General features: G+C 40.2%; 3 protein-coding genes across 4 annotated transcripts; 2 read left to right on the top strand and 1 right to left on the bottom strand.

Annotated features, from left to right (window-relative positions):
* Nucleotides 1-18,596: 18,596 nt before the first annotated feature.
* Nucleotides 18,597-37,281, top strand: hpcal1 (hippocalcin-like 1). Its single transcript, XM_049590019.1, has 4 exons — nucleotides 18,597-18,957; nucleotides 27,777-28,285; nucleotides 30,221-30,326; nucleotides 35,104-37,281. Exons 2-4 carry the CDS (start codon nucleotides 27,908-27,910, stop codon nucleotides 35,199-35,201), a joined length of 582 nt encoding a protein of 193 aa, XP_049445976.1. The 5' UTR covers nucleotides 18,597-18,957; nucleotides 27,777-27,907; the 3' UTR covers nucleotides 35,202-37,281.
* Nucleotides 37,192-47,246, bottom strand: pdia6 (protein disulfide isomerase family A, member 6). Of its 2 annotated transcripts, none has more exons than XM_049590014.1 (13): nucleotides 47,114-47,246; nucleotides 46,644-46,785; nucleotides 44,329-44,386; nucleotides 42,279-42,405; nucleotides 41,803-41,906; nucleotides 41,583-41,722; nucleotides 41,061-41,175; nucleotides 40,028-40,168; nucleotides 39,346-39,430; nucleotides 39,095-39,167; nucleotides 38,852-39,010; nucleotides 38,668-38,764; nucleotides 37,192-37,909 (listed from the first exon to the last, which is right to left on the bottom strand). In XM_049590014.1, exons 1-13 carry the CDS (start codon nucleotides 47,130-47,132, stop codon nucleotides 37,838-37,840), a joined length of 1,332 nt encoding a protein of 443 aa, XP_049445971.1. In that variant the 5' UTR covers nucleotides 47,133-47,246; the 3' UTR covers nucleotides 37,192-37,837. The 2 variants fall into 2 exon arrangements, with proteins under 2 accessions (XP_049445971.1, XP_049445972.1); XM_049590015.1 differs by having other exon boundaries at nucleotides 41,583-41,719.
* Nucleotides 47,247-51,345: 4,099 nt separating this feature from the next.
* LOC125896999 (potassium voltage-gated channel subfamily F member 1-like) lies at nucleotides 51,346-53,539 on the top strand. The gene has a single exon (XM_049590013.1). It carries the CDS (start codon nucleotides 51,581-51,583, stop codon nucleotides 53,075-53,077), a length of 1,497 nt encoding a protein of 498 aa, XP_049445970.1. The 5' UTR covers nucleotides 51,346-51,580; the 3' UTR covers nucleotides 53,078-53,539.
* The last annotated feature ends 494 nt before the right edge of the window (nucleotides 53,540-54,033 follow it).

Genomic DNA, 54,033 nt, shown 5'->3' with positions numbered 1-54,033 from the left:
AGAGGATACTTTAAGGGAAACAAGTTGTTAGCACACTCTCATAAAAAAAGACCTGTTGTTCGAAATGTTTTATTACGATCAGACATTACCTGCAACCTGACTTCACTAGGCATGTGATGTTAGGTTGTACAAACAAAAGAACATACTCTGCAACCACTTTGAACAGGTATCAGTTTTTGAAGTCTGGCAGTGGCTGCAGGTGAAAAATATAATTAGAAGAAGAAGAAGGAGCAGAAGAGTGAGAAATCAGAGAAGATGGTGAAGAAACACAACAGGCCACAGTGAGCAGATCACGTCAACTTTGGTCTTGTTATTTTTTAGTCAAAAGAAATGGAAGAAATGGCACATAATCCCGTTGCCCACCTTGATAAGGCCGAGAGTGGTCATAAACTCTGTGACCTGCATCACAGGAGGCAGACGTGCAGTCCCCCCGCAGGGAAACTGAAGGTACTCTTGCCTGTATCATTGGGCATAAAGGTCAACACTTTAATCCGTTGAGAACACTGATTTTATTTTCTAAGTTCTCTTCAGCTTTGTTATGCAATTATATCCCGTTGTTAAAATGAAGCCCGAAAAGAACATATAGCTTCCTGATGATGCAGGATCAAGCTGCTTGACAACATTAACACATAACGATTTCAAAGAGATACAACGGTGCAGATGTTATCAGCTCTATGCTTTGCTCTGTGTAATCAGTGGTTATCTGTAGACTTCTTAATCACATTTCCCAACCCCTCAGTATGGATTGTGCTGCAGAGCAGCACGCCAAATCTGCAAGCCCCAGCGTTGTCATCATGTAATGTGACTGCTTATATTTACAAACCCAAAGATTATGTGGCCCCTCAAATCACAATTAAAATAGGATATTTTATTTATTATATTTTATTTAATCAAGGATACACAGTGGCATAAAATAACACAATCACCTCACAAGATGTAAGGTATTTCTGAGGATATTTTTTATTGGACTAAACTTTAGAATTATACCTAGAATACACAAAGACCAGCCTTTCAATTTTGAGGATATTTAGCTTTAAAAGATTAGCAATAGTTGTCAGGATCTTGTTTAAATTGCTGTACGTTTTGCTGCTAAAACCAAACTGTCAGCAAGTCATGGTGGGCATTGCTCTGAGAGGAGCTGATGTGATTGGCCACAGTTGTGCATCTTGTCATTTGCCCCTGACATTAATTTGCACTTTGTGTCTTTATGCTTGAAAAGGGTACTCAAATGCTGGTCGCCCCCTGTCTCTGCTCATCTCTGATGGCAAGAAAAGTATTTGCTACCCTGGTAGTGAGTAATGGGGATACAAATAAATAAATAAATGCACGATGCTAATTCTTAAAGGTCCTGGAATAGACATTCAGAGCATTCATATAGCAGCAAACCACCATCCACGCATGCGTGTTAGTCCACGTGAGTCCCTAGCCCCTTTTACACTGCCAGATTTTCGGCGAATGTTGGGCCGTTTTGCTGGCAAGCTGTGAGCGTTTAGACACACAGAGCCATTGATCCGAGGTGCCCAATTTTCTGCCTCGTATGGTAGACATATTGGCGAAACCTTTTTGGTTTAAACAGACCGAGATGCCCTTCCACCACAGGAGGGGCTATTGATGACTTGTGGAAGGAGCTGTTGATGACGCCGCACGTGTGACCCACTGGTGGTGGACTAACAGGAAACAGCTGATAGCAAGAATGAGCAGCTAGTACTAGTAGCAAGAGGGAAACGCAAACCTGACAGACACTGTAAAGATGAGCAACTGGGGAGACAGAGTGTTGCGTGCCCTCCTTGTCCTCGCAAATGAAGACGCCATTAAGTGGCGGGGACAGTGAAGGACGGGCCAGTTTATGAGAGAATCGCCGAAGGACTGACTAGCTGCAGCTTCCCTCGGAGCACGTCACTTTTACGTCACACGCTACACGTTTTGTTATTTGCTCACACCCCCATTGCCCCGAAAAAGGCACATTCTGTATGAACAAAAGTAGGTAGGCTGCATTTTGCTGCACTCCCCGATTTTGTTTTTATACTGCCAATGCTGAAAAAAGACTGATTGGGCTTTCCTGCAAATTTGCACAATTCCTATTTAAAAAGGGCTGCTGTGTGTGTATCCCACTGGCTAGCTAATTGCTGCCGCTCTGCAGTGTGCTCATACTGCCGTCACCTCTAATAACAGAACAGCGTTGACGAGTAAACTTTGCGCCCACATTCTGGTTCCCCTCAGGTTAACAGTCAGGGTTCATACAGTCATGGAAAACCTGAAAAAGTCATGGTATTTTGCAAACACATTTTCCAGGCCTGGAAAAGTCATGGAAATAGTCAAAAGTCATTGAAGGTTTTTGAAAAGTCATGGAATTTTGTTGTGTATAATGAAATTGTTGCAATAATCTTCCATGGATAACTTTCCATGTAATGATAAGAGCAAATTAATTCTCTTTGGCTGTTTACCATTTTGTACGTTTCGTCACTTTCTCCCGGTGTACTTCTCTCCCTTCCTGTATGCCAGCCAGCTAAAATAATGTTTAAATAGAGGTTGAATCTGATACGTTTGATCCTTGGTCCTTGAATATTTCTGGAAAAGTTTGGACATTTTGTCCATGGATATGTGTGGGAACCCTAAACAGTGCAAGTTCTGTGAGCACTTTTGCCGTTGTTTGCACTGTTAGCTGCCAGCCGCCAGCTCAAACACCTCAATGTTGAGAACCATATGCAGACTATCTCGCCCTAGACTCTGAATCATAAATATGCTCTGAATGTTGCATACAGCTCCTTTGAAACAGCAAAGCTACTAATATCTTTGTAAAGCCATTGTCATTGGTGCATCAAATTAAGCAAACTTGGCCATTTGTTCATCAGTGCGATAGGCACAATGCGGGATCCAAATGTAAATCAAGCAAAATTTAGGGCCAGTTTCACAGGCAAGGCTTAAGCCTAGCGCCTGACTAAAATGCTCATTTAAGCTCCCTTAGCTCAAAGGGACATAGTGGCACAGACAGATCTTAAAATACTTGTAGATTTAGCCTGTTCTGGATTAAATTAAGGTGGTTGCAAGAGGGAGGACAAGAACGACCCCAGGACTAAAATGAAGCTTGATCTTCCAAGGAGGCAGGTTTAACTTCTGCTTTACAATGTTTGTGACAGAGCATGGATTACCTGAAATAGACTACTTGGAATATCTAAATGAAGACCGTCATGCTATACAAGGGCCAGAGGAAGGCCTGCACCGACTTCTCTCCAGGTTATGATAAAGTTTAGGTTTTTGGCATCTGGAGGCTTTCGTTGTGAAACTGGTGATTTGTGTGGTGCCAGTGAGGCAACTGTTTGCAGAATAGTTCATCAAGTTTGCAGAGCCATTTTTGAACTTCAGAGCGTTAACTTTAAGTTTTCTGATGCTGCAGGCCAAGCTGACTATACCGTGGAATTCTATGAATACGGGCAATGTCCAAGAATAATTGGCTGTGTAGATGGATGTCATGTGCCCATCAAATTTTCATCAACTCCTGATGCTGAGGAGGAACTGCTTTTCCATGAATGTTCAGGATGTATGCAGTTTTTAATTTCGAGTTTTTTTGAAACATTGTTGCCTGTTGGAAAAGTGCATCTCATAATTCAGATCGGACAACACAGTGGACTGCGACTTGGTGATCGTAGGTTTGACCAGAGTATCCTTCAATTCATACCATATCTAAATCCTACAGCACCTCAGCAGCAAAGATACAATAGAGCTGATATGCGAGCCAGAGGGTTGGTCAAGTGTATGTTTGGTTTGGAGTTTGGAAAAATCAGTTTCAGTTTTGTGTAATACACTACAAAATTCTCATTGTCATGTTCAGATTACTTTCACTGTTAGCACTGTTAGCAGCACAAATACACTCCTATGGTCCTTCGAATAAAAGCATAATAAAGATTGGCACAGACAGTGGAATATGCTGTATATACTGTACCAAGGGAAGTAATTAATTTAGTTTCTTTGGTGTGTTTACCATTTGTGCTCTGAGCTGTCCAAATTATTGTCTGGTATACCATCCAGAGGTTGCTGATGCTCTCTTATTCCAGACAGCAAGTAACTCTTCATGAGTCCTGGGTTTTTTTTTTTTCCCACTAGGCCCACCACTAGTTGTAAATGGCTCCTTTCTTGTCTGCATTATCTATTTTTAAAGCCAGTTTAAGGTTCTCCCACAGAGTCTATAAAGGCAGATATCACTCAATATAAACAATATAAAAAATAATAAAATAAGAATTATGAGATACTGATAATTATGAAGATAGCTCACCTGAAGTTGTACTGTCCTTGTGGTTACGTTTTCATTTGCATTGATCTCACCGCAAATCACAGCCCAACCACTCTTTTTCTTTTGCTCAGTAGCAGCAGTACGATTTTTACTTTTAGTTACTGGATGGTTTGACACAATTTGTTTTAGTAGTGTTTTCTTTAACAAATTAATTTGGCCTCTGCCATCGTTTGGTCTCAAGTTTCACACCAGTAATGGTGTTTTCTATTCCATTCTCGGTTTTCATGGGCACCGTGAGACCAACAGCATGTGCGTGTGTTCTCATTTAGAGCCCCGTTCCCACCAAACACTTTTGGTATGGTACCTTTGGAACCAACAGTAACCCTTCAGTCATGATACCTAGACTCTGGGTTCTCAACTGCAAACAGTACTCTTAAATGTGGACGGGGTTGTTGTCACCTACTGCTCTGTCCAGTTGTCACTTTATTTCCTCCTTTATCAGTCTGCACCTTGTTTATTGTCCTCAGGACGAGGCTGCACGCCAATATTTTCAGAACATAGAACAGGCTGCAGTGAGAGTCTCTCTCTATGGGATATTTAGAAATAGTGGGTTTGTGCATTTAGTCCTCCTCAGGCAAGCTCAGGGGTTTAGTGTTGAACAATGTTCGGCGCTGCTTCTGTTTTTTTCCTCAAGTGAGGGTTGGGATATATACAGTTCACTTAGTTGGGTGGAAATTAATATATATTTTTAAATGCTTGAAGATCCATTACTAAAAGTCTGGGTCATCCAAGAGAGAGACAATAAAAAATTAAATTGTCAAAGTTGTTACATTGAAATTTAAGGTGTGCTGATTGAGTAACATTACAAGTTAACGTTCCACCTTAAAAGTTAGTCAGTCTACAGCTACTGCAAGAGGCAGCAGGGCATCCTTCATTTTTATAATTCAACTCAGCCCTGAGCAGAGTGACCATCCTCTATTGACCAATCAATGGACTGCAGTGTTCACAGCTCCACCTTTTAGTACCAGATCTGTGTGCTAGGTACCCCAACAGAGGGGTGACCAAAAATGCGGATGGTACGGAACAGTTCCATTGGTACCATCCACAACTTTTCACAGTGGAAACAGAAAAAAGCGTACTGAGCTGAACTGAACCGAACCATACTGCTCGGTGGAAACGGGACTTTACCGTAGTCTGGGACTCCATAGTTGCAGACTAACTAAGCCAAATTTAAGCCACGTTCATGAAAGCCACTTAAATGTTTAGCTTGTCCACATTAGGGCCTACTCCTGGCTTAATCTAAGCCATGTTTGGGAAACCAGTCCTGTTTTCCATAAGTGGTTGCCAAAGTCGTCTAGATGTGGCCCATTTTACATGGTAGAAGTTTTGAATGCACCACACTACTACAGCCATTTTTTGGGGGGACGAATGCTCATATCCACTCCTTGTGATTCTGCCAAATTGGATGGCATAGAAGGTGCTACAACATGATAGATTAAATGACATAACTCAGTGTTCTTGAGTCTGTCTCAGTTGAACTTTAGCACAGCTCATCCTTGATCAAAGCTGTAATAGGTAACCCATAAAAGATGTTTGTATTCTCCAAAAATTAATATCACAGTCTACCAGTATGTGTTGAATTAATATAGATTAAATATGCATTGCATTCATATGCTTACCATAAAGTCCTTTGTTTTATACAGATTGTACCATTTTAGCGCAAACCAGCGTTAACCTGCAGCACTGTTAACTGCATAATACAGTTTGCAGTGCGGTCTGCTGCAGTTTACTGAGAGTGACCCTCAGTATTAGTCAATCTGATTGAGCAAACATTGGCTGAAAGTCCAGACACAATGAAGTCATGCACAGGGTATCACCGTGTCATAAATAAGCATATTCGCTCAAAGCCATATTGTTCTTCAGCTTTATCTGGAGTGGACTGATAGCACTTAAGCGCAAACCTGATAAAACTTCACTGATAGAACCGTTCTATAAATGCAGATCAAAGTTTATCACGTACCGCACAGCATAGAGAATAAATGCATGCACACATACATGCATCACACATTCATATGTGCAGAGATCCTTGAAGGTATGGCATATTTTGATATGATACAGGGGTGTCATGGTACAGTACATTTTCCATACAGCAAAGAAATCAATGTGTGAATCAGTTGGGAATGGTTGCCTAAATGCTGTAGTGATAATGGTAGCAAGTAACATTTGTGTTGCCCTTGATTTCTTCTAGTTCCACCTACACACTTGGGATGATGTTGGCATAAATGAGTTGACATGAATAAAGTAATACTACTGAAATAACCTACTATCATGTAGCACATGTGACATGCAGTTGCTTTTTTGTCCACCACTCTCGGCATTGCCCTCATAATTCACACTTATTTGAGGATCTTCTTTTTCCGGTCTGGTAATGACGTTACTAACCATGTTACAACGAGCTAGCATAGCATAGCATGTCTCCCAGTGTGACTCAATGGAATGGAATATTGTGGTTTGGGGGTGGGAAGGGCAGACAGCATGTTGCCTGATTTGTCATATGGGCGGTCTTGTTGAGCGCAGTGGCACTGAGAACATTATATCAAACGCAATTTAAGCTGTAACTTTTATTTTCAAAATATAATAGGATAGTTCAACATATTTTTTTTTGTTTGTAATTTGTTACGAACCAAAAGCCTCGCACTAAGCGGTTCAGTGCAAATATGTGTATTGTTATGCTCCTCATATATTGTCAATTGTTAATTTTATTTAATTGACATTCAGTCGACCAGGTTACCACATTTTTGTTAAAAAAATGTTGATAATTGTAAGTCTTAAAGGAATACTTAATCCACAAAATGACAATTTGCAAATTAGTCAGTGATCCTGTGTTGCCTTGAGTTTGTGAAGGGAACTTTTTTCTTGCATGTCTCCATGGAAAACAGCTAAATTTTGATTTTTTTTGTTTGGGGACAGCATTTTACAACAGCAAAACTATATCTAAACACTTATTTTCAATCTCTCACACAATTTGTGCAGTGTAATTCAAGTATCATTTTTTTCCAGTTGTCTGCTCAGTACCAAACACATGCATTTTTGCAAAGAAACCCTTAGTACTTGAGTCTGGCTTTGAAGAGAGCGTAGATAAGGGGGCCAGCAATTGTATCAGGGGTGCCAGTGATAATGTTAGGTAATGACAAATTTTGTCATGACATAACATGTCAACTCAAGTTGACTTGCTTGAGTATTTGCCTTCTGAAATAGCCTGTGTTGTGTTCATGTGTTGTCTTGTATATAACAAACCCCAGCACCGAACAAGAAGTAGCCCAACACAGACAGTGGGTCCGTCATTTTTAAGCCAAACCCCACCTTAACGCGAAGATCATTTGTAAATATTTGTCTGAACCCGGCCTGACCCATCGGGTCCCATATAGTGCCCCAGGAATGAGTCCTAAAACTCGAAAATGAATTAGCATTTTACCACTCCTGGCCCCCTTGTTTCAAAGTCAATGGGCTTTTGGTTAGAAGCCTGAAAATAAGGTCTGTGGTTAACAAAAGTTTAAGACACATTTTGTTCTACGCATTAAAATTCATCAGTAAATACCCCAATTGTGAAGCTTTCATGTGTCTTAGAAAACACGGTTGCTAAATGAGACTACAGAATGTCGAACATGGCTTCAGAGCTTTGCTGTGGTGGTGACATTAAGTCATGATACCATGGTGTAGTTCGTTTAAACGTAGTAACGTCAGCTTTTTATTTCTGGCGATTGAAATTAGACTATCTTGCTGAACAAATGTGTTAGTATCATAAATGTTTGTTTGCCAAAGAGCTTATTTTCTGCAATAATCCAAAATTCAATGGAAAAAATCCCATAGACTTTTTCACTAAGAAACCAGGGCGATGGTAACTTCTGCATCAGGTGACAGAAAAACATCATTTTTGAAGCACTTTATTGGGTCCTGTTGCCACTGGGTCCAGTATCCACACTCCACAGTGAATATTTGTCCAGGCAGTTATTTTATCTTTTGTCTCAAATGTGCTTTTTGCATGTGCACCATAATTCAAACAGATAATGCAGATGAGATGTTATCATTTAAAAAGATGTGTTGAAATCTTCTCAGGGGTGGGTTTCATTAGCACTGTTACTGCCTGAATTATTCTGAATGCAAACATGAATGTCACATTTTCAAGAAGGGGGCTAATTTCAGAAGAGTTCAAAACATGAAACGCTTCTTGTAATTGCAGAGCCCAAGGGGAGCACACACATGCACACACACACACAGATTGTTTTAGCCCCCCTCCTTGTTAAATGTCCTTTTCCTATGGGCTGCAGGACACACAATTCTCCACCTGTACAGAACATGCAGTGTACTATATCTGTACAGTACATCATATACATTGCACCTTTGGCTTCCTTCCAATAGATGTATATACACATGCGTTTACAGAGACACATGCACACGCGCATGCACATTGTCACTGGACTTTGATTGGCAAAATTGTGTTGGATTCAACCTTTGTTCTACCTTTGCAGACCTGACTGACCATGTGCTTCCACAGTAACTCTGTAGGCAGAAAATATAAAAGCATTGCTGATAGATGACTGAATAAGTTGAATATACATCAAGCAAATTTATGGGTGTAATATTTTTGATATGGGATGATGTTTAAATGATTATCATGTTCACAATCAGACAGATGTGCACTGACAATAGCTTTTCTACACACAAAAGTCATAGCTTGATCAGGAAGTGCAACTGCATCAAAGAAAGTGAGACCACCCAGAAATGGGGTTTTCATACTGCATCTATCTTTAGAATTAAAATACTTAAAGGTAGGGCATTGACGACTTTGATTTTTTTCAGGTCGACTTATCTGTCAATAAAGTCTAAGTTGAGTCGACAAGTCATTTGATAACGTCATCACATTGACACGGCGGGGGAAAGTGAAGTATCTCCACACATGTGATGTGTGTCTGTCACTCTCAAGGCCCGAACATACTTGGGCGTACTATTAGTGGAGCGGACTCTGCGAGGAATGTCCGCAGTCATTCGGGCTTTCATAGTCGAGCGCACTTCCGCGTTGTAGTTTCCTGTAATGTCTGTGAAAAATCCCCGCAATGTGAAAAATACATGCTGAGCAGTCACTGGTGTGCGGTCGTAAAATCTGTGCTTTGCGTGCACAGGACTTGCAGACGTCTAGCTTTGAGTCCGCACGGACCTCCGTGGAGTCTGTTCCGCATACGTTCCGCCTGAGTATGTTCGGGCCTTCAGGCGTTTTCTCAGGCCTATCACTTTCTACGTTCTCTGCAGCCATGTCTCTTGTCTTGTTGTGGTCTTGTGTTAAATTCTCCTCTACGCGCCAAGTAACGTTACCGCCCTTTTTATGAAGTGACTATGACTATTGGTTAAGTCAAGGATAAAGTATCGGCGTAAGCCAATCAGAGGCAGCAATTGCATTCTGTACACAAGCACAGAGAGAGAGAGAGAGAGAGAGAGAGAGAAGGAAAAAACACACGACTTGTCAACTCCTCCCGGGGGGTGTCGACTTGTGCCACTGACATCGACACGTCGACAGATCGACTTTTCTGTTAATGCCCTACTTAAAGGTGCTGTTTACAACATTCAGAACAGTACTGCAGCAGCAAACAATTATTTGCTCAGTAAAGAAATAGCATAAAAATCATGCTCCATTTGTGTGTGTTGCTATCTGAGTGTCTCTGAGTTGGGGTAGACAGTTCGGCCACACGTGCATGTTAGTGCAGAGTTCCTGTGTGTGTATCCTATTGGAAAACTAATCACTCTACGGCTGTCACGACCAGGTTTGCAAATTGGCACCAGCCAGATGCTGGTGAAATACATAAGTGTCTGCTAGATTTGCTTTACCCACCAGTTAATGAAGAAAATTGAGTCTGAGTGGCTGGTCAATGTGTAGGGCTGACATTTGGTGATTTACAAAATATTCAAACAATTATTTTTTTTTAAATAATCAATCATCAGTATTGTAAATATAATGATTAAGTGGCTAAAGCACATAAAAGAACAACTAGAAAAGTCTGGTAAATTCAGAAAATTATATCACTTTATACACACAAAATTTATAATAACAATATATTACCCAGCTCTAGGTGGCAGAACTGAATTGTTGCAGAAGTGTTAAGGGGGATTTATACTTCTGCGTCAAATTGACGCCGTACCTATACTGTTGCCTGACATGCGCCTCCCCAGAAATGTAATGTTGCCGCAATGCAGACCTCCAGTCTGTTTTTGTGAGCGAAAACTATTTCCTTCAGTGGAAACGAAGCTTTTATTTAATTTCACAGATAAGAAACAATAAATTGTGAAGACAATAAAGCCTCCACAAAATAGCACTTTAAGTCCTATGTGCGATTTATCCAGACTTATATGAGCAGAGGAAATCTCCACTAGTCACTAGGAAAATGTGTTTAGTATAAGACAGTTGTTTTGTCAGTGAATCTTGTGAGTTGCAATTGAGCCAAATTTTGTAACATCACCTTTGTTAAAAGTTGCTATTGTCCCTGGCCTTATATGAGTAGAGAGAATCTCAGCTAGCTGCTAGGCTAATTTATACAATGTAAAATGCCATAGGCTTGTGCTAAAAACATTAGCATGTTGTATTTGTGGGGAAAATGGTCCAGCAAAAGACAGGTGCTTTGTCTGTCAAGGCTGCGAGTTATAGTGAAGCCAATTTGTTTGCTTGTAATTGAAATTGTCACTATTAAAGGGATAGTGCGCCCAAAAATGAAAATTCAGCCGTTATCTACTCACCCATATGCCGATGGAGGCTCAGGTGAAGTTTTAGAGTCCAAGGGGAGAGGGGTAGCAACACAATTCAACCTAATGGAGGCTTACGGCACCCCAGATTCAAATATCCAAAAACACATAATTGGAACCACAAAATATCTCCATACTGCTCGTCCGTAGTGATCCAAGTGTCCTGAAGCCCCAACATAAAAAGTTGTTTGGAAAAACGTCATTTGAACTCTGTGGACGTTTAAATCTGGGGCGCCGTAAGCCTCCATTAGGTGGAGTTATGTTGCTACCCCCTCTCCCCTTGGATCTCCTCAAGTGATGTGAGGATTAAACTTTACAGCACTTCACAGAAACCCCGCTGCTGTCTAGTGTTTTGGAGGTGTAACTGCAGAGTGACACAGACACACCACTGCACAAATAAAAATGCTCACGAGCGCGCGTCAGCTCTATGCAGAGCCTTTGCAAGGCCACTTGCAAAGGCTCTGCATAGAGCTGACGCGCAAGTATAAATCCCGCTTAACACCCCCTCTCTGGTTTCCCTTCAGGTTAACACTGTTAGCTTTATCAGCACTGTTGTCATTGTTAGCACTGTTTGCACTGTTAGCACCTTCAGCCACTAGCTGCCGGCTCAGCCACCTCCATTTTGTGAATTGTGTGCTGGCAATCTCGGTACAGACCCCGAATCTCAGGTGTGCTCTGAACGTCACGCACAACTCCTTTAAAAGTTTAACATTTGGAAACACATGCATTGTTTTGGAAACAGATGTTCGGTTGCACTTTTAACATGTATAGTAGTATTTAATACTTAAATTATTTTAATAGATTAAAGTTTTACATCTAAAATGATACCAGTAGTAATAATGAATATTTATTATATCACAATACTTTACAGGTCACTGGAGAAGAGCATTTCATAAAAATGGATCACTTGAATAAGCTTAGACACACACACAGGATTTAACCAGCAGCAGGGTGTTCAGACTTTAATAAGGGCCAAGGGTGACACCAGAGGTTGAGATAACAAGTCGGGAATCAGGGCAGTGATCGGGCTGGCCAGTGGTTCAAGATGTGACTTTTGTGCAAGCATGAACAATGAAGTCTGCTGTTAGGACACAGACATTTACATGTTTCACAAATAAAAAAACAAAACAATTTGACCTTATAATGCTGTTTAAAATGATTTATATATGATCTGTAGTATTTATATGTTTCCCATGATTTTCAGAATTTTAACATTTCAGTACCAGAAAATACAGTATTGAAGTCATGCAGTCACTCACTGACAGTGTGCATCTAGAGGCTTCTAGGAAAGTCTACTCAGCATTGTCACTATCAACACAGCTCAATAAAAAGTGGAGTAGTGCAAATATGATAAGCAAGCTGCAGGCTGGACAGCACACGCAGCTTATCAGTATATCAGTGTGTCCATAATTTTACTGTTGGCAGCCTAATCGTGTCCTTTCGACTGCAGCATGCCCAGAAAAGACTGCATACATGTGTAGAAAAGTTTGAAATCAATCTTTTGAGACGTTGCTGTAAATTTCATGAGCAAACAAGATTATTATCCAGATGACTGATGGCATCTATCACTTACTAAGATTTATACAATACACTGATGTGACTAAATCTGTGGTAAATCTGCTGGATTGTCTCCTTTTATGGAGGATGAACAATAACTTATCAGTAAATAAATAAAGTAATACATACAGGAATGAGTAATTAAAGAAATACAGAAATGTATGAATACTAGAATAAATTAAAAAATATGGAAATCATAAATAAAATGTGAAATGAAATGAGCAGATAAATTCATAAATAATTTTTTACAAAATTAGGATTAAAGGACCTAAATAAAAAAAAATCTCAAATTTATTTTTAAATTTTTGTACAGTTACATTCATTAATATCTGTAATTCTTTACCTGTATGTTAATGAGGTAATGGTTCCTAATCTCTGCATTGATTTCATGGTTCATGTATTTATTCATTTATTTCTGTCTGTCCTCAGGCATTTTTAAAATATTTTATTTTTTTCCTGTAGTTATTTATTTATTTCCGTATTTATTTATTAGCAATGTGTATATCTATACAATTATTCATTTATTTATTTAATGATACTTATTCTCCATACTGTTTCTAGACAAATATAGACATAGACATATTTTGGTAGGGCTTTGTTCTGACTATTAGATCCATCTACTTGAGATGCTAATACCCTAAATCACATTTTTATGACAGTAACTGTCAGCCAGGAGAAGATGTTGTCAGGCGTCGTCCAACTTTCCTCAGACATTTTGACCCTGAACCCTGATGTTCTCCAGTTGACAGGTCGGCAGTGATGGCCAGTCACTGCCCATTGGCTCCTGGCCTCCAGCTCAAGTCCTTCAGCCTGTTCAGAGCCAATAAAAAGCTTGTTCTGCTGCTTAACCCAACCTGCAAGCAGCTGGCTTTTTCTCACTCCCTGCTATTCCCGGAGATTGTACTGGGAATCCAATGCAGTCAATCTCAACTGGAAGTCCTGATACGTGTTGGCTGCAAGGCCTTCTCCTACCTTTCCCTTATTGGAGGTTGGTAGGTGCCTGGCTCCATTATAGGCCCTCTGGATTCCTTTTCCAGGTTTCACCAAATGCTCCTGCCATTAAATCTATATGGCAAACTTGGTAGCAAACTGTTGTGTATTCAGCAGATATGAAGCAACATTTATTTAGAGTTGTGTTTCTGGCCACTTGATGGATGTAAGCCCAACATTCACTCTTCCTTCAGCTGTTTTGGTCTCCAGTAACAGGAAATATCCGGCTCTTAAGCTGCCGAATGCTCTACTGTGTTTACAAGCTAGTCATTAATTTTGTTGATCTGGTTCTAGACAGGTAGTGTAGAGGGTTTGACAGACCTTTTTCGCTGAAAACAACTGTCTGGTGCTTCTGAAAACAAGATTGATTAGAGCAGTGAGAGTGAGCCAAAACAGTGAAATAGCAGGCATGAAACCAAAACAGTTAGTTTAATAACACTCCAAAAGGGGGCACTACAGAGTTTAGCCATTGAATTAAAAACTCAAGTGTGGAAAACATTTCATGAAACACGACTGATATGTTTTTAAATATTATGTTTGTGTCTTAATGTTTTTTGGTTTTATATACCCTGGACTCTGTGGAAAGTTGTATGGATACTGTGTGAAGTATCCTGTAGAAACAAAGTGACTTGACTTGACAACGGAAAATGCACCTGCCACATGTTGCAAAAAGGGCATGTTATTGTTCCTCAATCAAGTTAAACCTTGATTTCAGTGCCATGTGTTCCCTAAATATTGACAGAGTACCATAGAGCATTGCCCCCCTCTCTGTGTAATGTAAAGACAGGCAGATCAATATTTGAGGAGTGTGTGCTGCTTTTAAAGCTGCAGTGACTGCTTGTCATCAATCATGCGAAAGGTTACATGTACATGTGTGCCATGGAAAAAGGACAGAGGTTCAACAAGTTTTTAAGTTGCAACACATGTAGACTTGAACTACAGTTAATCTAATCTTTTCACATCAGGACAGTATGAAACCCTCCTGGGTCAAGAACACAGTAAGGTGCAATGTGGTCAAGTAACCAGAAAGTAGTCTGTGAAGTAAGAACTGTTTCTGAAATAATGTAATGTAATTCATTACGTACAGCTAGACGTACTAATCCAAGTAAAAGTTATATGAACTCAGACGGAAAGATAACCTCTTTGCTTGCATTGCCTCATGCTGATCTAAATGTTTTTTTATTTCTCTGAAGTGTTTTCACATTAATAAAATCTTAGCAGGAAAATGGATTGCCCCTTCTGGATTGGGAGGAGTTGGAAGTATTTCGGGGTCTTGTTCACGGCTTAGGATGACATAGGATGTGAGATGGATAACCAGTTTGGTACAGCGTCTGCAGTGATGCAGACGCTGCGAGAGACTGTCATGGTGAAGAGGGAGTTGAGCCAGAAGGCAAAGCTTTCCAATCACTGGTCTGTCTACGTCCCGACCCACACCTACAGTATGGTCATGACCTTTGGGTGGTAACCGAAAGAATGACATTGCAGATACAAGCGGCCAAAATGAGTTTTCCTCTGGAGGGTGGCTGGCTGCAGCCTTAGAGATAGGGTGAGCTAAGACATCTGAAGGGAGCTCAAAGTACAGCCGCTGCTCCGCCAGTTGAGGTGGTTCAGGCATCTGATCAGGATGCCTCCTGGGCGCCTACCGTTAGAGGTGTTCCAGGCACGTCCAGCTGGTAGGAGGCCCCGGGGCAGACCCAGAACACCCTATATCTCATCTGGCCTGGGAACGCCTCAAGATCCCCCAGGGGGAACTGGAAAGCATGGAGGAGGACGTCTCGAGTGCTTTTCCTAGCCTGCTGCCCCTGTGACCTGGCCTTGGATAGGTGGATGAAAATAGATGTGTGGATGGATGTGTGGATGGATGGATGGATGGATGGATGGATGGATGGATGGATTGATAAAATCTTAGGTTAAATGTTAATTTCCTGTAAAAGGGGTAGATTTTGTGGTATTTAAAAAAACATTTTTTGAAGATACTGGCACAGAATCAATAAGTAGGTGGCATTTCTGTCACCAGAAGAAAATATTGGCATTATACATTTCTTCAAACCACGAATATGTTACATTTGTACCTTTCATCGTTATGACATAAACATTTCTAAAGTGATGTAGTATAAGTGCTGACTTTGTTATCTGGAGGGGGGAGGGAGGGTGGATGGTGTGACACCTAGACGAGATGCCTGCCAAGCTGCAGAGCACCGCTGGAGAACAACAAACAACAAAACTGGTTGTGATGTGGCAAGTCATTGCTGTGTTTACAGTGGCTTTTTAGGCATCAGTAGTGGTTATTCTTTACCAAGGTTTGCTGCTTTTCCTGCCATAATGGTGCAACCCAAGTGGGATATTTTAAGCCCAATCATGATCTTGTCCTAACCATAGCCAAGTGTTTTTTTTGTGCCTAAACCTAACCACATGTTGACCACAGTGTTGTTAGAACATTAGGTTACAGTATATCCATGACATAGTAATGTGCAAATGTAAAAAATCAATGGTTTGCAGAAACGTACAATGCCATTTTCTCTGGTGATTGGGTTTTGGGTAGAGGTATTTCATCATAACTGCAAAGGGTCAGAAAGGTGACCTGTTCTCAGTTTGTTTGATGTTTATTTCATGGCGAACAAACAGTATCAAACTGTAATACGTTGTGTAAGAAATCCAATATATTCAGCTCAAGAGCAAAAGGAAAAAAAACACTTTGGATATAGTGTGAGACCTGTGTTTGTGTGAAGGTGGTTGTGTACATGTTTATGTGGTTGTGTTTGCATCAATATATCTGTGTGAATAAAAGCGATACTGGCATTTGTTGCAACAAGGTACTGTGATGTCACAACCAAGCGCAGGGAGAAATGACAACGTGGCACCACAACATCCAAATACAGAATACTCTTTAGCAATTGGCTGGAAGGTGACTGTGCCTGTAAACACCCCTACAATAAAGTAACAGGCCTGTATGGTCCCATAAAGCCCACCTATCAGCTGAGCTCAAGCTGCAGGACAGGACAAACCTTACGGAGCGGAGGGCTGTCAGTGACCTCTAGTGGATCGTTACTTTTATGCAGAACAACCTCAGAAATGGTCCCTCTCCATTCAGTTCTCCTCCTGAATACATTCCTCACATTAAATCCCAGCAGCAGCCACTACGTATTTTTGTAGTGTCCTTGGGCAGGATTTAATACATTAAATTATAATAAATTTAAACTCTTGTTCTGGATCAGAGCATCAACTTATGTCCAAATGTATGACATAAAATGTAACTGCATATTCAGCTAATTTGTAACACAAGATGATATTTGATTAAACATGTGTAGTTTAATTTAATTGGTCCACTATCTGTCATATCACTGCACTTTGCTAATGAGTTTTTAATTTTGTAAAAGACTAAATACCCTGTCTAAAAAATGATTAAGATTATCAAACAAACAAACAAAAAAACCCATCAAGGTCAGCTTATTGCCTTACAGCACCATCTCATACTCTCCATTAGCCAATGTAGTTTGTTAGTTGCCATGGAGATGGTTTGTGTCAATATATATTGTCTTCAAATGAAACCATTATCCTTGCTACATGAATTTAATACACATTTTATGTCCGTGAGTGCAATAATGGTCAGTTATTAACACTTAGATCATCAAGGTCCAACTATCCAGTTTTAACGGCAACTCATGGGCTTAAGAAAAAATATGAAGTGGACCTGAGTGGACCTTGAGTCAAGTTTTTAAAGTGTTTTTTTTTTTTTTTTTTTTTTTTTTCCCAAAAAAAAAATTAAAGGCTCAAAATTAAGGCTCTGTTGTAGCTATTAAATCTTGTTCAGGTTTTGCTTGTGATACCCCAACAACAACCTGTTTATGAGTTCATACTTTAGCTTATATTGGCCACAGCATGGTGTTTTATACCAGTATGATCTTTAGCCACGTTTAATTTTTGATATGTTAAATTTTCCCTCCAGAACCATGTTTTCCATCAGCATTACTCCAGCCACCAAAGGTCCGTGACTGTATTAAGTTGCAACCTGGCACTAGCAACAAAAGCAACCTCAGACTACTTTAACACTGCCTCAAACCCCCCCACCTGCTCTGTATTGTACTCACTCTTAGGTAGAGATAAAACACTCCATGTGCTTATAGAAACAGGTGTCAGGCTTCAGGAAGACACACACACACACACACACACACACACACACATGCATACACACACAGTTAATTATTTATCCACTTGCTGAAATGCTGACATACACACCGCTCTGCCTGCAGTGTCACTTTAGCCTACACAAGAGACGTTACTGTCATAGGCACTGACAGACGAGTATACATCTTCACAGAGGCTGAGAGAGAAGTCCTACTGAGGAGGATGAAATTAGGTTATAACTTTATTATTATGCAACACATACATTATGTAATGCAGCTACTTTCCAGTGCAGCCTGTACCACAGCATCAGGGGGACTAGAAATTAGTTTTTGATTTATCAGAGCACTTGATGATGCTCTTATTTGTAGGCTGTAATTAAAAAACAAGGGGCTGTGACATCATGTGCTGGAGTAGTTTTCTTCTAAGGGGTTACTTCTTAACTATTAGTATTCCAATAAGATATTTGCTTATAGGATTGCATGTTTTATCTAAATTTTATGATATAATTGCTATTTTTTATGGCCTTCTTTCATGATAATATGTGCGTTTGGTGCAGTTGCAGAGTACTTTCCGTGGTATCAAGATTTTCCCTCAAATGTGAACCGTTTATTTTAGATATTGTGCTAATAATAGTCTCCAGTGATAATTTTCCACAGGACGCTGCTGCGACTGTTTGTCCGATGGAAGCAGCGAGTGTGGACGAGTCCATTTCCTAAGCGGGGGTGGTTGAAGTGTGCATAGCGGGCAAATCTTTATAAAATGACTTCAACATCGCGACTACATTTTTTTTAACACTTAATTGAAGTATTTGATAACCACAAAGCGCGCTCACGTCTCTAGCAGTCAAAGGAAGTAGGTTTACTCGACGTTTAAGAGAAAAGAAACCCCTTTAGTCGCAACTTGGGAAAGTCGGATGAAAACCGAGCTCTGTGCCACATCTTCCACTAAATGATAAAGCTGCTACACCGGGAACTGGAGGTAGGACCGACTCAACAACAACCTAGCTTAACAAAACAACATTAAAGCAACTCCGGTCCGTCTTCGCTTTATTTTTTGCCTCTTAACGTGTCCGACTCTTTTGAGCATCTTCTCTAATTCTCGTGTTGTGTTTTTATAGAGTTGTATCAGTGGGAGGAGGTGTTAGGTTGGGCTACTGTAAGTTAACGGTTAAGTTAAGGCTGTTGGTGACGTGAAGTGGGAAAGTGGGATTAAAGAAAGTGGACTTCACAACCGGAACACTCACAAAACAACAGTTCCAGCTAAAATAGGTAAGTTTACACGACTTTATTAAATAAAGAAACAGTGGTTAAAGCCTCTGTAACGTCCATCTGCTTCTGCACTTAGTCTACCCTGGTCTGCTGTGGCAATTTCCCCATGACAGAGGAGGGTGTTTTGAGGGCTACACCCATACATGACTAGCCTACATCACACCTACACTGGAGAATTTGTTACAGCTGCTTTATTATTCAGCCTCTGGTAGACTAAAAAAAAAAACAAAAAAAAAAACATGTTAAGTCAGGGCAAGTTTTGCAAAAAGCACGAAACAAACTGTGAACAAAACCTGCATAAATTTAAGTTTTATTTATTTATTTTCCTATCCTTATTTAAGCAGGTCTGTCCCATTGACAGGTCCTTAAAAAGTATTTAAATGTCTTAAATATTCTGAATATAAAAGTCTTAAATTCAAATATTTTCCATTACATCATCGCAAAAATCTCTCCAGACTGACAGACCCAGTGACTGTTTACAATCACTGGATACACCGAAGAATTGCAATAATAAATGGCATTTTTTTTTCCCCCTTTAACTTTTTTGTTTGATGCAGTGATAACAGAGCAAGTAAAAACAGGCGCAGAGACATATAGACAGCTAAGAAAGAAGATTACATCAAGAAAGAAAGAGACATACAATAGAAATAAAGACCAACAAAATACATACAAGGCCTTAAAAAGTCTTAATTCAGATTTAAGGGGTTTTAAATATATTCTTTCACATTACCACAAAAATTTCTCGAGCCTGACAGACCCAATGTATGTTTACAATCATTGGACAGACTAAGGAATTGCAGTAATAAATAGCATTTATGACAGAGATGAGATTTTGTTTTCTTTTTACATTAAACACATTAAACTTAAACTCACCCACTTGTCATTTTTCCTTACTGTTCGACCTGACATCAGTATGTTTACTTGGAAAGAGTACTTACACATGTATTTCGATTGCAGGTTTGGTCTTAAATGTCATATAAGGTGGTATTAAAGAGGTCTTAAAAGGTCTTAAATTTAACTTAGTTGTATCTGTAGACACCGTGATTGAGATCAAAGATCACTTTTACAAGGGAGACCTGGCCAAGAACAGCAGCAAGACAGTTTGAACAGAAATTAAAAAATTCACATAAGCACATAGACTTTAGTGACATAGGATAATTACATAAGACAGTTGCACACAGACAGCGTGGACTCAGTAGATTTCACCATGGTTTTAAACTCATTCAAGGTCGTCACATATTGAAGCTTCAGATAACTTAGCAGATTGTTCCATACAGTTGGTGCAGAGAGCCTAAAGGCTTTTCCCCCCCAGTTCAGCTCTGACTTTGGGCACAACAAGATGCAAAAAATTCCTGCGCATGTAGATTATAACTTCCATATTTCATATTCAAGAGAGAAGATAAGTAGGATGGAATTTAAGAAGGATCACAGCAGTGACTGAGGGGGCGTGTACATGAAGCAGGCCAGTTTAATTTAAGTATAAACACAATGGTGGATATGAGATCCACAATTTGTAATTAGTAATTGTGTATATGTGTAGTTGAAGTTAAAGCAGGGCTGTCCTATTTTCCTAAATCAATAAGCAATCACGATGTATGCATGACCACATAACAAACACAACTGCTCAGAGCATCTGTGTTCCACTGCTGGGGAAAATCTATATACATGTCAAACAAATACTTCAATAACTTGTTGATATAATAATTAACCAAAAGTTTACCCATGTGTGTGTGTGTGTGTGTTCATTGTTTTATGATTGTTATGTAATTTGTTCTCAGGCCTCTCTTGCTTAAAAGATCTTGATCTCAGATAACTAATTTCTGGAATTTCTTTGACACAGCTTGTTTGAAATAAATTGTTTGGACAACAGATATGTGATTTGATAAGCCCATGTAATCACTGTAGGATGCAGAAAGAGTTATTGCCAAGTCCTAAGGGAAATATATCGTGTGAAGACTCATTATTGATGAACAAAGACGTGGGACTATCCATCCCTTAAAACTTCTGTCTTGCCATAATCATGCGTGCCAGCTCGCTAATTTCAACTACTATTTCACACTGTTGTTGCTGCTTTTTTAATCTCACACTTTTTAATAAGAAGACGTACGCCAACATGCAAAGAGTGTGTCCAAAATAAATAAGCCCACTCACTAATGGAAAACATTATCACTGTCTCATTGCTACAATAAAGATAATAATTCTGAAAGCGTGAACTTTTAAGCAGTGAGTATGATGCAGAAATCATTGAACAGGATAAATAAAATGCTTCATTAGATGAAGTGTTTTTATAGCAAGCAGCAAACATTTGAAATTGAAACACAAACATAAAAAATATTCTTGATATATCTCCTGCCCTGCGTCTGCCCCAGATTGATAGTTACAGCGCCTCCCTTTCATAAGCCTAGCTCTACTATCCTGTTGCCTTGACTACTGGTGTGTCTGGGGACTTTATCCTGATCGCCTGCATGATTTTCTCTGACACTAGTTCAGAGAGACTGCCACGATGCAGCGCTGAAAGCGAGAATAACTTGCAAGCTCATTTTCTCCTTTTCTTCCTCTCGCACTGGACTAACTCCTCACCCACCTGATGCAGTCTTAGTTACCAGTAGCAAACACACACACACAACTCCGAGCTGCAGGGCCGCTCTGCTCATCCCCTGCACAGCAGGCTACACGTACGCTCCACTAAAATGGTAACTCTGCTTTCTTTCCACGCAACAGAGCCATATCAGTTTGTTTGATTTACATTTCATTCAAAAGAGGCACAACACAGACGGCATGAAAAATATTTTCTCTGTCGTGTTTACGCAGAGTTGAGGACGGGAAATGTTCTGTGAAATGTGGAGTCAGTTCTATTTTGGGCAGCGAGAAAGTGGAAATTATCCAGCGGATTAACAAACTCTTTGTAGGGCTGCAGCTCACGCTTGTTTTCATCATCTATGAACCTACAGATTTATTGTTATTAATTGATTAGATAGGAAGTCGATCAAATGTCCATCAGAGTTTCCCAGAGGACAAGGTGATGTCTTCACTCGTCTTGTTTTGTCCAGCCAGTGAATATTCACAATTTAGAGGCTTAAACCACAAACCTTTTCCTGTGCATGCAACCCATGCTTGAAAATATTGACACCAGTTGATGTAGTTGTGTACACTCACTAACTGATGCACTGTCAGAAACATAATGAGCCCCATCAGCTATGTGTCATGCTTTATGGATAGACGGACCACTTCTACTACTGCGTGTCTAAACACATCTCTTCTGTCCTTTATTTTTCCGTCTTTGCTAATACAAGACGTATAATGAGCATCTGGGAGAAGAATGGAGGCTTTCTTTGTTGTGACAAGCCATTACCCAGGAAATGAAGTAGGCCCAGGAATGGCAAACAGCAGTGAAACTGGCCTGCTCGGAGGTTTATAAGATCATCACTGTGAGCCCTGGGGTGGGGGGGCCTGTGTGAACCAGTCTCATTAGGCAGGGAACCCACTGGAAAAAGTGGACCATACAGAAACAGGAATGGCTATGGGGGTTGGGGGACAAGAGGAGAGACTGTTGCTGTGTAATCAAAGGGAATTGCAAACACTGAATGTGGAATGGCAATCTCAGGGGGCTGTTGTGTATCAAACAACGCTCACAGACAGCACCCGGAGTTGCGAACTTACACTGCAATCTGTGGCAGACGAGGCAGTGAGAGCGTGATTCTCTCTGCAGAGGAGGTCACGCAGATGTCAGAGCGATATCTAGCGGTTATTTCTGACTGCATTTCAGAACATTTTCCACTGCACCAAGTAGCAACTTCGGAAAATGCCCTGTTCCCAGCTGTGAAAACATCCAAAGCATCCTGCAACATCTCAAATGCAGGCCTGCATGTACATGCAGGAATCACAAGCAGTTATAAGACAACTGTTTGCATTGCACAGAAGTGTGCTTCATCAGTGTTGTGACTTTGTTCTACTCCCTTCAATGTTTTTTATTCTAAGAAGTAAGTTTGTAAAAAAAAAAAAAAAAAAAAAGTGGCATAAGCCATAATTGCAGCCCATATTTTATTTGTGTGAGTCTAGTTTACTTTTAGGGTTTAATGAGCATGTTTCAGAGGCCAGGAGACTCTGTGCAACTGCTCTGCAAGTGTGTTTGTATAATTTTAACAAACATCCTCTTTTCCAGAGTACACACTCTTTTGCTGTTTTCCGCCCCAAATTACAACTATCTCCACTCTCTTAATTTAGCAGCACACATTCCTGAAACATCACTGCAGCACGCTTCAGTCTCCCAGCCTGGAATCTTCTAGGTTTTCATGTGGTTTTGTGTGTTTGAGGGAATAAATAGCAACGCCCATACTTACGTCTGCTCCGACTCAGCCTGCTCACTGAGCTGTCCTGGAAAAGTCCATGTGACCCAGAGCTGAGGAGGTGCTGTTGCTTCCTCATCCTGTTGTATGTTAGAGCGGAAGGACTACTCTCTGGCCTGCAGGGCACTGTGTAATTTAAACCATAGCCCTGTTAAATCAAAGTCAGAAGACACAATGATATTATATTCTCAAACTGAGCATCACTTTTATTCCTGCACTGAAACATTCACAGGCTTGTAACAAATAAGCTGCCACAAAATGCCACGATAGTGTGTAAAAATGCAGTAGAAGGCTTTTGCTCTGTTTTGACACACTATAATTTGTGTCAGATTATTTTTAGCCATGCCAGCAGTGTGCAGGAGATGAATCTTAATTACTTTAGTGATTACCTTGCTTTTCCCGTAGCACCACCAGCAGCTCTAAGTGTTACACCTTTCAAGTGAAATATTTCAATATCTACTCCACGGATGTATTCATACACCAGTATTGACGTTAATGGTGATATTTAAAAATGTAAAGTTGATAAAACATATGATAACATTGTGTAAATAATTTAGTCCTGTTTCTTTCTGTTCTCACCCTGGCTCCCTCCACCAATCCTATGTGGTTGCCTTTTTACTACCAATTAAGTGTAATTGGTCTTTTTGTACAAGATTGTTCAGTTACAGTCACAGTTGCAGACTTTCTCCCCACCTCCCTACTCATATTTTGAGTGTAATTCATTTGCCCAAAAAATAACCAAAGTTAAAGATGAATTTGACAGATATTGTGATAATATTGTTATCTGGAAGTCTATCGACCACAATAATCATGTAGTGAAATCCGATGGTTTGGCACCATACGCCGTTTTAAAGTAATGGATGAGGCTACCATGACATCACCCATTAGTTTGTGGACTCGATTTTGAAGCCTCGAATTTGGCATGTTGGCTGTCGCCATCTTGGCTTTTTGGAGCCAGAAGTGCCATATCTGGACCAGGGTTGGAAATTGACCCGACCCTTGAAAAGGAAATCTGAAAAGACTGCATGACAGCGGTGATGTTGTCCAACCATGGTCTAAGCCGGACGAATGCTATGTTTCTATTGGCCAGTCTGCGTCCTGGGGTGGGACTTAGCAAATTTGCTAAGTTCCACCCCAGGACGCAGACTGGCCAAGTCCCACACCAGGACGCAGACTGGCCAATTGAAACAGAGCATTCGTCCGGCTTAGACCAGGGTCGGACAACAACGCTGCTGTCGTGCAGTCTTTTCAGATTTCCTTTCAGGCTGGTTTTGTGGATTTGGAGCTAAATGTTGTGCCTGGGGCACGTCGTGTATTAATGATACTCGTTACCTGGAGAGGTTGAAAAAAGATATACGTTTCTTCCCTGTTCCAAAACCAAAATCAGACCCTGGAAAGTGTAGGGTTAGCTAGCTAGCTACTGAAGATATAGCCTACTAAAGGTATACACATGCTGCTTTTGCTTTTTAATGATTATAACAGTGAAAAAAAGACCAGTGAAGGGAAGCAGGGAAACTTTGCTGATATTCAACCAGCTGTGTGGCATCGCAGTGTGCGCAGATGAATGTTGTTTGACTTCCCCTGGAGATCCCTGCCTGTCCGGTGGCAGAGGTCTGGGCATGAAGCCAAATACCGTTCATCTGCACACACTGCGATGCCACACGGCTGGTTCAGTATCAGCAAAGTTTCCCTTTATATTCATTGTCTTGTGTGGCGATCAGCAGTGATGTGGTGGTTCACTTTTACACTGTGATCTGTAGCCTATTGTTCGGCTTTAGCTTCTAACTATCTTTGTCTTTTTAACCTGTTGTTGCTGCTGAGTCAGTTTGACATCCTGGATATATCCTTCAAACACAGACTGTAGACCCCTCTGTCTGCTTCTCTCTGGAATCACTGTTTCATTTTTACAAAAATATGAAAATATTTCTTCAGGGAGTGCAGTTAGTTACAGTGTGGGCTCCATGCTTACTCTGACAGCTTGTCGGACCATTACAAAGGGGCGGGGCTTAGCGAAAGCTCAATTGACTTTTTTGTGCACCTGCTACTGTGGCTTGTGGATTCCAAAATCCACAAGCTGCTCAATATATTACCATTATTTTTTTTTTGGGCTGGTGAGTAAAGCAAATCTAGTAGTCACTTGCATGTTTTACCAGCATTTGGCTGACGGCTGGTGCTTATTCCAACCCTGATTTGGACGAGAGGGTGGAGCTGTGTAGGAGCGAGGGGTGGATCTGACTCAGACTGTGGTGATGCCTCACAGACAGCCTGTCACTCATTCGGCCCACCCCGATGCAGTTATCATGAAGGGGGAAATTAGCTATAGATAGATAGATAGATAGATAGATAGATAGAACGTATATGTTCTGACTTGTTCTTAGGACCTTAAATCAACGCCCAGACGGGAGCAGTTGAGACTGTGAGTGTAACGGATGTGAGGCATCTGCAATTGCATGTTTAGATTGACTTGCTTTTGGAGCCAGCCTCAAGTGGCCACTGGAGGAACTGCAGTGTATGACACTACAGAGGTAGTAACATTTTTAGTCAAGAGGCTGCTGCTTGACTGGCACAAAATTTTACGCATACTTTGTTTTGCAAACATGTGCATAATGTTAGTATTCAGCTCAAAGCACCACTGTGTCTAAATAAAGCCTCACTGTAATTTTCAAAATCTTACCACTGGTTGAGAACATGTTTTGCCTCATTCATAAAGGACATGATTGGATTCAGTTTTTTAGCAGCTCCAACCTTTATGGACCCTTTATTGTTAATTATTTTCATAATTAACTATGCACCAGTAAGAAAACGGGTCAGAGCTGAAGCATATTAATGTGCTGTGCATCTGGTTTCATTGATTTCTTTTCCGTCCCTGAGCCTGAGTGACATTGTTAAGAGTTTATGTCACTGGCTGTTCCACAGACCTGCCTGCCTCTCATGTTACTCCGTGACTCCGATTCATAAAATTGCAGGAAATTACACCCCTGTGACAATTATGAGAAATGAGGGCGCCGGCGTGTAGAAAAAGACCTCATCCAAATTCACACTGCTCTCGTTTGTTCTACACCAGATAAAAATCCTTCTGGTGCCAATAACACAGGAGCAATGGGATTTCAATAATTGAAAGAGCGAGAACATGGAGGATAATACATCTCGCTGCCATAAATTCATTATATGTAACACAGAGGAGTGGAGGTGTTATTCAGAAGGATTATTATGTAATTGGAAACCGCTGGTATTACCTGGAAATAGTTTTTCTTTCTATGTGTCATACTTTTTTCCATTCTTTCTTCCTCGCTGCCCCCGCACATCTCTTTTTCTGTCCCTCCCACGCGCACGTTACCAGATTCACGTTGTTAAAGATTTGCTTAGGTTTTGGCAAATTTCTTCTTTTGATCTCCAAAAAGGAGAAGCAGTCATGTTTTTCAACTGCTATTTTTTATTTATTTATTTATTTTACATTGTGGCCATGTTGAAATTCATCTCTTTCTTTCATGCTGCTCTCAAACCTCTCATGAAATACAAATATTAGATGGTTGATATAAATGAGGACAAGCAGAAGTTATTTATTTCCTCTTTATAGCAGAGTATATGAAACATATTTTCTCCTTTCTTTTGGGAAAAAAACATCTGCCAAGCTGTTATCAACTTAAAATAAACCTGCGTGCAGACTGACAGGTGTCACAACCTTTTTGCTTACCAACACACCCCTGTTTGCCTCTGCTTCATCAGTGGGTTGCAGGCACAGCACGTCCCATCTAATATTTATTATGCTGTTACGGTTTTATTCTGGATGTGTTGTTTTTATGCATCCTCATATCCTCAATCATCAATACCCCTGCATACATGAATAAACAGAGTTTGCAGAATATATCCATGGAAACTGAATTTAGACAAACCACGAAACCCAGAGGTGAATAGGCCCAGGTGGTCAAATGCTTCAGCCTCCGTGTTTGCGTTGGTATTTTTTATTTTTTTATGCCATTATTTGTGTTTCTCTGTAATTAGTGTATGAACCCCACCTGCTTAAAATCAATTAGAATATTCATCTCCACATAAAGGTGAGAATTATTGTTGGTGAACGTCTGCCCTTCTCATTAACAACAGTTAGTATCAGCCTGACCTTTTAGAAAGTGGATTTATTGAGAATTACAATGCCCCAGGACACTTGTCCCTCCACCATGCAGTTAAGTGTCGATAACTCATCACCGTGCCAGAGGATTAATAGTGTATCCAGGGAGACACAGCCACAGACACATGTATTGTAACCTCATGACATCCCAGTTGTAATCTTTTTCTCCTGTGTATGGACACTGTCTCAACTGTCCAGATTTATCCCTCAGCTTGGTTGCCTGATATGCATCATCAGCACATGTTTTATGATGAAACACTGCTGCGAGCTGGGAGGAATTATTGAACCAATGAATCATTTATGATATTCACACAAGGATATTAATGGGTGTTATTGGTCCCCTGCAGGAAGAGAGGAAGCCAAGCAGCCGTTGACGTGTGGAGTAAAAGCGCCGGGCGAGTGGAAAAGCGAAAGGAGAAGGTAGAAACACCAGCCCAGTGACCTGCCTGCCTGCCCGCCTGCCTGAGAGTGCTGCGTCATGGGGAAACAGAACAGCAAGCTGCGGCCCGAGGTCCTGAACGACCTGAGGGAGAACACAGAGTTCACCGACCACGAGCTCCAGGAGTGGTACCGTGGCTTCCTCAAGGACTGTCCCACCGGCCACCTGACCGTGGAGGAGTTCAAGAAGATCTATGCCAACTTTTTCCCCTACGGAGACGCCTCAAAGTTTGCCGAGCACGTCTTCCGCACATTTGACACCAACGGCGATGCCACCATTGACTTCAGGGAGTTCATCATTGCCCTGAGCGTGACGTCTCGTGGCGGGTTGGAGCAGAAGCTGCGCTGGGCTTTCAGCATGTATGACCTGGATGGGAATGGGTACATCAGTCGGGCAGAGATGCTGGAGATAGTTCAGGTGAGGACATACTGTAGAATAAATAAATCTTCGAAGCTTCATTCATAATGTTGACAATAGAACTCTAAATCTACATTTGGATGCTGCACAGCTTCTTTTTGTTGTTGTTTTGGTTTGGTTTTTGCATGTTTATAAGTTCAGTTTAAACCCTGTATTTGTCTACAATTGCACATAAAATTAGGCTACACTAATGTTATTGATATTATACTATTTGTAGAATTAGATTTCAGTGGTGGCTACGTCGAATTGTTCCCCACATGATCCAAACATTGCACAGTGGTGCAGTGCTTAGCATTGTTGCCTCTCAGCAAGGGGGAATCCAGGGTGGGGAGTTCAAACCCTGGGGGGAGGGAGCCCCTCTGTGTGGAGTTTGCATGTTCTCCCAGTGTCAGCATGGGTTTTCTCCGTGTACTCCGGCTTCCTCCCACAGTCCAAAGACATGCAGGCTAGTTTGATTCTCTAAATCGTGTGTAGGTGTGAATGTGAGTGTGAATGGTTGTCTGTCTCTATGTGTCTCCAACAGGATAAGTGGTTATGGAAAATGAAATTAAAGGTGAATGATCCAAACATTTCCATAGTTTTCATAGTATTTAAAAAAGAAATTCACAACATGTTCTTTTTTTTGTAAGGAAATATTCTGCCTCAATCCATATTTTTTGGTGTTAAGCCTTTTTAAAATCGACATTTTCACTGCGCTCAAGAAACTGATTGCTTTTCCACTTGCTGCACATAGAGGGAGGCATGCACCTATATCAATGGAATGGTCTCGCAGCAATATCACAGCACAATAAATTCCATTTAATCATTAAAGAGAGTTGATATAAAAGACATACTCTTTAATCTAATGAATCACTTTATTCAAATGGAAGGTTTTGTGTCAAGATTTTTTTATTTTTGGGTGATGACGTTATAAAATATGACAACATTCAAAGCTTCATTTGAAAACCTCAGAAGAAGCTTTGAATTTATTTTTTTAAAAATGAAAAAAAAATTACAATTAAACTTTTGTTAAAATTTTTTTAATTAAAACATAGTGAAAATCTCAACCCAGAAATAGAAGATGAGACAAAGATATATAATCACATTACTTTGTAATGTACATTTTATCTAGCCTAACCTAGATCCATAACAGAAATATCAAATGTCATTTATTCATCAGGATTAATTGAATATTACTTGTTCTATAAATATTTATTCCAAGTGGGGCTGCAAGTAACGATTACCTTCATTATTAATGAATGTGATATCTGACAATACTGTCTGTCACAGGTGATGTCTTCAGTTATCTTGTTTTCTTTGGCTAACAGTCCAAAACCTAAAGACATTCTGTCAATATTTTAATTATGTTGTATGCAATTTAGGTTTCGTTTTGGTAGTCGTCTCAGTAGTCACTTGCAGGTCTGAATTCATGATATTTTCACCTCAGACATCATGGATGCAAGCTGCCCCTACTGTTTTTTTCTTATCGCTGTGGCTATATTTACTCTTCCAATATGGTGAGCTGAGCAGCCTGCAGGGCCATATCAATATTGGCTCAGTCCGTTGTGCTTGTGGATACAAATGAATGTGGAGGCAAAAAAAAAAAAAACAGGCGTCAGTGCTTTTGTTATCGGTGAATGCTCTCTGTTTTTCAGCAGAAAGTCTTTCTCTCACCACAGACCTACACCATGTGAAACACGTACAGTTTTAGAAGACACAGACACATCTGACACACATTCAGAGTGACTTGCTGTGAGTGTAACAGCACGATGGGCTTCAGTTGCCAGAGCACCATCATTACCAGGTAGCAACAGAAAACAGGTCAGAGCACTCAGACAAAGGATGTAACGAATATGTCAGGTGGGAACAGCTATTTTTCATCTTCACTGCCTAAAGCTTCACACAGACAAAATTAATATGCGCAATAACGGCAATTGTTCTCACTCTCCTTTATAGGCAATTTACAAGATGGTATCATCAGTGATGAAGATGCCTGAGGATGAATCAACGCCAGAGAAGAGGACAGATAAAATCTTCAGACAGATGGACATTGACAATGATGGTAAGACTGGTCTTTTAATGTTATGTGCTTCATATGCTTTTGTGAGGAGTTATCATAAGAGGATGTCGCTGTCAGCACTGAAAGGAACTGGACATAAACAGGTATATAAGTACTATATAAACATAGACTAATGGGTGGAGGTGTAAGTGGAAACAACTATAACTCCTCCAGTGGGCATCCAAGTAAGCAAGTATACTAAAGCATACTTAATCTAAGTACGAAAGTATACTTGACTGAAGTACATTTGAGTATACTTCCACGAGCGGATGATCAATGTGCTGAAAGTGTGCTGTTTTTAAGGACTAACAATGTACTGATAAACTAATGATATGTCATTATTGCCAGTAAAGACATATTAATATAAAATATAGTGTACTTGACTATTTTGAGACACCATTAAGTTGCATTTAATATACATTTTTTTTATATCCAAAGCTTTTAGAAAGGTGCTTTTTTTCTACTTGAAGTATTTTTAAATCTATTTTTCTGGTAGCTGTTAAAACATTTATTAAGGCTCTCCCAAATGTTTCAAAACTCCTACCATTGCCATGGTAACTGACAACCAAATCAGTATTAGAATGCTGTGGGGTTTTTTTTTTGTTTGTTTGTTTCTATGTAGGCATTACCCCAGAAAGTCCAAATGTTTATGAACAATGGCTGAAAGTTTTGAAGCTTTGCGTAGTAGTGGGTAATTCTCTCTGATGCGTCAAAGCCCCAAAAATGGTGTTTGGATTAACCCTAACACTTATAATAAATAATATATAATGAATATAATCATAATACATATATTTACAATAAAGTAAACTGTCAGAAATACATTTTAAGCACAATTCAATTAAAACACTTCTAATAGAAACAAAATTAAACACTAATTCTTTTAGATAACTATTAATAAACTGAAAATGTACAATCAATAGATTTATAATTGAAGTAGAATGTGTTAAAAATACACTTTAACTACAATTTATATGAATTTGTAATGAGTTTTTAAAGTGTACTTGAATTAGAATTAAATATTTGCAGTAGAACAAGTTGGAAAGAGGTATATCTTTTAAAAAGTACAGCATTATCAGAGAAAGATGTACATAAGTATGTAAGTGCATCTCAATGGTGTTTCACAGTAGTACAACCAAGTACATTTATTACAAGTACATCTACTTTAGGATGTCTTTAGTAGCACTAATGATGTAACATTAGCATTAGGGATCCACAATATTAGACTTTTGGCAGATATTCAATATACTGATTTATAATAACTCATTTGGCGGATAAAAGAAACCATTATTATTATCATGTCTATTTTTTCTCTACTGTATTTTAGTGATCATCAAGTCTCTTCTGTAGTGAAACTATGCATGCATACTCTTATCCTGATGGCCCACAAGCTGATGGAGACATGAAAGACAGTGCTTTTCAGTATATGTTATATTCATTTATTGTGCAAAAAAAGCATTGTGGCCGATTCTGATCAATTTAAAGCCAATATCAGCCATTACTGATGGCGTGTTGACATTATTGTGCAACCTTATTTGGCATACGAAGGTACATTGGTAGTGCATCAGAAGTAGCACACTTTCAGTACATTGCTAATGAGTATATTAGTTCAATGTCCTTTTTTTGTACCTGCGCATCCAATTTAAATATGGGGACTTAAAGTGCATCTTTAATCAATCAATTATAGACATATGATTAAAGATCAGTTATTAAATGGTCTTTGACATTATACCTTGTTTATCCCTTACCACTGGAGAGCAGTTTGGAGAGGAACAGGAAATATGGAAGATGGGCAACAGAGAGAGAAACAGGATATCATATAACAACATGACATAACATAAACGCAACTCACAAGATCATTACCGGCCTTTTGCATCTTGTCCTGCTGAGCCACCTGGATGTCTGACATTTAGTGTGACGAGGTGATGCTACAGCCATGTGATGTGTACTTATGCATTTTCCAAGTCATACTGTTCTGACTGTTTTTGACATGTCAGGAAGATGTTAAGAGTTATTCATATGGCAGTGGGCAGCTCAGTTTGTTTTGCAGCAGAAGGCTCAGAAAGTCTGGAGGTCAAACTGTGTGTCTCACATTTTACAACATCACGTGGGACTGCAGACCAGGCCTGCACTTAACCCTCCTTTCTAATTCAATTCATACAGATGCTGTGTGACACAAAGTGAAGGTTATTTTAAACTAATTGAAGTGTACTGTTGCAGTTTCTCTTTGTGTGACATCAGTCAAAACTTTATGACATAGTATACCATGACATTTTATGACATTTTTTTGCAACATAGTAAACTATGACATTTTATTTGATATTTTAGCGACATACTACACTATGACATTTCTTGTGCTATTTTAGAGGCATACTACAGTATAGCATTAAAGATGACATTTTTTGTAACGTACTATACTATGGCATTTTATGATGTGGTTTTTGCGACGTACTGTACTATGACATTTTATGTGACATTTTTTGTGACATACTATACTATGACAACCCTAACCCTAACCTTCTAAAAAAAAAGCACATGAAATGTCATAGAATAGTATGTCGCTAAAATATCACATAAATGTCACAATAAAGTATGTTGCCAAAAATGTCATATAAAATGTCATAGTATAGTGTGTTGCAAAAAAATCACATAAAATGTCATAGTATAGTACGTTGTTAAAAATGTCATAAAATTTCATACTATGTTATGTCTTCAATAATATCATAAAAAATATAGTATAGTATGTCTTCAAAAATGTCACAAAAACATCATAGTATTATATGTCATCAAAAATGTGATAAAAGTGTCATAGTATAGTATGTTGTCAAAAATGTCATAAAAACGTCATAGTATAGTATGTCGTCAAAAAAGGACATGTGCACATGTGCTCCTAAGTTGAAAAAGTAAGGAGCGTGAAAAGGGCTTTATTTCCACCCTGCCCAGCAGCGGTACCGTGGCGAACGGTCCCTAAAGGCCTCTACACATGATCAGCTGTAAAACCGCTTTGCGCTGGCTGTCCCATTGTTTGTCTATGGAGAGGGCAGCAGCGCCTGACAATGCGGCACCGCTACCCTTGGCGTTGCGCACCGCTCTGATTTTCCGCCCGAGCGCTGCGCTCAGAGTTGAAATTATTTGAACTACGGGGAGAACGGAGCAGGCTTCTCCGGAGATCCGCCGCTCAACCCGGTCCATCTCCTCCACACTTTGACTTATTTCCACGCTGCCGACAGTGGGACTTAAGCCCTTTTCACACAGAGCGCGCAAAGCGCAGACCTCCGCCGACGAACCTGTTCATTGTGTATGTGCTACCGCGACGCAAGAGCGCATTGTGCCGACAGTGGCTTGGAAAACTGCCCATAACCGTGTCACACGGGGAAGAGGGAAGAGGGAAGGCGGCTGGAGTTCCTCCAACATTTGTGGTTAGAGTATCATATTTTTATATTGACAAAAATACAGGCTGCTTCGGCTGATTTTTTTATGCGCACATGTGCCCCTAAATATTTTTTTACAGTTCGCACACATCTATTTTTAGTCGCAAATGCGAGTGAAACGCTCGCACTGTTGAGCCCTGGTATGTCGTCAAAAATGTCACAAAAATGTCATAGTATAATATATCGTCAAAAATTTGACAAAAATGTCATAGTATAGTATGTTGTCAAAAATGTCATACAAACGTCATAGTATAGTATGTCGTCCAAAATATAAAAATGTCATAGTATTATATGTCATCAAAAATGTGATAAAAATTTCATAGTAGGTCTATAGTATGTCCTCAGAAATGTCACAAAAACGTCATAGTATAGTATGTTAAAAAATTTGATAAAGTGTCATAGTATAGTATGTCTTCAAAAATGTCACAAAAACGTCATAGTATAGTATGTGATATAAAATGTGACAAAAATGTCATATTATAGTGTGTGATCAAAAATGTGATAAAAATGTCATAGTATAGTATGTGATTAGAAATGTGATAAAAGTGTCATAGTATAGTATATGATCAAAAATGTCACAAAAAGTATAGTAGTCATAGTATAGTATGTCGGAAGAAATGTCATATATAATGTCAGTTTAATTTCCCTATAAAATATCACATAAAATGTCATAGTATAATATGTTGCAGAAAATCTCATAAAATGTCACAGTATAGTGTATCACATACAATACTAAGACATTTTATGTGACAGTTTTTTAACATTGTATTACACTCACTTAACACTCATTCTAACACTTTTCATATGACATTATTATGGCATACTATACTTTGACATTTTATGAGATCTTTTTAAACTGTGACTTTATGTGATTATTCATGACATGTTTGATTTTTTATGACATTTTCATTTCTATTTTTACATAGGCATACAAACAACATACTCAGTTGGCAACAGCAATATTGATACATAAAACACTTAATATAATTTATAGTACAAAACGTGTAGTGTTGCGTATTCCATGTTGTGAAATCAATGCAGCTGAAGAATTCATGACTTATATAAAAATAGCACAACATCACCACCTGCTGGTTGACTTGTTCGGACAGCTATAAATGACTCAATCATTCAGTCATAAAATGTTAATGGAAGTTGATCATCATTTATTTAAGAGACGTGGTGTAGTTGCCTGCACTGTGTAATCTGGGGCAGCAGTGATTATATCAGAGGCACAAAGAAAACATCACAAGCTCTTCTGTTGATTTTGGTGGGTGGTTGCTGCATGATTCACCCCTCCATCACATGCTCCACTGCTGGTGACTGTGAGTCTTTTTTTGGTCTCTGCTTCACAGGTAGACTGTCTTTGGAGGAGTTCATTAAAGGTGCCAAGAGCGACCCGTCCATTGTCAGACTGCTGCAGTCGGATCAGGGAGCCTCTCGCCAGTTCTGAGGACAGAGACAATAACAGACACACACTCTCTTCAACACAATCACAAACCCACATCCATCCAGCTTCGTGCTGTTCACCTGATAGAGGCTCGGTCATCATCACAGCCCCCCGTCACCAGACAATCCTTTCATTCTAACAACACTCCGTGTCTTAATGTTTACATTAATGGATACTCCTCCTTTGTCAATGTGGCCCTTTCTGTGGACTATGACGTGCTTTCAGTTGAGGTATTTTGTGTATATGCTTTTCCAAAGCTCTTTCGCTTTGAAATGGTTTTTACCCGTTCTCCATAAGTGAAGTGCCATATCATATATTTATACTGACTGGATTATATGCTCGCAAGTATTATGAATCCTGTTATGTTACACCAAGAGGAAACTAATTACATCACTTCTTATTATTTGATTCAACTTAACTGTGTTGAAAAGTGGCTTATTGTTGTTCAGGATATCAGACTTGTGGCTTAAAGGGATAGTTTGGAGTGGGGTTGTACGCGGTACTCATCCATAGTCAGTGTATTATATACAGTAGATGGTGGTCAACACGCCCCATTTGGAGAAGCAGGCTGGAGTCCGACAAGGAAGCTAAGCAATGTACAGCTGTGGATGGGGTCAGCAAGTAAACAAATTGTAGCCACCGTAGAAAAGTCCCACCAAAAAATAAACATTAATATCACTTTGAAGGATAAGCAGTGGAATGAGCTGCAATGGAAGCACACAAGGCAATTAAACTACTCTGATTACTTTACTCTCTCCAGAAATCAGATACAGCTTCCAGTGTTGTTTTCCTGTAACAAACGTGGCATCTTGTGATTTTCCAGAAAGAGACTTCTTCTTAAGAAGGCAAAAACAAACAGACCCTTACAATAACAATCTGAGCCACTCTGTCCATTAAAAGTGGTCATAAAAACTGTTGTTCACATCGGTCTCTTTGATCGATTTACACAAGGAAATAAGGTCCAGGTTGAAAAATGCTTAAGTGATCCTTTAGGTTTACACTACATTAAAATAGTTTTGCTGCTTTACCTCAGACAGCGATATCAGACAGGGAACTGAAGCCGTTACATCGCTCTCTTCAGCACCAGACTCCATTGACAAAAACAGTAATTCTGGCTGGCTGAACACAGGAGCTGCTGGTCTACCACTGCCTCGATCAGTTAGTTTGTGTTATAATATGACCTTGGCGTTTAAAAGGGTTAGTTCAGATTCACCAAAGCCACACAATAACACAAACTAGCTAACTGATCGAGGCAGAGGTAGACCAGCAGAAAGCGAAATTTACTTTTTGTCAATGGAGTCTGGTGGCTTTGACAAGAGCACAGATGTGGAGCTGGAACCGGCTGTCTGATGGCAAAGTAAAGATGTGAAAATACAGTGATTTCAGATGAGGAACTGAGCTGTTATCAGCACCAGACTCCACTGAGAAAAATGGTTATTTTGGCTCACTGAACACTGTAGCTGATGGTCTACCGCTGCCTACATTAGTTAGTTAGTTTGCATTATTGTGGGACTTGTGTTGAATCTGATCAAACCATCTTAAACGCCAAACTCACAAAATAACACAAACTAACAAACTGATACAGGCAGCAGTAGACCAGCAGCTACCATGTTTAAGAAGCCAAAATGACCCTTTTAGTCAATGGAGTCTGGCTTTGGAGAGCACTATAACAGCTTCAGTTCCCCATATGAAACTATTATACATATAGTGCACACTTAAACTTGTACTGACTTTCTTTAGGTGGCTATAATACATTTTACTGCTACATCCACAGCAGCACTTTGCTGAGCTTGCATCTTCAAACTGGGGGGGGGGGGTCGACTGGCATCTGTACGCATTACACTGACTATGGATAAGTATCTCATATAACCGTGAACTATCCCTTTACCAAGTTGTGTCCCTGAACAAGCTCTGTATGCCTTTGGTATTGCATGCGCTCAGTGATATGAGTTTTCTGACATTGTAACAGTTTACGTGAATAAGGAGGCCGTGATTGTTTTTATTCCTTTTTATTTTTGTAACAAAAATTTTGTTTTCACACAATTGAAATAAAGTCGTGTAAGAAAAATCTACACAAAAAGTCCCACAGTATCCCCCTTGTCCTGGACAAACATGATGCAAACCCACCGAGATTCTCACTGACTGGTTTAAAAAGAGAAAACAAAGATATAGAGGAGTCACATTAGGTTGGACATTGAAGTGTTACGTTGACAAGTCCACATTTTAAAACAGGTGTTCAGAGTGGCTGAAGAGGGGAGAGCGGAGCAATGTTTGGAAAAGACTTGAATGAACAACCAAAATGCCACATTCAGAACCTCCTCCCTCCTCTCCTCAGCTGGCAGCGGCCGTATAAATATGCAGCGTCTAACGTTCAGCAGGTATGTGAGGCAGAGTTCACGCCGGGGACACAGACACACACGCCTCCTCCTCCTTCCTGCTGTCCCCGTGTGACTGACAAAGATGATGTGAGAAACTGCAGGTGTCTCTCATGTGTCTGTTCTGAAGTATTTCAGTAACTGGGCGACCGGGCCTCCCATTCATCCACAGGAGAGGGGAGGCGGGTCGCACAGGACCAGACCAGACCAGTCCAGACCAGATCCAACCAAGTCAGTCTGGATCAGATCCTTCGCAGTTTGGGCTCATAACTCGTCTTTATCAAGGTCATCATCCAGGTCCACATCGCTGAGGTCGTAATCCTCCTCCTCGGGAAGCTGCAGGTGACAGGGGGTAAAATTAAGACAGACTGTTAGCAGAGATGGTCGTAAACATGAAAACGTGCCACATTCATTTATAGATGACAATCAGTAGAGTTAAAACAACTCCAACTGCTGTATTACATACGTGACTGTTGACGTGTTATTCTGTGTGCAGTACAGAGGCAGCAGAGAGCAGCTAGGTTCATATAGTGCACATTAAAGCCCATTTTAACCCCACAGTAATTTTACACCTGGGCCAAACTTCAGCCAGATCTGTTTCATGTTCAGCTGGAGGGGGGTCAAGACTCCCAATTAACTGCATGACTGATCAGTGATCTGGCTGTCGCACGATTGGTTGGATTTCTGGCATGTCTGCAATTTTGGTCGACTCTCTTGCATTCAAACTGAGATAAGCTTGTTTTAATATTATTTGAGGAATGTTTTATATGTTGAGGCTAAAAGTTTTGACTGAGACTGTGCTGTGATAAAACTGAACTTCACTGCAGAACAGACCGAGTGCAGGGCTCGAAATACTTTAAATTAAATTTTACCAAACGCTCCCTTTATCTTTAAGTCAGCGCTGTTAGGGATGAGTTCGTCTTGTTTGAGTTGACGTCAGTGGAATTGTCAGACATAGTAACGCTGTGTGTTTAACAGTAACAGTAAGCGTACAGTGTCTGCTCAGCTTAACACTGTGTGGTTGAAGGCCTCAAACCTGTTATCATCTGTACATAGAGTATTAAAACCTCTGACCACAAGAAGCTCCCACTCACCTGTCCATCCTTCCCGTCCCAGGGCTCAACAGTGTTAATCTTTGGCAGGGCTCCACCTCCCAGTGTGGCAGTTGACCCGCGGCCTACAGACAGCTCCCTGTAGACAAGACATGAGCTCTGTTATCCAGCTCACTCTAAAAATATTTTCACTTAGATTCTTGTATCGAATAAAAATGATTTCTACCTGAGGAACTCATGGATGCCTGTCTCACTGAAGGAGCCCCTGAGCAGAGCAAACTTCATCTTGCGTGTGTTGATGGCGGCCATGGCGGGATAGCCGAATCCACCAATACCCAGAGAGGCCTCCAGCTGCATCTGAGCTCCGGCCTCAGTCCACATCCAGCTGATGGAGGGGAGAGCAAGCCATTAGTCACAGTGGTAATGAGTCATTTTAATAATAATAATAATAATAATCTCTGGTCCTCACCCCCACATCTTCTTCTTGTACTTCTCAGCCATCTTAATCATCACCTCCAGGTAGCTATTTCTACCTGCTGCTCCTGTTGAGATACGACGACAGAGGACGGTGAGTGAATTAACAAACTAGTCATTAGGCAACTAGTCGACTAATGGCCCTAAATGACGACTGTTGGTCGACTTGGAAAATTCTTAGTCGGGGGCCGCCCTAGAGATTAGTGAGCTACTTAAGTTCAGAGTGAGAGGTGTGTCTGGTCTCACCTGTGTCCAGGATGTGCGGCAAGACAGCGATTATACACAGCTGACTGTCCTCACAGGTCTTCTTCAGGATGTCTTCACTGAGGATCTGAGACAAACATTTACAAAACACATTTAGCTTCTATGTGAATCCACATAATCTTACAGCCAGGGTTCACAAAAAAAACACAAAACAAAAAAAACAACATCAACACAATAAATCTCAGAGGTAGGGCAGGGGAATGGAAGTTCATACCAAGTACAAGTAGGCCACATACAAGAGTGCAAATATGCAAGGGTGCAAGGAGTGCAGCCGTTGCGCTATTTGCTATTAGGCATATCAACAGCACTTGGGATGAAGGAGACATCCTTCACCCAGTCCTCCTAACAAGTGCCCTGAAACGACATCCTGAGGGCCAGTCTAATATAACATTAGCCCTTAAATAAACCTGCCTGCTCCCTGAAATCTAACTCGCCATTTTAACCAGACTTCCAAGTCTGTTCTTCTCTGGACAGATAAAGATTTCCAAATCAAGTGAGAACACAAAGGGTTAAAACAGATTCAAACATCTGTTACAGAGAGTCATTATCTCAGAAAAAATGTTTTAAGAGTTAAATTTTCTCAGGGGAAAAAAAAGACTTGGCATCAACATGGGATTTTTTCCCCATTCATTTAAACATGATGCAAATACACAAGTGTACTGACCTCCAGCAGCTCAGGAGGAGCGGCATTATCAGAGAACAGATCCATAGCCCGCTCGATGATGTCACCACGGGAGCGGCCTCCTTGGTAGTCCTCGGGCTCCTCGCCTTTGCGGAAAATCTTGATGGTGGGAAACCCACGGATCTACACACACAAAACACACAGCACTGTGAATAACTGCCTCATATTCAGCTGCGTATTGACATCCAGTCAGGGATCAGCTATAGCTATACTATATCTTTTAATCATTCTGTACAATATGACACATCTGAGTGACCTTCAGCAGTAAGACACAGCTGTTAAATTGACACTTCAATGCCTGCTTAACCCTTTGAAACCTGGGCAAATTGGCTTGATTTCTTTAAAGAACATGGGAAGAAGGGTAGGAGCAACCTAATTAAAAATGACCCAAAATTAGGAAAAAAAAATAAAATAAAAAAAAAAATAAAATAAAATAATAATAATAAAATAGTAAAAAGTTACAAGAAAAAATACTGAAAATTAGCAAGGGAGGAAAAGTAAAAAAAAATAAAAAAATTAAAAATTAAAAAACAAAAACAAAACCAAAAAAACAAGGAAATGACCTGAATGGCAAAACATATGTATATGTATTCGATGACATACATTTGAATGTATTATTATGATAATCATAAATATAGATTGGTTTTTTTTTGACATTCTTCAAAAAAGAAATTCTCTTAAAAGGCTGCAGAGACATTTATTAAATGTCTAATCCTGGAGGAGGAGCGTGTACGTTTAACCATGACTATACAGAACTCATTTCATGATTGAGACTTGACATTTCAGATAGTACAAGCGGTCATGTTCACAACGTCAAAGCCACACCTCAGTAGCCACTAGATCATCATCGCGTTTGGCTATTTAAATGTAGTTAATCTCAGCAGCCGTGGCCAATCGACTGTGTCCTCTTGTGCAGTCATGTGTGCAGTGTGTTCTCACTTTCGTCTACTGTTACAGTATTTTCCATCAGAGCTGTGCACCACTGCACCACATTAACTTATTGATCCCTGCTTACCCCGTAGCGGCTCGACACAGCCTGGTGTACGGTAGCGTCCACAGCTCCAAGGCGAACTTTGCCCTTGGTCTGCTCCTTCACAGCTGTGGCTGCAGCTGCCCACTCAGGCTCCAGGCTGTCGGCAACAGAGGAGAGGGATGGTTAAAAACATGGACAATGACACACTTCAAGGAATAATTCCACTGTAGATCATTCAAAGTTCAATATTAGATGTTTCCCAAATAATTCTGTGCTTCTGAAATATTGACGTAAACTGTAAAAAATGTTGCAAAGTGGATTGAAGGTTTAGGAAACACAGCTCAGGTCTCACTGAGCAGTGTTAACAGGGATTACTGTGTGCTCAATTAGTGTTTTAAAGTCTGGTCTGTGGGTTATCCGGATTTACTGGGACATTTTATCCGGAAAGAAAAACAAAATTCCAAAAATCATTGCTGTATCAGGACAGCAGAAATCTTAGAGACCGATATTTCATCTCTCTTCTCCTTCTTGCTGTGGACGGACTGTGTCAGGTGCCACACTCACTTCTTGCAGTGTCCACACCACGGGGCGAAGAATTCCACCAGCCACACATCATCACTCTCCAGCACCATCTTGTCAAAGTTGTCATCAGTGAGCTCGACCACGTCCTGCTTACTGCCGCCGCCGCCGCCGCTGCTGCTCTGCTGGATGAAAGCTGAGTGTTACTGAATAGTGTTCACAGTGTTTCTAATTTCAAACCTCAGTGTTTCACTACTGGGCCTACCTGCTTGTAGCCAGAGCTGCCAGACTTGCCGCTCATCCTGTCTTTCACCAGAGTGCGCAGAGCGTTCATGGCTCCGTCCACGATGGCCTGGCTGCTGCGCCCACCTGACGGGTGAAGAGGGGGCAGCCACAAACTTATTATACATCCTCACGTCTGCCTAAAAATAACTTCAACAGTCAGAAAGTGTCCAAAAAGGGCTTGAGAGCACATCAGTGATTCACTGAGAAAGGATGACATGTGAGTGTGTTGCCTCTCTGATGACTATGTCCCCGTCTCTCTGAACTGAGAAGCCTAGTAGTTGCAAATTTAAACTAATTTCATCGTGAATCTTTGGTCTAAACTTCTATTTAATTCTTTAAGATGTATCTTTTTGCTGCAGATTGTTATCAGGACTTGATGATGTCACTGTGGAGGATTCAGAAAGCTGCATATTCACCAACAGCAGCTTTTTGTTTGGAGCAGCGTTCTGTCTTTACCTTGGTACTCCTCTGGCATGTTCTTATTGGCTCCAAAGATTTTGATGGTGGGGAATCCTCTGACGCCATACTGGCCCCCCAGTGACTTGTGCTGGTCTGCGTCTACGGCGCCAATCTTCACGATACCCTGCAGGATCACAGAACAAACAGGTTGGCGTGTGCAGTCTGGGTAAAATACAGCGAGCCTGTTTATCATTCCCTCCACGTCACATCTATGTGCTGTTTCACACATAACTCTGGAAGTCAGCGTGTCAGTGAACAAGCGCAACAGTTAGTGATGCGTGCAGGATTCATCTCCGCGCACACAATGTTGTTTGGATAAATTATCTGAGAGGTGATAACTATGTGCGGAAAAACACATTCCATGAAATAAACAGTGAATGACATTAAGTTTGTGTCAGATAAAAACAGGACTCAGTAATATGTGACTGCAGTCAGGATCTGCCCACGTCTCACGCCTCTGTCTGCTGTGATTCTCACTGCTGAGTTACAAACTCCTCAAACACTTGTAGGTGGAACAAAGCTGTGAGCTTCCTAATCGTGGTACAGCTTCATTGTCGTCTTGTGTCTTTGTCTTGTTTGTTTTAGCTGAGTGAAATGAAAAATGAATGACTGTAGTGTACCAGGTTGGTCATTATATCTGCAACCCTGATACCACTGTAAGCGTCTGGTGCCTGAGGACACTAATTGGAAGTTCTGAAAGTGTTTTTAAAAGATTTAAAGCCTGTCTGTGTGTGAACACTGAGAGATCAGTGTCTTCATGTGGGAAGTGTCTTGAGGCTGGCATTGCAAATTAAGTCTTTTTTTGAAATCAGGGTTGTAATTGTTTCTAATGTCTGCAAATTTCTAATTACAGCACATATTCTTAAGGCTATTGTCTTATTGCCAAAAGCATTATTCACTAACAATATTTTGATAAGTGAACTTGTCATTTTTGCCTTAACAGAACTAGTTAATGTCAGTCTGTGTCCTGACTGAGGCCTGTGCTGTGAAGCAGGATTTGGGGTTAGCAAGGTAAAGTGTTACCAAGCTGGTTCACTTTTTACAGGAACAAATCACCATGGTAACTTATGTTAAACAGCTGAGCTGCTCCGGAGCAGGTTCACCTCAGAGGATCTGATCACAACCTGTCAACACCTTGACCACTGACCAATCATATCACTGAAAATTTTTTTTTTGATCAGGCATCTGACAAATTGGGTCTGGTACTATTATTATTATTATTATTTCTATCATAACACAGGAGTGACGTGGAAACTAGACGAAAATCAGCCACTGTTAACATTATTTAAGAGTAGATGGTTGAATTTTTTTTTGTAAATTTAAATGTTGAATGAGAACTGCGCCCATTTTCAAAGTTCATACATGCTAGCCAACATGAGCCGACAGTGAGTCTGATTTTACACTCTGAACATGAGACACCTGTGTGATGACGACTGGAAATAAAACCAAGGGGAAAAAAAATACACACACTGTTAACTGGCCCCTGCTATTGAAAAGGCAACACATCTGTCAGACATCATGTGTCATTAACTATGCCTTTACTCTTCGCTCTGGTAGCACCAGGAGTCCGTCATTACTTGTTAATAATTCAAAGTAGTGTCTTCATCATCCAACTAAATGGCACAAACTGAACTATACTTCAGTCATCTATATTAATACATATTTTAACCCTTGGTGTACTTTTAAAAGTAGGAAATTATCTCTGGTGTTCCCACAACTTCTTATTCTGTTGTAAGACGACACACTGTTGTTTTACATTCTGATGAATATGACTTTTTCCTGTCCCTAAAACACAACGTTACCACAGGTAACTGGTGCCACCGTTTCATCTCATACCATATTAAGTACTTTATTAATTCACAGCCCCGCCTCCTGCATGTGCATTCATGGCTGGATAGGGAAAGCTGACTGAGCTAGTTGATAACATGGGTCATGATACTGGTTATCCAGAGGGTTAATGAAGCCAGATAAGGAAAACATATCCTGGATATGTTTAACTTCTCAGGCCTCTGGTACGTGGCGAGGTGACGAGAGACGTTATGTTTACCTTGAGGGCAGTGGCCGCCTTCTTCCAATCAGGAGTCAGATTTCGACAGTGGCCGCACCTGTGGTGATGAACAAGAGTGGGAAGGGAGGTGAGTAAAAGATCACTTTCATGTTGGTGAAAATGTTTTATAGCTAATGATACAGTTTTACAACAGACACACTTCATGAGTTAGAAATCTGTGCAGATTAAAAAGATGGCTGACAAACAATATTCAAGTTCAGAAACATTTTCATTTCATCAGGAGATGTTCCTGTGGTTATAACACTGAAAATGCATCACAAGTATCTGTCACTCAAATTAATCACAGAACCAAATTATTCAATATTAACACATCCAGTGAATATTTAACACCTTCCATGTGCAGAGACTTAAGACTCAGATTTGGGCACGTACACCTCCTGGGTACTTGTTCACAGGTACAGTCCTGGTACATCAAGAAAATCATGGCCTCGTCTAGGAATATAATCTGACATGCTATAAGTTGATTAAGACATGTATGTTATATTTACATGACAATATTCCGTCATACTCACAGTGCCACCTAGTGATGACAGGAAATGACATGTTTTAGACTTTAATATGCTCCTCCTGGCAGGTTGACCGCATCCAACTCAAATGTGGTCATAGAGGCCTCAAGATCTTATGTTATATTGTTAAGTAGGTGAAATGTCACTAAACGGCGTTGCCATAACGACACGGCCAAATTCGATGTTTCACCAAAACACAGCAGTTGGCATAAATTGAAGTGTACGTGGTTCAATCTGCCTGAAACTTCACACGCTCCTTAATAGTATAGGCCTGGACATGTTATATAAGTTTTGTCAATGGGCGGGGCAAAATTACTTGGCCACGCCCTTTAAAGTGCAGCCCCCATGGCATGTTTCACTGACATGCACAAAAATTGGCACACACACGTATCACACCCTGACACACAAAAAAGCCTCTTGGACCTATTGCCGAAACCCAACAGCAAGTCAGCCATTTTGAATTCCGTGGTCATTTTTGGTGTTTCCCATGTGTTGTATTTTAGCAATCTCCTCCTACAGATTTGATCGGATTGGCTTCGAAATTGGTTTGTGAGAGCTTGAATTCAAGCTGATTAAGTTAACTTACAAGTTGATTTAAACATGTATGTAATATTAATACTTATGTTTTTATAAAGCAAAGATAAAAGGTATATATATTATGTATTTCTGACTGGTTTATACTTGTAAGTCATGGATAATCGGTAGTTTATATGATATACTATGACAGGTGTTTGCTAGATAGATATTTGGTAATTAATATTATATACATGAGTTATTTTTGTGTGACAAAGTTATATGGTAATAACAATGGTATATTTAGAAAAGTTTTGGTAAAAGGTTTATCTACATAAGGAAGCTGTCTGTTTCATTTCACTCAATGATTTATGGAGAAGGGGTGGGATTTAATAAGTTTATACTTCCTCCCGCTTCTTTTCGGATGTGTAAATCAAAGTAACTATAATTGCACAATATTGGACTTATTGCTTATGTCCCATAGGCCAATATTTAACAACTCATTTGACCGATAACCAATAGCAACATCGATATATGTGCTATTTTGCCTAGCTAATCTTATTGATCATCAAGTCTCTTCTGTAGTGGAATTAACATCATATTATGCATGAATGCTCTTATCGTGATGGCCCATTAGCAGACAAAGACATGAAATACAATACTTTTCAATGTCTGTAATATTTATTCATTGTGCAAAACAGAAAAAGCAATTAATTTTAAAGCAGATACTGGCCGATAATGATGGCGTACTGATATTATCGCGCATCCTTACATTAAATAATTAAATGTAACCCATTAAGAAATCATTAAAATTGCATTTAAAATACAATAAATGATTAAGCTGGACAAAAAATAACTTAATTTGTTGAGTTGGGTTTGTGTAAGCATGCTCTCTGCTTGTATCTATGCTAAAACATATTTAATATAGTAATAAACCTGGTTTCTCATCCTTGTATTCTTGTATCCTGTATCCTCATCCTTGCATCCTGTATCCTCGCCCTTGTATCCTGCACTGAAACACCTTGCCTGTGATTTACTCTGCAAACAAACTTGAACAGTGTGATTGCAATCCGACCCAGGCAGGAACTGGTTTTGCATACATGTCCTCTCAGATCATAAAGGTTAATGTCTCTGTGAGAAGGAGCAGCTACACACAGAGGACTCAAACATCACTGAGCTGGTGTGAGATGCTTGTATTGACACTATGGTCCCTTAGATTGATCTGAGGACACTTGTTGCCACTGAATCACCACCACCAAAGTTACATGGACTCACCAGGGAGCGTAAAACTCCACCAGCCACAGACTGTCACTCTGGATGACCTCTCTGTTGAAGTTGGAGGGGTTGAGCTCCACCACATCATCACTGGCTGAGTAAAAGGCTTGGACAGACAGCAGCAGGGAGCAGCCCAGCACTCCTGGAGGAGAGGGTACAAAAGGTTTACTCTCAACACTGTGAGCTCAGACATGTTTAAATGAAACACAGCAGCTACAGTAAGCACTGAAATTACACTGTAAGACCACTTAAATACAGTTTATAGGCACATTTATGTAAGAAGAAGTGAAATAATCGTTTATTAATTCATTGATTGAACGATAACAGAGGCCTGGCACTGTTCTGTGCTCCTCAACTTAGCTAGTCAAGCTAACCACAGCGGCTAACACGCTGTCAAACACAGCCGACATTAACACGGAGATAAAAACGACATTTTATAAAAGTAAAAAGCCGCTGTTGTTGTCACTCACCGAGTAAAAGCGGTCTCATGGTTGTAAGCTGGTCTCCGGTCGGCTCCTCTGTTAGCAACACAGTCAGACTGCTGCAGCTGCGGCGCCCACAAAAAGTAGATCGAAAAAGCTCACCGTGGCCCACGCTGATTGGTCCGCTCTTGGCGACGCTGCGGCTCAGCCAATCAGCGTGCGCCGTGTAGTTTAGAGACCCAGCATGCTGAAGACAAGTGGAGGAGGAGAAGAAGGCAGCATCAGGAGGAGACACATGTAACAAGGATGTGCCTGTGGAACACTGTGTCATGTTTATATACAGGAGACTGTGAAGTTATGATGTCACTGTGTCATACTACAGATTTATGTCTTTAATTACATTTAATTTAACCTTTATTCAACCAAGTTTGTCCCACTGAAATCAAAGCAGACTACTAAAAGCTGCTGTTGTGTTATAACTATCAGTGGCAGTTGTGGAAGAAGTATTTAGACACTTTACTCAGGTTAAATCAGCTAATTTATATCAGAAGTATTAAATAAATAGCCAGATAGATTAAAAAAACCACAATCCAAGTATGATATTACAAGTAGAATATATGTTAAGTATCTAAAGTAAAGGAATATTATTACTGATGCAGTAATGTGTAACTGTTATCTTAATGTGTAGCCCAGTAAAGAGGAGCTACTTAACAAATGTATACACTTTTCAATGTAACAATGTCTTATATTAGTACATTATTACATTGGTACAGTACATATTTAACCTGGTTTGTCCCATTGAGATCAAAGTAGGCGACAAAAAGTTGTGTTATCATTTTCAGTGGCAGTGGTGTAAGACGTGTTGAGACCCTTTACTTAAGATAAAGCAGCAACAACACAGTATAAAAGTACTCCCTCAAATGTAAACGCTATTATTATTGTTATTATTATGCTTTTATTGTGTGGAACACTTTGTGTTACTTTTTAAATAAAGTCTGATTGATTTTAGTGCTTTTAAAAATGTACATCAAAAGTATGAGATAGATATCTAGACAGACAGATAAAAGAACCAAAATCCATACAACAAATGAAATAAATCATCACACATAAGAGTAGAGACTAAATGTAGGACATGCAGACTGAAGGCAGGCAGGAAGTGTTAGCACTGAAACTAAAGCAGGCTGTCATATAGGGAAAGTAACCCTTGTCAGTGTGGACTGGATTATCATTACTGATGCAATAATGCGTAACCACTATTTTACTGTTATAGCTGATTAAAGAGGAGCTAACTGACATATTTATACAGCACATAATTGTAGTACAGTAAAATGTCTAATATTCACCTTTAGAATGTAGCAGAGTAGAAATATAAGTAGTGTACAATAAAAACACTCATGTAAAGTGCCTCAAACTTGTACTTGAGCTTTAAAATGAATGTAATCACAAACTGCTACTGATAACTTTTACATGTGCAGTACTGCAAAATGTAAATGTCCTTAGAAGAAGACTTACTTCCCTTTCATCTCAAGTTTGTCAGTTTTTTTTGTAATTCTTTAATGACTTATTTTTACTTCTTCTTCTTTTTGACTTCTTCTTTTGATCCAATAAAGATATCCTAACTTGATGTTCTTCCACTGTAGCCTTGTACAATCCAATAACAAACGTTTTGGCTCAACACCAACAACAACAAAATTAAGCCGACAGTTTGCATCAGTCTTTTTGAGTTATGACAACTTCTGATTAAATCATGCTCAACAAATTAATGACGTAAAGAATAGAGAATTATACGAAGCAACAACAAGAGTATGAAGTAGAAGTTTGTAAATATAAAGCAATAAATTAAAATAAAAATGAAATAACAGAATGTGGATTATGCTACAGTGTTTAACACTAGTACTTAAGATATAAAACTATTAAAAATAAAATATATATCGTCACTGTGCTGAGGCTGTTAGTGTGACATTTGTCTACAATTTATTAAACAAGAATAGAATAAGATTAAACGCAAGAACTAGTTATGCGCATGATAAAGTCGTATACTGAAAAATATTGCACAGTTGAATAATTGCTTTATCTCTACAAACAAAGGTTTTTATTAGCGCTAACTTAATAACTGGTAGTATAAACACAAGTTTTTAGGCTGATCACTCATAAAAATCACGTTGTTCCAACTAGTTTTTCAACATTGTTTAAATAGGATTATAAAAAACAAGTTTTTAAGTTGGCAGCATTTAAAAAAATTAATTTGCTTCAATTAGATTTCTTCAGTACTTTTTCAAAGTTTTTTTTATGTTTTTGTTCGTGTGAAAATTAAGACACTAACACTTGGCCAAAGCTTGACTTGATGCCACTGAATTGCAGGTTTTACTCCAGTGTAGTCCAGCAAGTCTGGACTTTATTGTACCGTGCTTTGGCTTTTCAAAATCACTTATTAATGGATCCCTATCCTCAGTGATTTGCACCATGGTTTGCGAGCAGGAAAATAGAAGCAGGCTGCTGTAATATGAAGAAGTCGCCACTAGGTGGAGACAATCAACAAGGGAAAGCACTGTTCGGATATTCAATGATCTGCCTGTCAATCAATGATTCAATAATTCAGTGTGCTGCTGCAGAACTGCTCAGCTCAACTCACAATTCAAAGTGTCACAAATCTTACTCTGCAGATTTATATTTGAAAGTAGCTTAAAAACAACACTAAACTCCTGTAATTGATCCACTAACGGCACAAGTCGGTGTTGCACCGGCCCCTCATTATCACCTGACATCAGTAAAGAGACATTTAATGCAGGTTTTATTACATCATAATATTTATAGAGCCCATGCTCTCTCAGATTAAGTGATTATTACTTTGCCCGAGTCTTTATCGTCTGCATTATTCGGTAATAGCCTTTAATACATTCAAAATGGATGATGGATAATGCGTCTAGCTCTGTGGGAAATATATTTTACAGCCTATTGTAGTAAAAGATAATAAAAGGATGAGTTTGGTGTCTCGTGCGCTGCCTGTTAATCAGTTACCTTTAACTAATTGTTGCTCTGCGAGCTGCCGTCAACCCCCAGCGGAGTGTGAGTCCCTGATTTCCCTGTTTGCCACTTCACAATTCATTACATGCAGCGGAGATTTATGATGTGCTGCGCCTGGCTGCACTGCGCTGCGTCAAAGCAACGGCACACACAGAGCGCGTGACCGGAAACCACGGAGGCAGCCTTAAAAATAAAAGCATAAGGTGTGCTAAATCATAAACAGTTGATTTACAGGATCTTAAATATTTTTATTTTAATTTTCTCCGTTTGTTTACTCTTACTGTTTTCCTCCTTTAGATATTGTGAGTGATATCATTTTAATCTTCGGGCAATATTGTTGATAATTTTATCACTCTTGAATGATTGATATAATTTCTCTCATTGATATTAATTAATTATGATATCTAAATAATTATTTGGTTCTGCTGAGTGATACAAATAATGGTTTTGAAATAATTAAAAAAACATCAAAATTTTAACAATAGAAACACATTTTAAACATTTTTTAAAAATAATAATAATGATAGGCACATACATCATGCTATTTTTTTAAAAATAAAATTAAAACATTTAATAAAATACAATTAATATTAATCATATATATATATATATTTAATTTTTAATCATATCACCACGTGACGTTTTGGGCACCAGCCCTTCATCAGACATGAACAAGATGAGGAGACACACCTTGCTCAACAGGTCACGTGATACCACATGTCGCTATATGCAAAACCGGTACAAAATGACACCACAGGAATACAATACATATACAAAAATAATTACATTTACAAAAACTACATTAAAAAAAATACATTTACAAAAAAATTACAATTACAAAAACTACATTTAAAAAAATTACAAAAACATTTACAAAAAACACATTTGTAAAAACGATATTTACAAAAAATATATTTACAAAAAGGCGAGCAGTCCTTAGAGTATTACCTCGAATATCTCATGACTGAAACATCGGGTAAAAAAAAGTCTGACATGCAAATATGAGGTGAAATTGTAGAAGAAGATATTTTTATAATTCAAATTTTATTTTAAAAATGGAAACGTTTGAGTCATCTGGAGCCACGAAACCATTTTTAAAGACTTGGCTCATATTCCATTAGGGGTTGTTTGGTGGTGTTGTAACAAACATAAATAAATATATATTTGAAAAATTTGTCTGAGGATTTTTGTTTGAAAGGGTCTACCGGAAGTCTTGTGGTTTGATTGTGGCTCACTTGACATTACGCGCACTTCAATGCCAACTTTGTCAGAGCGCACAGGCGTACTGTTACACGGCTGTGTTGATCGGAGGAGACTTCACGTTGCAGTCACCTCTGAGCAAACATTATATTTTCTCCTATCACCCAGAGATTAGATGGTTTAGGCGGTTTTACGCAGAGCGCACGAGCCTCTGGTGACTTGTGTTGACTTTGACGGCACAGTTGTGTGAAAATCTCGGGCTGTTTTTGCGGCGGACTTGTTGTCACCATAATGTGGGGGATCCAGAGGACGCGGTACGCAGACTGCAACGGCTCTGAAGCCAGCGAGGAGACGGAGATTGTTGTCAACATCGGCGGGGTGAAACAGGTGTTGTATGGGGACGTGTTGAATCGCTACCCGGACACCCGGCTGGCAGAGCTGGTGGACTGTTCACTCAAGTCTGCTGAGGAAATATCCTCACTGTGTGACGACTACGACCCTGACACAGGAGAATTTTATTTTGACAGAGACCCCGAAGCCTTTAAGTGTATAATAGAGCTGTATTATTATGGAGAGATCCACATGAAACGAGGCATCTGTCCCATTTGTTTCATGAAGGAGATGGAGTTCTGGAAGATCGACTCTGATTTCCTGGACGAGTGCTGTAAATACCACCTGAAGGAGGTGGAGGATGAACTTGCAGAGATCGCAGAGAAAGTGAGAACTATCCTGGTGGACCGGGAGGGAGACCCGTCTGCAGCAGGCTGGCAGCGCTTCCAGATGTGCCTGTGGAGGCTGATGGAGAAGCCGGAGTCCTCGCTGCCTGCGCACATAATCGCTATAGTTTCTTTCATCTTCATCCTCGTCTCCTCCGTGGTGATGTGCGTGGGGACCATCCCCGACCTGCAGGTGGAGGACGCGGAGGGTAACCTCACGGAGAACCCAACTCTGGAGGTCATCGAGACGGTGTGCATCGGCTGGTTCACTATTGAGTACATCCTGCGTCTGATCTCCTCCCCGAATAAAATCAAATTCATGCTGGCTTTCATGAACATCATCGACTTCATGGCGATCATGCCCTTCTATGTGGTGCTCATTCTGACCTCCTTCGGCACAGGAGTGATGGAGCTGGCTAACGTGCAGCAGGCGGTGCAGGCTTTACGCATAATGCGCATTGCGCGCATTTTCAAGCTGGCACGACATTCCTCCGGACTCCAGACCCTCACATCTGCCCTGAAGAGCAGCTTCAAAGAGCTGGGACTGCTCCTCATGTACATGGGCGTCGGGGTCTTCCTGTTCTCCGCACTGGGCTACACCATGGAGCAGAACCACCCGGAGACCTTGTTCACCAGCATCCCGCAGTCCTTCTGGTGGGCTGTCATCACCATGACCACGGTGGGCTATGGAGACGTCTACCCCAAGACCACTTTGGGTCGCTGTAACGCGGCCATCAGCTTCCTGTGCGGGGTGATCGCCATAGCGCTGCCTATACACCCCATCATCAACAATTTCGTCTTGTTCTACAACAAGCAACAGGTGCTGGAGACCGCTGCCAAGCATGAGATCGAGCTGATGGCGCTGCGCTCCGGTGACGGCGAGCTGAAGGCCGCGCCCGGCGCCCATAAACACGTTTGCGGCGCAGGGGTGTGGGACAACATGCGCTCCTGTCAAAGCGACACATACATCCCCTTACTGAAGGACCCCAGGGGGGCAGCGGGGATCCAGACCCCCAGCATGGACACAAGCTTTGAAAGCACAGCCGAGGCCACTGAATACTTCATCTCCTAAACACTGAAGATCATCTGAAAACAACAACATCAAGAACAAAACATCAAATTAATCATTAATTTCTGACTGATCCAAACTCAACCTGCATAATCCGGGGTTAATGCCACCACAGTGATTGGAGACGTGATTGTAAATAGCCTCGTAGAGATAACAGGACCGCAGCAAAGCTCTCCAAGGACCGTTAATGCATTTGAGGGATCGCGGCTATTAAAGGGACATATGTGTGATATATTGACTTGATGAGCTGTGCCTTTGCGCAGTGACTCCCTGGAGGGCCGAGGGCTTGTGTTTGAACACCGATTCCCCCCATGTAGGCTCCTTATATAACTCCCCCATCCCCAGTCCTCACACTCATACTGTAGACTGCATTGTAGCGTACTCCTCTGTACAGACATATATATCACAATGAATGTGTTTTTTAATAATAATAAAGATTGGCAGCTCCTCCAGGAGAAAAGAGAACTGTAGTCATCACTGAAGGGTGTGCAGGCATCACAAGAAAAGCTGCAGATATTTAACACTGATAGAGACTTATAATGCCAGAAACTCCACTGAGGTCACTATAAGGACACGTTAAAGGTGCACCAGAGGACAGAGATGGTAGAAAATATAAAAACAACTTATCATCAGAACAGTTTATTTCTGTTTCTAATCTTTAAATGAGACTGTGTGATCGTGAGCTAATATGTCTGCTGAAAGCAGTGTCTGTGTCAGTGGGCTGCAGTTTCAGACAGGATCATGTAATCAACACCGGGACCTCAGAAGGCTGCAGGACATGCTCCTGTAATGGGTTTAAATTTTGCAGCAGCCGTCACCACTCTGCTCCCCCCCGGAGGAATAACTTGACCACCAAGTTATGGGCGAGGGGAAGGAGCAACAGGCTGGAGGCTGAATAAAAATAATCCAGTGGTTGAATTATTAAAGGGAGAGTTATGATTTGATTTGATTTATTTTTT

This window comes from Epinephelus fuscoguttatus, linkage group LG11 (assembly GCF_011397635.1).
Source record: "Epinephelus fuscoguttatus linkage group LG11, E.fuscoguttatus.final_Chr_v1".
Classification (NCBI taxonomy): domain Eukaryota; kingdom Metazoa; phylum Chordata; class Actinopteri; order Perciformes; family Serranidae; genus Epinephelus; species Epinephelus fuscoguttatus.
Note: the sequence above shows the minus strand (reverse complement) of the source record. Positions and strands in the feature narration are given on the sequence as shown.

What these genes read in the sequence shown, in the direction of transcription:
- hpcal1 (XM_049590019.1), top strand. Translation starts at nt 27,908, where the DNA reads ATGGGGAAACAGAACAGCAAGCTGCGGCCCGAGGTCCTGAACGACCTG. An exon ending in AGATGCTGGAGATAGTTCAG is followed by an intron (nt 28,286 to 30,220) that starts GTGAGGACATAC and finishes TCTCCTTTATAG; the next exon opens with GCAATTTACAAGATGGTATC. An exon ending in GATGGACATTGACAATGATG is followed by an intron (nt 30,327 to 35,103) that starts GTAAGACTGGTC and finishes TCTGCTTCACAG; the next exon opens with GTAGACTGTCTTTGGAGGAG.
- LOC125896999 (XM_049590013.1), top strand. Translation starts at nt 51,581, where the DNA reads ATGTGGGGGATCCAGAGGACGCGGTACGCAGACTGCAACGGCTCTGAA.
- pdia6 (XM_049590014.1), bottom strand. An exon ending in AGGCGGCCACTGCCCTCAAG is followed by an intron (nt 42,406 to 44,328) that starts GTAAACATAACG and finishes GTGATCCTGCAG; the next exon opens with GGTATCGTGAAGATTGGCGC. An exon ending in TACAAGAAGAAGATGTGGGG is followed by an intron (nt 39,011 to 39,094) that starts GTGAGGACCAGA and finishes CCCCTCCATCAG; the next exon opens with CTGGATGTGGACTGAGGCCG.